General features: G+C 35.9%; 14 protein-coding genes and 1 non-coding gene across 17 annotated transcripts in view; 9 read left to right on the forward strand and 6 right to left on the reverse strand.

Moving 5' to 3' along the window:
• Positions 1-2,124, forward strand: part of LOC105156842 (receptor-like protein kinase ANXUR1) — a gene marked incomplete in the record, with an annotated part of 3,367 nt that extends 1,243 nt beyond the window's left edge. The window contains 1 exon segment of the mRNA XM_011073080.2: positions 1-2,124. Coding sequence (XP_011071382.1) covers positions 1-1,868 — 1,868 coding nt within the window.
• On the reverse strand, positions 2,254-3,325 carry LOC105156843 (inactive protein RESTRICTED TEV MOVEMENT 1-like). Its single transcript, XM_011073082.2, has 2 exons — positions 2,951-3,325; positions 2,254-2,737 (listed from the first exon to the last, which is right to left on the reverse strand). Exons 1-2 carry the CDS (start codon positions 3,158-3,160, stop codon positions 2,414-2,416), a joined length of 534 nt encoding a protein of 177 aa, XP_011071384.1. The 5' UTR covers positions 3,161-3,325; the 3' UTR covers positions 2,254-2,413.
• LOC105156844 (UPF0481 protein At3g47200-like) lies at positions 8,319-10,117 on the forward strand. Its single transcript, XM_011073083.2, has 2 exons — positions 8,319-8,394; positions 8,509-10,117. Exon 2 carries the CDS (start codon positions 8,640-8,642, stop codon positions 9,960-9,962), a length of 1,323 nt encoding a protein of 440 aa, XP_011071385.1. The 5' UTR covers positions 8,319-8,394; positions 8,509-8,639; the 3' UTR covers positions 9,963-10,117.
• On the forward strand, positions 13,105-14,912 carry LOC105156845 (universal stress protein PHOS32). The gene is made up of 4 exons (XM_011073084.2): positions 13,105-13,343; positions 13,996-14,105; positions 14,199-14,317; positions 14,627-14,912. Exons 1-4 carry the CDS (start codon positions 13,166-13,168, stop codon positions 14,703-14,705), a joined length of 486 nt encoding a protein of 161 aa, XP_011071386.1. The 5' UTR covers positions 13,105-13,165; the 3' UTR covers positions 14,706-14,912.
• On the forward strand, positions 16,313-17,152 carry LOC105156846. Its single transcript, XM_011073085.2, has one exon. The coding sequence runs from the start codon at positions 16,313-16,315 to the stop codon at positions 17,150-17,152; it is 840 nt and encodes a 279-aa protein (XP_011071387.1).
• On the reverse strand, positions 19,746-22,493 carry LOC105156847 (ubiquitin-conjugating enzyme E2 32). Of its 3 annotated transcripts, none has more exons than XM_020692255.1 (6): positions 22,226-22,493; positions 21,473-21,604; positions 21,282-21,366; positions 20,905-21,068; positions 20,416-20,829; positions 19,746-20,114 (listed from the first exon to the last, which is right to left on the reverse strand). In XM_020692255.1, exons 1-5 carry the CDS (start codon positions 22,334-22,336, stop codon positions 20,422-20,424), a joined length of 900 nt encoding a protein of 299 aa, XP_020547914.1. In that variant the 5' UTR covers positions 22,337-22,493; the 3' UTR covers positions 19,746-20,114; positions 20,416-20,421. The 3 variants fall into 3 exon arrangements, with proteins under 3 accessions (XP_020547914.1, XP_011071389.1, XP_011071388.1); XM_011073087.2 differs by having other exon boundaries at positions 19,746-20,073; positions 22,226-22,492; XM_011073086.2 differs by lacking the exon at positions 19,746-20,114 and having other exon boundaries at positions 20,229-20,829; positions 22,226-22,492.
• LOC105157049 (DELLA protein RGL1-like) lies at positions 27,657-29,399 on the forward strand. The gene has a single exon (XM_011073347.1). The coding sequence runs from the start codon at positions 27,657-27,659 to the stop codon at positions 29,397-29,399; it is 1,743 nt and encodes a 580-aa protein (XP_011071649.1).
• On the forward strand, positions 30,505-32,250 carry LOC105157050 (DELLA protein RGL2-like). Its single transcript, XM_011073348.1, has one exon. It carries the CDS (start codon positions 30,505-30,507, stop codon positions 32,248-32,250), a length of 1,746 nt encoding a protein of 581 aa, XP_011071650.1.
• Positions 33,156-34,637, forward strand: LOC105157051 (DELLA protein RGL1-like). Its single transcript, XM_011073349.1, has one exon. The coding sequence runs from the start codon at positions 33,156-33,158 to the stop codon at positions 34,635-34,637; it is 1,482 nt and encodes a 493-aa protein (XP_011071651.1).
• On the forward strand, positions 36,222-38,210 carry LOC105156848 (probable bifunctional TENA-E protein). The gene is made up of 3 exons (XM_011073088.2): positions 36,222-36,494; positions 37,235-37,452; positions 37,785-38,210. Exons 1-3 carry the CDS (start codon positions 36,354-36,356, stop codon positions 38,095-38,097), a joined length of 672 nt encoding a protein of 223 aa, XP_011071390.1. The 5' UTR covers positions 36,222-36,353; the 3' UTR covers positions 38,098-38,210.
• LOC105156850 (serine carboxypeptidase-like 50) lies at positions 38,416-39,954 on the reverse strand. The gene has a single exon (XM_011073089.2). It carries the CDS (start codon positions 39,870-39,872, stop codon positions 38,517-38,519), a length of 1,356 nt encoding a protein of 451 aa, XP_011071391.1. The 5' UTR covers positions 39,873-39,954; the 3' UTR covers positions 38,416-38,516.
• LOC105156851 (DNA-directed RNA polymerases II, IV and V subunit 9A) lies at positions 42,045-44,502 on the reverse strand. Its single transcript, XM_011073090.2, has 4 exons — positions 44,364-44,502; positions 44,122-44,197; positions 43,188-43,346; positions 42,045-42,465 (listed from the first exon to the last, which is right to left on the reverse strand). Exons 1-4 carry the CDS (start codon positions 44,390-44,392, stop codon positions 42,385-42,387), a joined length of 345 nt encoding a protein of 114 aa, XP_011071392.1. The 5' UTR covers positions 44,393-44,502; the 3' UTR covers positions 42,045-42,384.
• Positions 47,948-49,679, reverse strand: LOC105156853 (zinc finger CCHC domain-containing protein 10). The gene is made up of 2 exons (XM_011073093.2): positions 49,566-49,679; positions 47,948-49,028 (listed from the first exon to the last, which is right to left on the reverse strand). The coding sequence occupies exon 2, from the start codon at positions 48,996-48,998 to the stop codon at positions 48,201-48,203; it is 798 nt and encodes a 265-aa protein (XP_011071395.1). The 5' UTR covers positions 48,999-49,028; positions 49,566-49,679; the 3' UTR covers positions 47,948-48,200.
• LOC105156852 (outer envelope pore protein 16-2, chloroplastic-like) lies at positions 50,276-52,725 on the reverse strand. The gene is made up of 7 exons (XM_011073091.2): positions 52,453-52,725; positions 52,071-52,122; positions 51,851-51,931; positions 51,302-51,333; positions 50,971-51,004; positions 50,794-50,861; positions 50,276-50,685 (listed from the first exon to the last, which is right to left on the reverse strand). Exons 1-7 carry the CDS (start codon positions 52,585-52,587, stop codon positions 50,542-50,544), a joined length of 546 nt encoding a protein of 181 aa, XP_011071393.1. The 5' UTR covers positions 52,588-52,725; the 3' UTR covers positions 50,276-50,541.
• TRNAT-UGU lies at positions 58,285-58,356 on the forward strand. Its single transcript has one exon. It is a non-coding gene; the product is annotated as a tRNA-Thr (tRNA).

Consider the following 60,917-nt stretch of genomic DNA (forward strand, 5'->3'; position numbering starts at 1 on the left):
GTTTAAGCCGGACGTGGTATGATGATTCCCCTTATATATATGGAGCTGGTTTTGGGGTGACCTCACAGGCTGACAAGAATGTAACGATTGCATATCCTCCTAAAGCGTCAAAAGATATTGCTCCGTTAGACGTTTATAGAACATCAAGAAGCATGGGGCCTACTGCAGCAGTTAACCAAAATTATAACCTCACTTGGATTTTTCAGATGGATGTTAATTTCACTTATCTTGTGAGGCTTCATTTCTGTGACTACAATTTTGAAAAGGTGAATCAGATGGTGTTCAGCATTTTTATTAACAACCAGACAGCAGAGCCAGATGCCGATGTGATAGCTTGGTCTGGAGGAAAAGGAGTGCCCATGCACAAGGATTATGCAACATATGTAAATGGTAGAACCGGTGATGATCAACTATGGGTGGCTTTGCATCCTAATGTGGAAGCAAAACCTGAATACTATAATGCAATCCTTAACGGACTTGAGGTCTTTAAGTTAAACGATCCAAAGAGGAACTTAGCAGGCCCGAATCCCGAGCCATCAGAGATGAAAGCTGAGGTTGAGAATGAGCGGGGAAGTTTTACTTCTCCATCAAAATCGAGCAAGATTGGCATAATCGTAGGTTGTATTTTAGGCTCGCTGGCTAGTTGTGGTCTAGTTGTTGGACTCATTGTTTTTCTCAATAACAGAATGAGAAGGGACAAGACACATATGTCTTCCAGTGGTGGTGCATGGCTGCCAATCTATGGAAGTTCTCATTCCTCAGGGATGAACACGACGAGCAAGAGTACTAGTGGAAGCAGCCGAATCTCAAATCTTGCTGGAGGGCTCTGCAGGCATTTCTCCTTAGCCGAGATAAGACAAGGAACCAATGGTTTTAGTGAGTCTCGTGTTATAGGGGTAGGGGGATTTGGGAAGGTTTACAAAGGAGTCATCGATGGAAAGACAACGGTTGCTGTCAAGAGAGCCAATCCCTCCTCTGAACAAGGTATTCACGAATTCCTAAACGAAATAGAGTTGCTCTCTAAACTAAGACACCGGCATTTAGTCTCTCTGATTGGTGCTTGTGAAGAAAACAATGAGATGATACTGGTTTATGATTATATGGGCAACGGGACTTTGCGCGAGCATCTTTACAAGAACGCAAATCCCCCGATATCATGGGAACAGAGATTGGGCATTTGCATTGGTGCTTCAAGAGGGATTCACTATCTCCACACAGGTGCAAAGTATACAATCATTCATAGGGATGTAAAAAGCACAAACATTCTGTTGGATGATAAATGGGTAGCTAAAGTTTCTGACTTTGGGCTCTCGAAAACAGGCCATAATCTCAATCAAACGCATGTCAGCACAGTTGTGAAAGGAAGTTTTGGGTACTTGGATCCTGAGTACTTCCGAAGGCAGCAGCTGACGGATAAATCCGATGTGTATTCCTTTGGAGTTGTACTCTTTGAAGTACTGTGTGGAAGGCCAGCCCTTAATCCCAATCTGCCAAAAGATCAAGTAAGCTTAGCAGATTGGGCAATGCTAAATCATAGGAGGGGTACTTTGGGGGAGATTCTTGATCCAAACATCAAAGGAGAAATCAGTGCTGAATGCTTGAAACACTTTTCAGAAACAGCAGTCAAATGTTTATCTGATCATGGGACTGATCGTCCAACGATCGGGGAAGTTCTTTGGAACCTTGAATACTGTCTCCAATTGCAAACCAACCCTGATGGAGCGAAAATGGTGGCAAAGCAGAAAGCCAACAACGCTTGTGCTAACTATGGAACATTGTTAAGCATTGAGGAGGAGAAGGAGAAAGCATGTCAGGAGTTTGAGAAGCACAGTGCAAATACAGAGGCAGACAATCCACATGGGAGATGAATGAGATTACGAATCAGTCGATTCTTGATTACATGTTTCGTTTGCGTTCAAGCAGAGTTTCAGATCCGTGATTTAGAGGCTTGAACCACACAGTTAGAGGTTGAGGAACTTTTTTCAGCTCAGAGTGTATGTTTTTCTTTTTCCTATTTGTGTGTCTGTGTTTTCATCATAAATTCATACACTTAGCTTCTCCGTGTGAGTTGAACTGGATTGAAATGTCAATATACACTGTGTCCTGCCATTTCAGAACCTCTAACATGGATCCCAGAAAACCATTTCAATCATTTCAAGACAGCTACGCATGATTATAAGTAACCAACCTTAACTTTATCAATCGAGCTAACCATCAAAGCATTAAGCAAGAAATCAAGATTCATGAATCAAGACTTAAATTATAGCTTCCTGGATACCCAAAACTTAGCTTGTCAACATAAAAATTCAGCAACCCACAAAAGTTTTACATTCAACAACTCCAAAACCACCAAAAATCAACTCCAAGACGAGATCTTGGAGGCCTTCCTTCCACCATGACCCTCCTCACAAAACTACTCATTCAGCCCATTCAACATTTCCCAACACTCACCTTCCTTTGTAATGTTCTTTTTAACAGAGTAGTCCAAGGTTGTGATTGGCTTGAGATAAACTCCAATAGATTTCACACTATTGTAATCAGCAGTGCCATGAAAACCACCAAACTGGCGGTTTTCTCCCAACCGGAAGCTGAATTCTTTGTCGTGGCCGCTGAATCTGCCAAACGGGCCGTACTCTCCGTGGTTGGTGCCGAATGTGATTGAACATAAATGGCTGTTGTTGTAGCTCTTGTGCCCACTGATCCAAGTTATGTACTCTGCTGGGTGATTCAGTTTCACCTGCCAAGTTTGATCAGTCGTTAGGTACTGATCCTGACAGAAAATGATCATTTGTTCTTATCAATTGGTCCAACATACATTGATCTTTCCTAAGAGATCAAAACATATATATCACAACCTAACAAGAATACACTGAAAAAAAAAAATGCATACATGAAACGAATGTCTGAATTTGGACAAGGAGAGAAGAAATGAATCAACAACGTAACTTACAACATCAAACTTGTAGCCATCATTAGTACCATATCTCTCAGACAGCACAAGACTTCCATTCTCAGCATACTGGAACTGGATGGAGTTGATCTCATCGTCGTGAGAAACGAATATCTGAACAATCTTATTCCGACCCTTTTCATCCCACGGATTCCCATTTTTGCTCCCCACTGCACCTACCTTGATCATGCTCGAATCATCATCGCCCATTGCAGACAAAAAACGTCGAAAATTAAGCAATTGATTCTTTTGATTAATGCTAAATTTATGAAAATGTTGACGGAATTTTGGTCTGATATATATATATACACACACATATATATGAACAGAAGAGTTGTTGTGTTTATGCAGAAGAAATGAAGTTGTTTAAGGCGGTAAGAAAGTCATTGATGAACGTGGAGACCAAATATTTGCATGTTTGGGTATATATAATTCTACTTGACAACTCATTGGAGTGATCGTAGTCTGTTTGAACAGGTTGGTCTGATCAGAGACCCTTTTAATTGGTTGAAATAATAAACAGTATGGATCTTGTCATGTTAGAAAACTTAAAGGAAAAATCGCAATTTTTGTTTCAAATATTAAGCCTTTTTTATTTTAGTATTATTATGATTTTTTTTAGATTGTATTCAATTAACACAAATGTTAATGACTTTATTACATTATTGGAAAAAAAAACGCACCTGAAAATTAAAATTAGAAAAATAAAATTTTAACTTACGGGATGCACACTACAAAAAAATTATTTTATAATAACAACTTTTGTAACGACCACGTAATTAATTTGTAATTGCTTTTTTAATTTATAATGACTTTTGTAATGGACACTCCTACCGCAGTTTTTTTTTGTCCTTACAAAATATTTGTTACGATTTTCGTACCGGCCACGCCTGACAGTTACAATTGTAGTCCAATTCAAAAAAATACATTTGAACCTACTTTTGACGACTTATTGAATTTTGATTTAATTGTTATTGGAACGACCTTTATAACACATATATGTATGGTTGTACTTGAACTTTGGCTCGTTTTTGGATTACAATTTGTAATAGTCTTGCATTACGTTGTAACGGTTTTTGTATTGACTTTTTCAACAGTTTCTATAATAGCCTTCGTAAAACCAAATGCATATGTTGGTTTTGATTTTGTATTTGTCTTTGTTATTATTTTCTTATACACTGCTTTAGTAACGACTTTTGGGACGGCTTTTTTTAACATTGAAAACCATCTTTTGCACGATCTTTGTAACAACTTCAAGATTATATGACTGTAATTCGTATTCCAAAAGCTGCTACAAATACAATGACAAAAAAAATATTTTGTTTAATAATTAATTGTATTTAATCTATTTCAATATTTATTTTTTTAAAAATAAATTATTGAAAATTTTGTTATATGAAGGTAGTTTTAATTTATTAATGTGCAATATTAAATAAACAAGTATATAATACAACAATAAAATAAAAATAATTTAATTATAAAAACAAAAAGATCATTTTTACATTGTATTTTTACAAAAAAAAAAATCCTAATCTAAATCAGCATCCCTTCGGCCGCATGTTCGTCATCGACGTCGGGTACTGGGGCATCAGCTAGAGGCTGGGGAACTGAGGATCAGGCCAGGTGAGGGCGATGGAGCAATGGAACTGATGGGCTGTGATGGGCCAACAATCGTGTCGTAGCCCTCGGAGCTGAGGCTGAATACTCGGCCCCTTTTTCGGCCGCCCGCTGCTGACAACCACACCTGTTGCTCATTCAGGGCCATCAAGCCTTAAGATGACAGTGGAGGGTTTTGATCATTGTTTCGCTGGCTCTGACGTTCCTCCATCATCCTCATGAAGAGATCTAAGGATGGACTACTTCCCTCGCGAAGCCATACAGGGAGGTATTCACGTTTTTCGAGGGTTATCCCCCAACTGCATCTAGTCGAAAGCTTCCCTAAATAGTATATCTCCTGAGCTTTCAGAATCTATGAAAATTCGCTTATTTCATAATTGGCTAGTAAGACAGTGATGACTAAAATCTCATTATAGGAAGTTTTAGATCCTGATCGTTCTGCTCGCTCGAATTGGATAAGTGGAGTGTCCTCCATCGCCTTAACATCCAACACCTCATTCAAGGCTACATCTTATACTTCTCTTATTTGTGACATTGTAGCGTGGTGGGAATCACCCTCGATAGTTCCTCCAGCTATCATTCGTATGATTCCTTTGCGAGAGGGGTCATTGACCTCGATTCTGCTTTCAAGAGCATGTTTGGATCTTTTCTTAGGGAGGGGTTATGGGTTAGAGACTTTTGCCCCCTTTGACTTTTCAGCCTCTTATTTCTGATATGGTCTTGTCCCTCTAGCCTTCTCCCATAACACATATTTCTATAGGTATCCATTTTGGATCTTGAGGTGTCAATATTTTTCAGTGGTATAATCGTAATCATTGTGAAAACAACAGAACTTAGGGCTATGGGGGCTATCCTTCCACGACTTGGGGTGAGCTAATAGACCTTTCCCTTCTACTGCCATGAGAGCTTGAGTGATGGACAAGTCAACGAGTTCCACATTCACTTTTTGGAAAGATGGTTTTTTGTCTCGAAGATTAGTTCGCGGTTTCTTAGAAGGGGGCTTTCTTTCATTTTTTTTCCTCTTTTCCCCATGGTTCTCCCTCTTGGAGGCTCGAGCATCTTCCATGTTGATGTATTTTGCAGCACGAGCAAGAAGGGCTTTGAACTTGGATACGGGCTTCTTGGCCAGGACTTAAAAGAAATCTCTGTCCAAGAGCCCCTATGAGAAAGCACTAGCTTTTACTTCTTGGGTAGCGGAGGGCACCTCCAAGGTAGCTGCATTGAATCTTTGGAGGTACTCCTTCAAAGGCTCGTTCTCCTTCTACTACACAACAAAAAGACTAAGTTCTGCATCTTGTGCCCGCAAGCAATTGGTTAAACCACTGTTATGCCGCCCTACCAAAGATAATGACGAAAACACGACATTTGATGGAGGAGGGTTGCATTCTCAAAGTGCGAGAGATACTCTTGTGGGTCAGTAGTGCCATCGTCTTCAGCAATAGCTGGGTACGATAATTTGTGGGAGTTCATGCGCTTTCACTGTGTCTGTGAAGGGGACACCCTGCTGTTTATCTTTAAGGGGCCTTGCAATCTAGTATTGCATATCCTGTCTTTCTATTACTGGAGGCGTGGGTATGGAGATGCCTCCCTCAGTTTCTTCTTTAAGGACACTTACATCAGACAGAGCGGTTGTGCGGGTGGGGACCAGTGCTACCACCTGCTCTTGAATAGCTGCCGAAACTATCTGTTGAATGATTCCCAACAGGGTTGGGGATAATTCTCCCGAGGAAGTGCTACATTTTGCGGGTTAGCCACAGGACCTGTAATTCTAGGAGGTGGTGACACTAGTGGTAGAGGTGCTGGGGCGGAATCTCCATTGGTCGGGGCCAGGGATGTCCTTGTAAGAACTTGCAAAGCCTGAGCGTTGCTAGGTACCTCCACAGCTTTCTGCTTGTTGATGGCGTTGCATTATAACTCACATCTTGAACTCTATGTTCCCGCAAACTGCGCCGATTGATGCATGTGAAAATAGTACGAGCCCAACAAGCTTGGACTTTTATGTTGGATTCGGGCCAACAAATAAATGACTTAAGAAATGAAACTTGCAAAATAATACATTAGCACTCTAACGCTCAATTTAGTATCTAATTTAAGAGAAAATAATCGTAAGAGATGAAATGTAATAAGAAATTGAGATATGATGATTAGATTCATGAGCAATCATGTTAAGAGTGTGATTTGAGTGTAAAATCACAACTCCCAACAATACTTTTGAGTTTGGAAGGTGTCCTCTGCCTGGGGACCAAATCTGTATTTATAGAGAGGTGCCTTCCTGCGATGGGAATCTTCACAGTTTCCTTAATTTTCGGATAAAAAAGGTGAAGTTTGTTTGGAGAAGTCTTGATCTATTTTTATCTACTGTTAAATTTGTTTTTTGAAGAACTATATCCGAGTTTGGGGAGATCTTTCATCACAACTTCTACTTGTTGAGGGAGTCCTAGCCGACAAATAGTCCAAGACTTTGGGGGGACCTCCCTAGAACCGTATCCTCCATGTTGGATGAGGGGGGACACTTGGCGAGCTAAGTATGTGCCGTGTGCACATGTGAGCACAGGCCTTGGGCCAAACATCTTTGGTTGGGTCTTTCTTCGGGGCTACTTTCATGAGTACATCGGGTCTCCTCCTTCTTCTTGTGTGTTGTGGACTTCATTGGACTGTTAAGTACTCTTGAGCTTTTTCATTCCTTCTTGGACCGAATTTATCTGGGCCACATGTATCACTAATATTTCTTTACAGTTCTGCATATTAACTAAAGAGTTAGTGATTATAATTTAATAGCAAAGTAATTAACCTACAAAATAATTAATAACTCTAAAAGTGAACCATTTCTGGGAAGGAAATTAAGTTTACTACTTGATGGAGGTCAAACAATTAAAAACCCTATAAAGACCAAATTGCCCCCACAGAACCCCAAAACTTACAAATTTGGATAAGAGTTCGCGTTTGTATTTCGAATCAGGTTGCTTGAACTCATCTTAAGGCAGGCCATGGAACACGTAAATTCATAAAAATACATTGACTCCTATAAATACTAAGGAGCCCCATATGATAAAGTATGCACTTATGACTATAAGAATTAGCTCCGCAACTCAGATTAAACGAATTGACTTACTGGAGGATTTTAGCTAATGATCACCTCAACAAGTCTAACAATTTGTATTGCAAGTTAATCCGTTATCCATAAAGAACAAGAAGTAAACCCACCTCAAATATGTGATTCCACTCGTCAAGTCATCATTTACCGCGATTTGGATCACTACATATGTCCTCTACAAAACAGAAGTATAAACTTAGGACAGATGAAGGTATATTTACAGTAGTAAATTAAACTATATCAATTTTGTTTTGATAGATCATGTAGAAAGCAAACACAAACAAATCATTTGTTGCTTTATTTGATTCTTCACTTTATATATTTTTTTTCTGTTTATTGAAATCTTGTCTTTAACTTTTAGTTCATTTTTATATTGCAGATTTGCAGTTAGGATCTCAAATATTGGCTTTCAACTTTGTAGCTAGTAATGCAGCTAAGCTAATCCTTTGCTTTGCTTCAGAAGACAACTACTGGATGTATGTAGATGCATATATATATAGTTCTATAACAGGCAATAAAGAGAGCTGGTGCATGTCTTCTTTACACTTAACGTACATTTTAGTAAACTTGTGTTGCCAACTCCCCAAGCCACCTTTGATTCCCCTCTGCTTTCTTGGCTTTAAAATTGTCCGGAAAAAAAACCAAACAATCCATGCAGTTCATTTGTCAGAAATCACAGTACTCAAAACTATAGGCTAAAGGGCCTCAAAATTTACTAATTCTTCACTTGATGGTAAGCCATTCTTCTCTCTCTCTCTCTCTCTCTCTCTTAATTATCTTGATCAACTATAATTCTTTGATCTTGTTGTGGACATGACTATATAAAGTTTCAAGCTTCTGCCCGCAGGTTTAGTTCATTACAACAGAAATCTGGCAAGAACAAAGGCTTTCTGTCCCATAAGTTGTAAGGCTAATTTGAGGCTTCTTGGCACCTTACTTTGGACATATATATATACTAGTAAGTTCTTGGTAAAAACAATGGAAATTGGCTCGACTTCACTCGAAAAACCAGGAATGAACAAAGATCATGTGTCGGTTCAAATCATGAACGACGACAACTATCTTGCAACCTCAATCAAGCAAAAGATGGAAACCATTTCTCTGTCACATAATGTCTGCAGAGTAGCCGAAGAGCTCCTCAAAGGGAACAAAGAAATGTACTATCCTTCTCTAGTCTCTGTTGGTCCCTTCCACCGCGGCAGAGTCAGAACCATGGAGGATCAGAAATGGCGATACTTCAACACATTGCTCAGCCGGAAACCAAACACAGAAGCAGTCCTCGACAGATGCATCCATGCACTAAAGCATGCAGAACGAAAAGCCCGAACGTTCTATCATGACAGGGTTGATTTAGGCAGCGATGAGTTCGTTGAGATGTTGTTGGTTGATGGATGTTTCATTATCGAGCTCTTTCTTCAGTGCTCATTCAGGAGTTTAAGACGTAGTGATGATTCGGTCTTCAGCACAGATGGTACCCTCTCCCGGTTGACATGTGACTTAATCCTACTAGAAAATCAGCTTCCATTCATCATTCTCGATCAGCTATTTCATTTAGTCCCTATCCCAAGTCATTGCAACATGTCCCTCATTGAACTTGCTCTATATTTCTTCCGGAAACTGATTCCAGGCTATAGTTCATCAATCCCACCAAAAAAATTTGGCCCTGAAATCCATCATTTGCTAGACCTCATAAGGCTTCTTTACCTGCCCACATCTCCCCAAACCCCACCAACAACCGCACAAAACAGTATGAATCATGCCACGCAGCTTCTTAAACTCGGGATAAAACTCAAGAAAGCCGACGCGGATGAAACTCCACTCACTATCAAATTCGCCAACGGAGAACTCAAGATCCCACCTTTAAAAATCCATTCTTGCACAGAAATCTTGCTGAGAAACTTGATTGCAATGGAGCTTTCCTACCCGAAATGCCCGAAACCCGTTGCCTCCTACGTAGTACTAATGGAACGGCTGATCAAAACTAAGAGGGACGTGAGATTGCTGCATGAGAAGAACATTCTGATTCTTGATGGCTATGGCAGAGAAGAAGAAATCTTAATGCTATTCAAGAAACTGTGTGTGGATGTGAATGTGGAGGAATTCTACTACAGAGGGGTTTGTGGGGAAATCAATGGGTTCCAAGCAAGGAAGAGGAGAGTGTTATGGGAGAACATGAGGTATTTTTATCATAGAACTCATATGGGGGTTGTATTGTTCTGTTTGGCTGTGGGGTTCTTGGTTTTGGTTTTCACAGCAGGGTTTATCTCACTCATTGCTTTTCTACTTCACCATTTCCAGTGAGATTGCTTGGGGAGATATTTGTATTTTGTGTTTTTGGAATTATTTATTTTCTTAGAGGGTATTTTGGAGATTTTATTTGGTGCATGTGTTTGGGTGTAATTTTGGTCTATTTGCAAATAATTGCAATTTCTTTTTCTCCAGAGGCTCTCCCAACTGATTCGGCCTAATCAGTCATTACATGCAAAGTGGTCGGCCTGAGAGTAATCAGACCGGTTCAGTATTCACACTACCCCACTCCCACTTGAGCCTCATAAGTTTCGAATTACTATTTTTGTTTTTAGTTATTAAAAGTTTTGTCGTAAAATGAATTACCCGCACGTTTTTATACCATTTTCATAAAACTATCCCACAACATTATAAACATAATATAATTTGGGGATAAAAAATCCAATCACAAATAATTATGACAAAAAATTGCTATATCTGTATTTACTTTTATTTGTATTGAGTTCGCATCTATAAAATTAACCAAAAAATGCAAATGTAGAACTTATTCTATTGGGGTAAATTTATAATATAGTTTAATATCAAAGTTTTAAAAAGTGAAATATTTGAAGTTAAAAAAAAAAAGAAAATTTTTCTTTTTTAATTTGCATGGGACTCCACTATTTAAAATAAATAAATAAATAATTGTGTCATAGCGACGAATTTTTTGCTACAAAATTTCCGTGGCAAATTTGTCATGATTTAGCAATAGAATTCTAAAAATTTAGATTTTTGGGTCAAATTTCATGTCAAAACCAAGTAAAATTTTGCAACTGACACTCCGCTGCAAAAGTTGATAAACTTTTGGGTGGACCACTTTCTTTGCAAGTCGTTACAAAAGTTGCGACAAATGTTGCCACAAAACACATCCGTTGCAAATTCGCAATTATTTATTCAACAGTTAATATCCGTGGCACCATTTACAATGAATTTTTAAATTACATCTATTGCTAATGATTTGCAATGAATATTGCATTGAGAAAAAAGTCGTTGCAATTTAGTTAAACTTTTTTCAAATAGCTTGTACGACAAACTTCAAGTTACATAATTTTTAAAACATATAGCAAGTAATATTATAGTGATTCATTGTATCTTTTTCTGTTGCAAATTAAAGAGTAGTGTGTTGTAATGGATTTTGTCTCGGAAGCAAATCCATGGCAAAGTTCCCTATAAATTTGCAATAACTTTTTGAAGGATGTTTGATCCATTGCAATTGGTATAAGGTAGTTAGAGGCATTCATTCTTGAGACATTACATTTGTCTTGAATTTTGCAGTAGATGTGAGGTTCGTGTCAAAATCCATTACAAAAAAATAATAAAAGAATATTAACACTCTTTTTCATTCTTGTTTTCTTATCCATTTTTCACCTATATCTTACTGTCATTTCTTTTACTCTACTAGAATTTTGATCAACTGTGTGCGATTATTTTGATAAGGTGAATGAGTGTTGTTGATGATTGTGGATTAGGATTCTATAATTAAGTTAAAAATTATGAAGTTAAAAGTTTCAATTAAACTAATTTAACAAAGTTAACTATGAACTTTGAAGTTTCGGCAAAACTATTTCAACTTAGTTAACTCAAATATATTAGTTTCAACTAAATTAATTTAACTAAGTTAACTAAGGATTTAAAAAACTTCAAATAAGTTATTTCAATTTAGTTAAGTCAAATTTAAAAGTTTTAATTAAACTAATTTAACTAAGTTAATTATGAACTTAAAAGGTTTTATTAAATTAATTTAATTAAGTTAACTATGAACTTAAAAGATTCTACTAAATTAATTTAACTAAGTTAATTATCAACTTAAAAGGTTATATTAAACTAAATTTAAGTAAGTTACATATTTATGTAGATATGGTACGTGGAGGATCGATGGGAGGTCGACGTCGGGGAATCAAGCACACAAAAAAATAGATGTAAATGCTAAGGATGCAATTCGTAGATAAATTTGGTACGACGTTGGATGATGCGAGTGAATCAGAAGATAACTCAATTTCAATGACATGTCATCCCCATCTGACCAACCATATTTAGATGATTGTGAAAATGATGATGACCACTTATATTATATATTGGATATTTGAAACTTTAAATTTTTGTTAGTGGACATATTTTGACATGTATTGAATTATCTTTTTATATTTTATTTTTGATTAAATTTGTTATGTTTGAATGTTATAAATTTTTAGTTGTAAATTAAATATAATTTTTTAATTTTAAAAATTATATATCAAAATTTGATACACTCAATATTGTAAAACAAAAATTATAAATTTTATTGCAAAATTTTATAATAGATTTTGCAATGAATTTTAGCAAAAAATGTCGTTGCAAAATCTACAACAGACTAAAATCATAGTAAACGGGATGCAATTTTTCCACGAATTTTTGTTGCACATGTCGTTGTAAAATTTGCAGGGATTGACGTTGCAAAAAATCTGCTCCAATGTTGCAATGGATTTTCATTTCAAATATCGTTGAAATAAGATCTTGCAACGAAATTGTCCCAAATTTTGCAACAGAAATATTATCACAAAGTTTTTGAAAAATCTAGTAAATTCTGTTATAACTATTGTTGCAAAATCCATTGCAAAATTTGTTGAAAGCCAAAATTTTGGCAACGTATTTGTAACGAACAATCATCTGTGACAAAAATTTCTCACGAATAGAAAAACTGATGCAATTATAGCAACGAAAAATTTTTCGTTACAAATTTATGTGGCAAGCTGTTCTGCAACGGATTTTATGCAAAAGGCGTCAAAATCTATTTCTATGACACAGTTTTTTTTTTTTTTTTGTGCCTTTTAGTTATTAATGTAATTGCTTAAAGAAAGAGTCATTTTTTAATTTTTTTTAAATGCCCTAAGACTACTTATTTATAAAATATCTCCTTACAAATTATAAATTGTATTAAAAAATTGTGTGGGTTCATTCAAATGAGAGAAATGGATAATTGGGAATTTGGCTTTTCAAAAAATCCAAAAGTCCAGATTTAAATAATATAATTTCCAGATATATGTATGTATTTAGAACTGTGGGTCCCACGGCACTTGGTGGTAATATACACAATCAACGGTGGAAAACAAAAGACGGTCTATCATTGTCATCCACGACTACGACTATTGTAATAGCTCGACGGCTTTTGCTTCCTTGACTTAAAGAACGAATACCAACATTCTGCGTCATACACCAGAGAGAGAGAGAGAGAGAAGAAAATGGGAGATTGCAGAAGAGTAGGTGTGGCGGTGGACTTCTCTCCCTGCAGCAGAAAAGCTCTCAGATGGGCTGTCGACAACATCTCTCGCAACGGCGATCACCTGATTCTTGTCACTGTACGCCCCGAGGGCCACTATGAGGAAGGCGAGATGCAGCTCTGGGAGGCCACCGGTTCTCGTATGCACTCCTTCTCTCTTTCTCTCTCTATCTATCTATCTATCTTTATATTCTCCTTTGATCATTTTGTTTGGGGTTGGTGCATGTGAGTTTTGAGCTGCTGTGTTTTTGCTGTGTAGTTGAATGATGTTTTATTATGTGAAATTGGTATTTGATTCTAAGATTTAGTAGTTTCTGGTTCCAAGATTTCTGATAAGACAGTTGATCCGACCAAGTTAGCTTTTTTCCCCTTTCTGAGAGTTATGGTAAAGAAACAGGTGATCCACCTCAGTAACTAGCCCTACTCACTGATCTGCTCTTGAGATATACTATTTCTGGATTTTGCCCTTTTCTTCCTTTGATTTCACTTGTTCTTGGGTGGGGTTTGTTTTGTTGTGGGTGGTTTAAACTTGGCAGAAAAAGACCCTTCTTTTTGTATTGCTTCATGTTCGAGTGATTCTACAGCTAAAGATTGTTTTTTTCTGAGTCTTGATGATGATTGTTGATGGGTGATGAATTGGTTGGTTAAGTTCTTGCATGAATGGCTTAACCCTCCTTGCTGCTGCTGTTATTTCTCACTTATCTTGAGTTATTTTAAGTTGGACATTATTTTATCAGTCTTTTACTGCAAATTGGTGTTCACAAAATTGATCTTTTATTGTAAATTCTTCAGCTTTGATTCCTCTACTTGAGTTCTCGGAACCCCACATCATGAAGAAATACGGGGTTAATCCGGATCCTGAAACATTGGACATCGTCACCACTGCATCAAGGCAGAAAGAGGTAACATTTGCTACTTTATCAATAGCTTTTGAACTTCTCTTTGATTCCACCATTACAACCTTGTAATGACTCGTGTTCTATGCTTGAAAGCAGATTACTGTGCTCATGAAGATCTACTGGGGCGATGCTCGGGAGAAGATATGTGAATCAATTGATAATATTCCCCTCGACTGCTTAATTATCGGGAATAGGGGTCTTGGCAAGCTCAAAAGGTTTCGACTCTTCTGACGTCTTTCCATAGTGGTTCCAAGATTCTCACTTGTATTGTTGGCCACTTTGATCATTAACTAAATCAAACATAAAAATTGCCTTTGCTGTCTCATTGATCCTACAGAAGTTATTTTGAAATGGATGAACGAACTTGATTTTCTACATGAAGTTGTAGGCGTTTTGAATCAGAATAGGAGTCATTTCATGATATTCTTCAACAATTTGATTTTTTTTTAAGCTGTCCCAAAATCGTTCTCTGCCTTCCGCCTACAACTAATGTACATTGTGTTTTTTCCTATGAAATATTGCAGGGTAATCATGGGCAGTGTTAGCAACTATGTGGTGAGCAATGCTACTTGTCCTGTTACCGTGGTGAAGAGCCATGACTAAACACGGTGCAGTTTCTGAACCTTAGTATTTCGGTGCATTTCTATTGATTTGTATCAATCATGTTGTCTGTAAAACAGTATCCAAGTTTGTGCGTGTATGTCTCTATGTGTCTTGCAAATGAAAGAATCTTGTCATGTTTCCTTATCCAATGTTTATTACCATGTACCATGAGCTGGTTCAATGAATGAATTCATTTGCAATCTTACACGATTGTTCTTGTGAGTAATCTGAATTATGTTTTCTCTAATATTATATTTCCTCGAAGTTATATTTGATTATAGTCTCGTATACCGGTGTTAATTGTTTAGTTTAATACAGAGGTGACTTAGCTTTTATACACGTGGCCGTATGCGTGGAGTATAATACAACATTGGAACATTAATCTCGAATAGAGGATTCGAAGCATTTATTTCCTTGTTTTCTCCAATATGAATATGTTTGTTATGGTCTGAAATAGGTAAGACCACAGGTGCAATACACTTAAGTATGATTTCAAATTATGGTGTGATTGGTTGGACTTGATACGATTTGATTTTACCTATATGATTGGTTGGATTCGACCAGATTTGATTTAAGAATTTTTTACCGTATACGCCCGCAAAATTGTTAAAGATAAAGATAGGCTTAAATGTAGCAATGGCAATGGGTATAGGTTGGACCCGGGCTTGCCCCAATTGGGGTGGGTTTTGGAGCCTTAAACGGGTCACAGGGCAGGTTTATAGTGGTATGGACCCAAGCCTACCTCGATTATTTCTTTTTGTTTGTTTTATGTATTTTTATATAAAATATATTTGTACAGATAAAAAATTTATTTATACTTACATATATTACATAAACTTAATACTTTTATAAATTAAAATATTGGTATAAAAGGTTTGTAAACACTTTAATGTTTATGTAAGGAATACATATCCAAAATTTTTAATATTTTAAGGTCTAAAACATGCACATACAAATTGACAATAATAATATTAATCTTTCAATAATATTATTGTCTCATATTTATAAAGATATGGTATTGTTATTGTTTTTTTTAAATTTTAAAAATATTAACCGGGCCTATTGGGTCCTGGTTCCAGATTCATGATTTTCTTTACGGGATGGGTCCCTCATTTTGGCAAACCTGCCTCAGACCTACCCCATTGCCATCCTTAAATGTATTTTTTGTCCCGTAATTCAGAGCTACTTGAGATTTTCATCATTTAAATTTTCTAGCCAAAAAAGTTAAAAGATACAGAAACAAAATGCTATTATAAAAAGTTGAAGGTGAAAATACGAAATGACTTAAGTAATGCATTTAAATAGTAAAGATAACCACTTAAGAAGCTTAAGTCCAAAACAATCTTGACATCACAAAAATTAACAACCAATGCTAAAATGAGGGAAACAAGCACATCTCCTGCATAGATAGAACAATCATTCTTGTGGACATCCTGTTTTCACTCATAACTGCATGTCCGAGCGGTGGCTAACAAATCCCCTCCCAAACTTGCTCCCTATTTCTACATTGAATCTTGGCTTCCTCCAAACCCCTCCAAATCAAGTTCCCTGTTTCTTCACCGGATCTTTGCTTCTTCCCAAGTTCATTTCGATATCTTTGATCAGAAATGGAACCCCACAACAATCTCAGGCTGCTCTTTATCCTCCTCTGTCTTGTCATCTCCATTAACGCCACACAGCTCTCCCCCAACACTGCCCCTTCTCACCCTGAATCACCTCAACCATCGCCTTCATCTTCGTCAGAACAAACCTTCAGCTACGCACAGTTCTTCCCAGCGTCGTCCTCCGACCCCGTCCCTTCCAATGGAGGAGAGTCTGCAGCACAACACAAAGAGTCCTCTGATGTTGGTGTATCATCAAAGCTCCATTCTGTGGGTGCAGCAGAACAGAAAGAGGCCTCTGATCCTCACTTATTAACACAACAGCTTAATGCTGTCAGTGCATCACAAACCAAACAGCCCCTTGATTTTACCTTAGTATCAAATATGCCTGCTAATCCTAATCCAGAAGTGAAGAAAATCTGTGACTCCACAGATTATCCTGCCCTCTGTCTAACCACCGTCGTTCCCCTCCTCCACGGCAAGGCCAGCGTTGAATCCGTTCTTGAAGTGTCCGTCAAAGCCAGCGATGAATTCGCCAAGACCGCCCTTTCTTTGGTTAAGAAGGAGGCTGCAAAACCAGGAGCTTCACCACAACTGCTCTCCACCCTCAAGGACTGCAAGGATGGCTACGACACCGCTGTCGAAAACTTTGAGAAGACCATGAACGCCTTCACCACCCACGATGTGGGGACAATGCGGAGCATGTTGAGCGCTGTGATTACGTTCGTGGGGGATTGCGAGGACGGGTTTGCAGAGATGCAGGAGAGCTCACCACTGTCCACTTATGCCAAGCAGTTGACCAGCATGACAAGCAATTGTCTGGCAATTGCTTCTCTCATGAACTGATCTGATCATCATCATCATCATCATTTGATCATCATCATCATCATCTGATCATCATCATCACCAGTTCATGATCATGATCATGTTGGTTTTCTGATCATATGTGAAACTGAGGGGTCATATTGCTTTCTTTGTATTATTACTATTACTATTATCTTTTGTTGCTTATTTTCAAGTTTTCATCATCTCCATTAATCTTCCCTGCATGGGAGTACCCATGAGAGGGCTACCCAGATTTGTATTCTTTAAATTATCAATAAATAAATAAATACAAAATCCGTGTTTGTTAGATTAATGATCACATATTCTTCACCATCAATGATTAATGCATACTTTTATATTTATTAAAATCAATCCAATTAAATTAAGTTAAACTACTTTTATCGTAGATCGAAATGGCAAATTAGAGTTTACTTCTATGCGACCATCATATCGCGCTTACTTGAATCGTCTCAATATTTTATGTTTTTATTTAATAGATATCAACTTGGTGTTGAGAAAGTCTAATATCACGATATTTTAATCTAATTTAAAAGTTAGAACTCAGTAAGTTTGTATTGTATAAATCGATCTATTAATTATAAAATTAAACAAATATAGTGTACCATTGGTAATTTTTGGGTTAAAAAGTCCATTAACCCCCCTATTTTTTTTGTTGAAATAGTTAAAAGACTCTCTTCTATTTAAAAATAGGCTAAAATCTCTTTCGTGCTTTGTAAAACTTAACAAAGTCAAATTACTTGTAATCTTATTTTTTGTAATTTTGATATTTGGCATTTTCATCTCTTCTAAAAATAAAGTTTTGTATTCTTAACTGTATTTATTTTAATATCAAATACCAAAAAATTATATGATTTCTTATTTATTTATAACGTGAATTGAAAAAATTAAATTAAATCGCAACAAAAAATAATATACTACAGTTTATTTTTCAAATATAAATTTTTATCAATTGGATATTTAGGGTAAAGCATTGTTTTGGTGCGGGCCACGAGAGTGGTACCAAATCGAGTCAAATTCTATATGACCTCAAAATAACAGGAGTTAAAGTCACAAATGTTAATCAATAAAAACAATAATATTTAAATAAATTATAAATTTAAATTACTATTGTATGCATTTACAGTGAAAATTTTAACACTTTTTTATGATTTTAATATTAAAACTTTCTTAAAATCTTAATTTTTTTAAAATTTAAATTTAATTTATTTTAATTAAAGTCTTAATTAAAAAATTTATTTTATAGTTTGTGAAATTGGCGGCGTCGTGGCTCCCTCCTCACAAGGGCAATAGCGTCGCCAGTATGGCTCAGATTTGATTTGGGCAACAATGACGCCGCCCAGATCGTCCTCACCCCGTCGCCGTCATCTCCCACTATGGGTGGTGGGGGGGTGGGAGTGTGGAGTTAGGATTACCTTTTTATTAAATTTATAGTAAATAATAATAATTTAATTTTTTCATAATTTATATTTAAGATCCAACAATTAAGATGAATTGATTATATTTTCCGACTTTTATTCCTTTAAAAAAGATTCTACGATCATTAAAATATAAAATAATATATAATAAGTAAAAGTATAATGACGACTTTATAAAAGAATTACCATTACTTATATTTAATTAAAAAAAGGCTATTGAGTCTATTTTTAAATAAGGAGATTTTTAATCTATTTTCACAATAAAAAGGAATTTTTAATTTTAGTTTTCAAAATACATGAGATTTTATGCATTTAAGCCTAATTTTTATTACTAACAAAAATTGTCAATTGCAACAAATAAGTTGGAATTATCTCTTCAAATTCTTGTTCTCAAGGAAATTCTTGTTTGCAAGGAGATATTCTTGCTTAAGATAGGAGAGTCGGGTAAATATCAGCTACCTTTGTTTAGATTTGATATAATCATTAATAGCTTTTTGTTATTTAAAAAATTATAAACGCCCCTTAATTGTAGTATTTGTCTAATAACAAGTCTATTCCGTCAATCTTCATTAGGTTTTTATTCATTTTTAATTGTGAACTGATCAAAATATTCTTTTGAATTATGGATTATAATTATATATTTTTAAAAATAAATAAATATTTTTTATTGATTAATATGCATTATGGATTATTTAATCAATTTATTTTTATGTTCTTTCTAAATAGATTTTTAGAAGAAAAAAATCAACAGGGGTAAAATAGTAATATGCACCTTATCGTCTAAGGGCTACATTATTTTTTTATTTGAGAAACGTATTTATAAACCTGGTGCGAATTTACCTAATAATTGTACAAACCTTAAATTACCAAGAAGGCTGAGCCATCAAACATAATATTGTAATGGTCCCAGTTCCAGGCTGCACACTTGAGATCAAAAGGGCTTCCAAGTCACTTAACATCATAATAATGAAGCCTCTCAAACCCACAAATTTAATTAATTCTATTTTCAGTCCAAGATTAAAAAATTAAGGAGTGGCAAGCTCTGTTTTTCTTTTATTTAAGCAGGTATTTAAAAATACTAATTGAAGCGACTTGACGTAAGGTATGAGTTGAAGGTCAAGAATGAATGGTAGACGTACCCATAAAAGGAGAAACGTTCAATATTTTTCGCCAGAAAGAATATCAGTATTTGGACAGCTTTGAGGATGTCATTATAACCATCCAAAATACAGAAAAATCTTGTGTAATTTGATTTCATACGAGGTGTCATCATGTAATTATCCATTGTAAATGATTAAGACATTTCTTTTGCTGCAATGACCAACTGAAGGAGGCTGAGAATAGCAGACGCCGATGAAGCCAGCATTACCTCAAAAACAATGCAACTGTCTGCTACAACATCTGAATCACAATGTTTCTTAACTTAAATCTATAATATCACAGCGTATATAGATCCGTATATTGCCAACATCTGCCTGGAAAAACCTGTGCCTCATCACATTTCGCCTGTTAAGACCGTCAGGAAGAGAACAAACGTCACAGTGTAGCTGGGCTTCCAGGAAGGAGAAGGAATAAATCATTATGGAAACATTGCGTTCACCCTATATGAAATTATGAAAATGCACACAACTGTAGAGAAAACTGCAGCTAAATGGATCAACTTCTGTAAAAGTTAATAAATTTACGCAAAATAATTTTTTATTCTATACAAAATCCAAAAGAAAAAAAGACATGCCATGCATGCATCCAAAGAAAAACGATAAGACTGGTTAATTTACAGGTTATCTCATAGAAATTAGGGTATAGCAACTACATCTACTATGACGGATGTTGAATGAACATTTATACCAGCATTCAAGACTCATCCATGTAGACAGCACTGATTCCGTTAGCTTTCAACAACTTCTTCAGCAAAAGAACTACTATAGCTATAGTAAGCCCAATAGCTGCCCATGTGAACAGGCGATCATCAGCCTGCTTAGCAACCACTGCTTCTGGCTTATGCAAAAGCTGTTGTTCGCTGGCGGGCACCATAGGAGCCGACCTTGATGTCTGAGCAGCATGTGTATTTGAAGGGGTCTCATTAGGTTCTTCAACAATCCCATCATCTTCGGCTGGAAGAGGTAGGATGTCAGGAGTACCCTCAACAACATCATTTTGCGGACGCGGCTGACCTTCACTTTCTTCACTGCCAGTCTGTACTCCTGACTCCGGGTTGCCTTCAGGCACTGGAGGTGATTTGCTTAGCATATATTCATGAATCTAAGAAAACAACTCATTAGTTAGTTTAAGCTCGCACATCCATGAGAGGATCCAGAAAAGTAGGACCATACAAACCTCATCGATCAACCTTTGGCGTTCAGGAGATCCAAACTTTGGAGCTGCTTCACGAGATTTGACTGCCAGGGTTCGCCTTTCTTCTTTAGTGTAATCTAATGATCCCAGAGCACCATTTGGGCTGGTAGGCATAAATGCAATTAATGCTACCAATGCAGTCCGAACTGCAAAAATCACCCACAGAGATTGTCATATATCCACGTACAAAACTATAAAGTATATGTCCATATTGTGAACCTCATCAATATCAGCCAAATAACGGCAGCTTACAAGATGGGAAAAACATTTTACAGTTTTTTTTTTTTTTTGAGAACCCTAGCCTTTTATTTTATCCATACACTGAGTTAGAAATATCAAACATCCAAATAAAAACTCACCACTCCAGGATGGTTGCCAGTGTTCAGGATGATGATTCGAAATGCTCAGGCATATTTTGGTTTGAGTTTCAAACCGACCATTTGGCTGCAAAGCAGAATTGAAATCAATCAGAGATAGATTAGAACAAGTTTGTTAGGGTGCAAAATATCCAACTCATAATGATGAGCTACTTAAGAAGACGAACTCATACCGTCAATAACATAAATGAAGGTGGCTTGAAAGGATATTCAGCAGGCAACTGAATTCTTCCATGATATATTCCTCCCTCAAACTCCGAATCTCTAGGCCCCCTGATTGCAAATTGCCATTCAAAGATATTCTCCTGAAACCAGTATTTTAATGGATCAGCTTAAATTTAGATATCTAGAGAAAACAATTGATCCAACCAAGAGTAATAGTTGAACAGATCAGCAGTAAACCGAGCAGTGCGATTCGTGAATCATATAAAATGTTCTTAACCCTAAAAAGAATATGTTTGACCAGTGTACATGAATAAAAGAAAAGGCAAAAAGAGGAACTCAAACAAAAATTCAACAAATTAAGAAATAAAGCCAAGGAATACAAGAATTTTACATAAAAAAAACGTGGGTTCTTCAATGGAAACTTTAGATTTTGCATATTAAAATTGGAGGCAATTCCCCCAATCAAGACATGAAACAAGCAAAAATTAGATTCTCAAACTGAATTTATATTTCCTATAATCGACTCTCCGCAAAATCCGAACTCCAACCAAATTACAATTCGAGTCAGCAGCAGCTAAAAGAACAACATAAAACGTAGAAATCAAAATGATTCCAGATGCATTCGATCTGATTCATAGTCATTTAGCGCAAAAACAAACAAGCCTAGCAAAAAAATTCATTAAAAAGAAAAGAACCCAGGAGCAAAATTAACCACAAACAAATGCATAGAATTTAAAATTAATTTAGTAAAAAAATTAAACCTCGAGAGGAAGGCTCATGAAATCATCAGACGGATTCGATTGCATCTCTTTGACCTCCTGCAAAATCCTCTTCACCGCCGGATTCTTCCTGTTATACTTATCTTCCGCCATGTTTTCGCCTCACTGAACTTTCACGGAGGAATCGACAACTCCTGATTCTTCTCACCGACGAAGACGACGAATTCTACGAAGAGCACGTACAGGAAAAAGATTCGGAATTTTGAATGTTTTTCACCAAATGGACGAGAGAGAGTTTGATCATTGATGGAGAGAGAGGTGGTTGACACGTCGATGATTGCAAATTTGATGACGTGTTAAAAGTCAATTGGCTGTTTTCTTTTTCACGCTGCGGTTCACTACTTTAAGTATTTTGCAATTTGTACTAAAGGCGGTGTTGAGTTTAGAATTATCTCCGATCTGAGTTGGATCAAAGTCTTCGGATCACCTTGGTTTTAACTTGATATTCATAGATTTCCTATTCGCAATTTTACAACAGGATGCATCTAATAGTGGAAGGACAAAAGTGCCCCCGAAATTTGTCAAGAAATAAAAGGATAATTACACTTTCCTCTTCTTACGTTTGGTGTAATGACACTAAATTTTCTATGATTTGAAAGATTACATTTAACACTCATGAAGTTTGCTTTTGTTTAACAAATAAGTTCATTCGATAGTCAAAATTTACCAAATTTGTTAATATTAATAAAAAATAAAAAAAATCATATGTATCCCCGATTAACATATTACTAACCTATAGCAAATCAAATAAGTATCTTTATAACCAAATTATCCTCATACATTTTCATGCGTTAATGCATATGAGGATGTATACTTTCACCTTCATAAGGGTAGTTTAGTTCGAAAAAATTATTTTCATTAACAAGAGATTTTCGTTTAATTTTTTTTATTAATATCAGCAAATTAAATGATTTTCATTAACAAGAGATTTATTTGTTAGATTGAAACAAATCTTAAGGGTGTTAGATTTAATTTTTCAAACTATAGAGAGTTTACGTGTGATTACACTAAATCTCCATAAAATGGAGTGTAATTATCCCTAAAATGTTAAATAGTTTGACAGGGGTGGTTCTAGAAGTAGTTATATAATTTTTTGATCACTTTCGTGCCCATATTTTATTATAATTGTACACGTTATTTTTGCGAGTTTATATCAAATAATTATTCATATTTTAAAATATATTATAAATAAAAATATAAAATGTGTGAATTGACAATAAAGTTAATACGAAACTTGAGAAATTTAATAAATTAGTTATCATATTAATTGAAGGGCATTTTTGAAATTATAAAACATTGGTGCAATTATGTGAAAATCGTCATTGTGTCTATAATACCTATTTTTTTTATAATAGTATAGAAGAAATGCAATTATAATTAATTTTTAAAATGATCTAATTAGAAATATAATTATTATATTTAAAAATTGATATGTATTATCATTAATCATCCATTGTAAGTGGAGCAAGACCTTTTTTTTTTTTTTTTAATCAATGTAGATATTGCTTGTGTTTATTATACATTTACATGTATATATGGCGTTTATAAATTATTTATGTAAATAGTACATAAGAAGACTTAATGCCAATTTACAATAAAGAATTTGAATAATAACCATAGCAAGTAAAAAAAAGAAAGAAGGTAATACTTGTTGGAAATAAGTTATAAAACTTTTTAAACTGTCAAATTATTTTTAATATTTTATTTTAATTGAATATGTAAATTTAATTTAATATTTATTTAAAGTTTATGATTCTATTATTGTAATGATTTAATTATGATTTTATGAGGTGTAATAAGTGTTATCTTTTATATATTTATATGTCCTAGTTATGAGTCATGTAACCTTTTATAATGTACAAACTAATTCTTACAAGTATTTAAAAGGTCACAACCTTTCTTCATTTGGTACATTGGGAAAGTCACTTTCATTTGAGAAGTTTTATTTCAAATTTTAATTACTTTTTAGAGTTAAATATAAATACCACTCTAAAATATCTACCTCAGATTAATTACCCCGTTAAAGTCTTAAAACCTTCAATCCCCCCCCCCCAATTTTTAATTTTTAAGTTTGAAAAGTCCATTTTACCCTTACGAAAATTAATTTATGAAAAAAAAGATTAAAAAGATTTCTAAAATGCAATAATAACTTTATGTAGAAACTTTTTCTAATTCTAATTTTATTTATTTATCAAGTTCTTTTTTTTTTTTTTTGTAATCCTAAAGTACTTAGAATTCATTTTATTTTAGTTTAACTTGCTTTTCAAATCAAATTAAAAATAAATTTTGATGTGTATAAAATGGACTGGTCCAAAGAGGCTCAAGTGGTCCAAGAAGAAAAAGAAACGAGAGGTCCATAACGGTTTAAGGAAGCCCACGTCAGGAGAGGCCTGTAACACCCTAGAAGGCCCAAGGGTACTTGGCAGGCGGCCCTAGCGGGTGTTCCTCAAAGAACAGATTGGCAAAGGAGGCTCAGTAGGCCCTCAAGGACACATGGCTCTTTCAGAGACAAAATACCAAACCCTAGCAGGCTCCAACAGTCTCTCCTGAATCTGGGGGGTATTCCCTAACTGCCTCTCAAATCCGAAGGGTATAAGCCAACACCAAAGCAGAGAGAGAGATCAATCTTATCCAACATCTTTGAGGCCATAATCCCTCCAAATCTAGAACCTCTTGCAAAAATCTTGTTGTTGCCTATAAATAAGGACATCCCTAGTAGGAGAAGGGGGGCAAGGTCAAAAGATGAACAACTAGAAGGAGAATTGGCCTTCATATATTCATCCACACACGATCAAATTCATACAATTATATTCACATGACTAGAATGACCTCCTCCAGAAAGGAAACGACACGAGGGACACCTCTCTCACGCCCCTCTTACTCTCTAGTCATTCTCCAAGCACTCTGCAAGTATCATGTGTTTTTGCTCTTTTCATAAATTTTTATTCACAATATATCGATTTCAAATCATATTTGTTTACCTTTTTCACTTCATTCAATCTCAAATTCAATATTGAATTGGGCATCGGAGTGCTAACGCCTTTTATGTAGGTCCCCCCTTCAAGATCTGCATACGCTTTGGCTCAAACTTTGAACAATAATCCATATGCATTGGACCCATACATTTTTTGAATGCATCATTGGTGTCATCTACGGGAACGTAGAGTTAAAGACATGAATAACAATGAAAACACCTAGCCCGTCAGGTTGTTCCAGGGACACCCCTAGCCTCCGCTAGTGGGACGACAATCCCAGGACCTCCTAGGCCTGCTGATTGGGCCTCCACGCCACAGGACCTCCTTAGGCACCTCCCCAGGGGGTTCCCCCCAAGACTCCTATAGATCATACAGCAGATGATTGTGGCGGTCATACGAAAGTATATATCCATACTAGTCTGAGCTTGCGCGATGTCCCTGTCCAACGTGGATGTCTCAAAAGAGAAAGATAAAATAGTACCCTTGCCCTTGCAACGCTGGTCGCAGGAAGCCAGGGAACCTCCTCTCTAACCTAATAGGATGTCCCTCTTTAGTGGCTCACACGTCCGGAATGCCTGCAGAAAGGCCTCCAAGACATCCAGTACCAAATCCTGGGAGCGCTCTCGGAGGAGCAACAAGGCATCCCCTTCAGCGAAAAAATCCTGACAAACGAACTCCCCCTTAGAGAAAATAGATTGACAAAGGTAGGTCCAATAGGCCCTCAAGGACACGTGGCTCCCTCAAAGAGAAGAATCCAAACCCTAACAAATTCCAACAGCCTCCCCTGAATCTAGGGGGTATTCCCCAACTACCCCTCAAATGCGAAGGGGATCAGCCATCACCAAATTTGAGAGAGATCAATTTTATCCAACACCTTTGATGCCATAATCCCCCTAAATTGGGGACCTCCTCCAATAATCTTGTTGTTGCTTATAAATAGGGACATCCTCCAATAGGAGAAGAGGGCAAGGTCAAAAGATGGATGATCAAAAGGAGAATTGACCGGTCATACATTCATCCACACAACCATATTCACACGACTAGAAGGACCTCCTCCAAAAAGGACACGACATGAGGGACACCTCTCTCACGCCCCCTCTCACTCTCTAATCATTCTCTATACCCTCTACAAGCCCATTATCACGCGTTCTTGCTCTTTTTATCAATTTTATTTATCATATCTCGATTTTCAATCATATTTATTTACTTTTTGGCTTTATTCAATCTCACATTCAATATTGACTTGGACGTCGGGGTGCTAACATCTTTTTTGCAGATCCCCCTTCAGGATCCGCATACACTTCGGCCCAAGCTTTGTACAATAGTCTATATCTATTAGATCCATGCGTTTTTTTAAACTCATCAAATTTATACATGCATATATATATATATATACTTAAATAAATATATAATTAATAAAACCAAAAGGCTTGATGAACTAATAAAAAAAATATACAATCAATATATATTTATATATATACTAATAATATAATGTATAAATTTATTTTGATTTTAATTTGACAAACAAGTGAAATTAAAATAAAATGAGCTCCAAGAACTGAACTAAGTACTTTAAAATTACAAAAATGAAAAGAGTTCAATGAACAAGTAAAACTAGAATTAGACAAAGCTTTAACAAATGGTGATTTTGACATTTTAAATTTTTTTTATTTATATATTACAAGTGTTTGAGAGTTTTGACAATCTAATTGTGGATAGGGTCCTAATCTCTTCTTGGTCATGCACATGGAATGACACACTGTTGAGAGCTAATGGAGATTTATTCTGGAGTCATGGTCAGCCTTTAAGACCTGCACGTAGAAAGACAATGATGACTTAGAACAATGACAAGAGTCGTCACTCTCCATTAGTGCAATTTTTCTAATTTGAGTTTCATTTCATTGTTATATGTAATTGTGATAAATTATCATACAAATATTTTATATATATAAAAAAATTCTATTATAATTATAAACACAAATCACGCACTAATCTAATAGCTTATTGCTATGTCAATATGATCCTTCCCTATGGAAAACTTCTTAACCATTTTCTTGTGGGCTTAAAGCATCATGCATAGAGGGCATCAAACAAATAGAAACATGTTCGCATTCTTGAAAAACTAGATGCAAATAGAGGACAAAAATTTGATCATTTTCAGCTTCAAGTCAATTAGCAGAAAAACACTAATTAAACTGTGTACTTACTTCAGAGTCTGCAAGAGACAAAGTATGAACAGAATTTCCTGATCTGCTGAGCAACAAGAGAGGACAAAGGTGCTTTAATGGAACTTCTCTTGGGACAGCTTTTTGAACATATCTGTCATAATGTCATAAAAATTGTCACTACTAACTATGAATGTATGAATATAAAAGGAATATTAGCAGACTGAAGATAGTGTCATCTTATTTCTTGCATTAGTTCAAAACCTGAGCAAAATGTTACCATCCGAGCAATTTGATTCCACCAGAGTTCAAAATGAGTCAAAGGGTATTCAGAATGGAGTGGAGGAATGGGACGGAACTGACATCAGCCTGTTTAGTTCTAACATAGGCTTCTTTCAGGCTCAGGGAAATGCAGCTGAGGTAGGACAGGCCTTGTCTGAGAATGAAATTCATCGACAAATGCAAGACTTCAAAGAGTTTTGCAACTTAGATGATTTGTATGTTGATGTTGTATCTCCTCCTTTTCAATCTTGTGATGATAACGAGATCAGGACCATTCTTGGTATCAGCTCCCAGAGTTCTGAGCAGACAGAAGTCGGACAGGAAGGGTCATATGTGCCCCTGGAGAGATATTTTGAGCTTCTGAGGAGACACCAGGGCAAGCGGTTAAGATCAGATGGAGAAAAATCTAATGCAGATTCTCAAACACAAACAACACATAGTCGAAGCTCAATGATGTCAACTGAAAAAATCATAGAACTGGCCACTGAAAATTTCATCCAGGCCATCTCCAAGAGCAAAGAAATCTCCGTAGTTAGCCATCCGTATCCAAGTTCGATGACTTTAGGCTACTCTACAGACGACTTAAAAGCAATTGAACTTGTGCAGAATCTTCTGTTGTCGGCTGATAAAGTAGATGAGAAGAAGTACGAATGTGCTAGAAAACTCCTGGAGGAGTGTGACAGAATGAGCTCATCTGCAGGTACTCCCATTCAGAGACTTGTGCTCTATTTCGCGGAAGCTCTGTATGAGAAGATTGATAGGGAAACGGGATCGATATCACCGAAAGGTATGGGGAAAAGAATTTTACATCCTCGTGAGGATTTGCAGCATACTAATAAATTCCGAATTTCCCTTCACAAAAATCAACCTCTCTCTCAGATTGCACAGTTTGCAGGAATCCAAACTGTTATAGAACATGTAGCAGAGGCCAGAAAGGTCCATGTTATTGACCTTGGGATCAGAAGTGGATTGCAATGCACAATCTTGATGCAAGAACTTGCAGCTCGACAGGAACGTAATGTTCAGCATCTTAGGATAACTGCTGTCGGAACCAGATCAAGGCCATCAATAGAGCAGACAGGAAGACAATTGATGGCCTTTGCTGAGTCCTTGAACTTGAACTTCTCTTTTCATATAGTCATGGTAGCCGATATCTTGGACCTCAACGAGCGCCTCTTTGAGCTGGATGCTGATGAAGCTGTTGCTGTCTACTCGGCCTATACTCTCATGCATATGATCGGACAGGCTGATCAGCTTGAACATATCATGAGAGTGATCAAAAGCATTAGGCCTTGTGTTATGATTGTCACAGAACTGGAGGCAAATTTTAATTCTCCAGTTTTTGTACGCCGTTTCGTTGAAGCCCTTTTCTTCTATGGTGCGTTCTTCGACTCCATGGCAGAATGTTTGAAAAATGATGAGGGAAACAGAAGGGAGGCGGAATCTATATGTTTCAGTTCAACCATAAGAGACGTTGTGGCAGCAGAAGAAAGCAAAAGGAAGATCAGGCATGTGCGTTTAAATGTCTGGAGAGCATTCTTTGCACGTTTTGGGCTAGCGGAGACAGACCTGGGCATGTCATCTCTTTATCAAGCAAATTTGGTGCGGCAGGGATTCCCGTCTGGCAGCTCGTGTACATTAGGCATGAATGGCAAATGCTTAACTATAGGGTGGAAGAGGACACCTCTTTGTACAGTTTCAGCATGGAAGTTCCTGAGAGATTCTGATGGATGAGAAGCTGAATGTTTAGTTTTCTGTTTCCCTTTTAGAGATCCTTTCTCCAGTCAGAATGTAGTTGTCAGACAGCACTCCTGTATGGCTGTTACGGACAAATACGTGGAAGAATAGCAAGTATTGTTAGATATCATCAGTCTGTACTTTGAACCATGGATCCTATTGTCTTATTGATAATATCATTTGTTTACAATCATAAGTTGGTTTCAGTGCTTGTCTTTTCTAAATGTGAAAATCTTATCAGATACATTGAACTCAATAGCAGATCATTACTTACCTCTGGAGAGTAGACATGGCATGATATCAACGGTCTAACCTATGCAAGACCGCTGGTAACCAGGGCTTAACAGGCCTACATACTCGTAAATCTAGTCGGATCAATTTGAATGAAAGAGGAGAAGATTAAAGTGCTTAGTGAACATTGACAATTAGATGGGCAAAATGCTCTTTCTATCCTATATCCACATCAAAATATAGACGTAAATATAGCTGATAGATTGATACATACAGAAATAGATATATCAACCATACAGATTTACAGCTATTGTTACCTTACTTAGGACATATCATCAGAAGTTGTACACGATGCAAGAAAGAAAAGTTGTCTTTGACTGACTTGCATTCCATGCTTTCCCTGTAAAGACCTGATATCCTCAACCTGGGAGAAATTTTTGTGTTCAAATTGACAATCACATCCACAAAATGTTTTCTCACTTTTCTAAGCTATATATATTCGTCCAGGTTTGTGTAATTGGCTGCAGAGGAACAACTAGCACTACTAGAAATTCCATTTTTTGCAAATGAAATACTTCTGTAGCTGGAAAAAAAAGGTACAACATCATTACAAGAATTTCATATTCATTTTAATCAGCTATGCAACCAGAGAGGACAAAGGTGCCTTCATGCAAGTTCTCTTGGGACAGCTTTCATTTGAATACATCTTTATAAAAATTGTCACCACCAACGATGAACTTGTCGGGGGATGATGGAAAGTCGTTTTCATGTTATGAGTTAAAAATGAATATGATCTGCATTCAGACAGTGAAGGAGAAGACGTTTATTAATTCTTGCATGACTTCCGAACACCTTTCAGATACTGAGCAAAATGTTCACTGCTAAGATATTTGATTCAAGAGGAGTTCCAAACGAATCTAGTGTGTCAAGTGGTACTTACAATGAAGAAGCTAAGAAGTCGAGTAACTCATTTGGAGTTGAAGGATGGGAAGACACTCATATCGACACGTCTGGTGATGCAGCTGAGCTAGGACATTCCCTGTCTGAAGTTCATCGGCAGCTGCGAGACTACAAAGAGTTTGGGAACTTAGATGATTTGTATCTTGATGTTGTCTCCCCTCCTTTGCAATCATGTAATGACAATGAGATCAGGATGATTCTTGGTATCGGATCCCAGAATCCTGAGCTGATTGATGCCAAGCAGAAAGGATCGTATGTGCTCCCCATGAGATCTTTCGAGCTTCTAAGGAGACACGGAATCAAACGCTCAAGATTAGAAGGACAAATATGTTATACGGTTTGTCAGACACAATCCACTTATACTCAAGGTTCAAGGATGTCAACTGAAAACATCATTGAACTGGCTGCGGAAAATTTCGTCCAGCCCATGTCAAAGACTAAAGAGATCTCTGTAGTTAGCCATCCGTATCCAAGCTCAATCACTTTAGACCGTTCCGACGACAACTTAAAAGCGGTTCAACTTGTGCAGAACCTTTTGTTGTCTGCTGAGAAACTAGATGAAAAGAAATACGAACAAGCTAGAAAAATCCTGGAGGGGTGTGACAGAATGAGTTCATCTACAGGAACCCCCATTCAGAGACTTGTGTTCTATTTCACAGGAGCTCTGTATGAGAAGATTGATAGGGAAAATGGAACAGTATCGACAAAGGGCTTAGGGAAGCAGATTTTAGACCCTCTCGAGGACTTACAGCCTGATCAAAGGTTCCAAATTTCATTTCACAAAAACCACCCTCTCTGTCAGATTACACAGTTCTCAGCAATGCAAGCTGTTATAGATCATGTAGCAGAGGCCACAAAGATCCATGTTATTGATCTTGATATCAGAAGTGGAGTGCAATCCACAATCTTGATGCAAGCACTTGTAGGCCGACAGGAACATCCAGTTCAGCACCTGACGATAACTGCTGTAGGGACCAAATCAAAGGCCTTGATCGAGCAGACAGGGAAACGATTGATGGCCTTTGCTGAGTCCTTGAAATTGAAGTTCTCTTTTCATATAGTCATGGTAGCTGATATCTTGGAACTCAATGAAAACCTCTTTGAACTGAATGCTGATGAAGCGGTTGCTGTCTATGCTGCCTTTGCTCTCACGTATATGATTGCACAGGCTGATCAGCTTGAACATATCATGAGAGTGATAAAAAATATTAAGCCGTGTGTTATGATTGTAGTAGAAATAGACACAAATTGCAATTCTCCAACTTTTGTATGGCGTTTTGTTGAAGCCCTTTTCTTCTACGGTGCATTTTTCGATTCCTTGGCAGAATGCATGAAGAATGATGAGACAAACAGAAGGCATGCGGAGTCCACTTGTTTCAGATCCTCCATAAGAAATATCGTGGCTGCTGAAGGAGGCGAAAGGAGGGTCCGTCTTGTCGATTTAAGCGTCTGGAGGGCATTTTTCACACGTTTTGGCCTAGTGGAGTTAGAACTGAGCATGTCATCTCTATATCAAGCACACTTGTTGCGCCAAAGCTTCCCCTGTCACAGCTCGTGTACATTAGGCATGAATGGCAAATGCCTAACTATAGGATGGAAGGGGACACCTCTTTGTACACTTTCTGCATGGAAGTTTCAAAGAGATATCGATGAATGAAAGCTGAATGTTGTTTTCAGCTTCCCTTTCAGTGATCTTTAATCTTTTCTGTATGCACTTGTCCAACAGAATTCCCTGTATGTACATTATCGATGATACATATGTATTTGGACAATAGCAAATATACCAGGTAGTATCTATGGTATAAAAAGGTTGTGTATATTCCTTGTTCTCTATAGGTTCATTTATATAGCTGTACAAGAAGCTAAATATGGTAAAATCCTTACAAGATAAATTCTAATTTACAGCACTAGTGGACAACTGTACATAAACATGGATAAACCAGTTACTGCCAGTTGGATGATGACGTTTGTTTATAATCATCCGTTGGCTTTACTTGCATTCGGAGAGTAGACGTGGCATGATGTCAACCGTTTCAAGCAGGCAGAACGATGGTTACGAGGTTTCGTGGACTGACCCATAAGTTTTGTCGGATCAATGCAGATAAAAAGACACGAACTTTGGAGTGTTAGTAGTGAATACTGACAAGGTGGGGGCATTCCATACCTCTATCCACATCATAGATGCGAATATTGACAATGTTGCCTTCCTCAGTACATGACTACCAGGTATTGATTGTCCTTTCTTTAAGTGCATTATTGTGAAAAACAAGATTTTGTACATAACGCCAAAAGAAAAATCATCTTCTCTGCTTGCCTTCGATACTTTCCCTGTGGAACCCTATAGCTCCAACCTGGCCCAACTTTTTGTTTACAAGTTGAGGATCACATGCACAAAACGTCTGGATTTGTTTCTCACTTCTCTGGGCTATCATTGCCCTGTAGATGTACAACGTTTTCTGCAAAGAAAACGCCTAATATAGCTGAGGAAAAAGAAATCGCTGCAATTTTCACATTTTCTTGTAGTCGCAGTTGTATCAGAACCGAGGCCAAAACAAGAGGTACATGGCATCCCAATGTGAAGAAACCAAAACCGAAACAGACAACGGGAGTCCATCCGTAGTTTCTCATCATGCTGGAGCCAAGAACGAAGTTCCATGGACTCCACAGCCTCCATTTGAAATACTAAACAAGTATGCAAGCCACATAAAACGTTTCAGATGCGGCAAAATCATCAGCCCTGCCCCTGAAACAACGGTCGGCCGCTTCCCTGGTCAGGAGTTATCAGCTGACAGCATTCTTGCATTAGCAAAAATGAGACTACTTCAGCATACTTCTCAAAGCACTGGTGATTCCAACTCAGGGTACCCTATTAATTATGATCCTGATCTTTCATCTGAGAATTATAAAGATGTTGAACTCACTTCTTATCTTCTCAATGCTGCCGAGAAGTTCGCCAACCAGCAGTTTGATTGTGCAGAGAAATTGCTCCGCAGGTGCATCCTTCTTTCCTCCAATGCTGATAGTCCTGTTGAGAGGGTCGTCAAGTTTTTTGCTGAGGCGCTACGTGAGAGGGTCGACATTGAAAGAGGGAAAATCGATCTACACAAGAATATATTTCATCTAGAGGATACATTGTTTGATTATCATCCTGCCGTACTTGCATTGGAACAAAAACTCCCTTCAGCTCAGGTCACTCAGTTCACTGCCATTCAGGCTGTCTTGGACGGTGTTGGAATGGCTAGAAAAATCCATTTGGTTGACTTCGGGATCAAAACCGGTCTGCACTGGTCGATAATGATGCAAGGCCTTGCTAACCGGGAAAACTGCCAACTCGAGCTACTCAAGATCACAGCTGTAGGAACGTCGAAAGTTAGGCTTGAGGAAACAGGCAGGAGGCTGTCATCTTTTGCAGAGTCCATGAACTTGTCCTTTCTGTACAAAACAGTTGTATCAGAAACGAAGGGCCTCAAGAAAGACTCATTCGAGTTTGATCCCGACGAAGTCGTGGCTGTATACTCGGGTCTGTGCCTATGGTCACAACTAGTATGGCCTAATCAGTTAAAAGAATTCCTACAGTTTGTCAAGAACCTCAGTCCATGTGTGATAGTGGTGAATGAAATCGAGGCCAGCACCAACACATCGATCTTCATCGACCGTTTTCATGGGGCGCTCTCGTTCACCATAGCAACGTTCGACTGTCTCGACACGTGCCTAAAGGGCAAAACGATATACAGGAAAATCATTGAAGACGTGTTTTTCAGGGCCATGATCAGGAATATCATTACAGCAGAAGATGAAGAGAGGATTTACAGGCATGCCAAGATTTGTTTTTGGAGGGAACTGTTTGCAGAGTTTAATATTGTGGGAGTAGAGCTGAGTGATTCAATCTTGTATCAGGCAAGATTGTTGATCAAGGGAAATGCTGCCTGGGATTCTTGCACACTAGACGTGAATGGAAACTACATGGTAATGGGGTGGAAAGGAACTCCATTACAGTCAATTTCTGCATGGAAGATCCATGAACAGAACAACCAGCATGATTAGGACAACCTTATGCTTTCATATAAATAGGTTCTGAACATCGTTGTGCAGCTGCAATGATCGATGTAAGAAAGAAAGAAAGAACTCACAAGGGCAAAACGGGCTTTTCACAATCAAGAAAGACCACGTATTTGGATTCATTATACATTCATGCTAATTACCAAAATGCCCGTTGCAATATTGCAACTATAACCGTAGTTAGAGGACAAGATTGTCTTTTCACAGTGGGCGTAATTAATGCGCCATATCGTATAAACACCCCCACTCATAAGAGAAGGTGGAAGAAATTGCACGAATTTTGTGGAATTATTATAGTATGTCTAATCGAATATTTAACATGTTATTTTATGTCGCTTTTTTGCAGAATTAATCAAGAAATGCATAAGTTTGGTTGTAGGTAGGACGGCTATCATAACATTAACATGTCAAGTACTCTTCATATTCTTGCATTTGTTGTCTTGTTTTGTTATGGTAAGATGTTGATGTTTACACAACGTAAGGTAATTGTTGTCTTCACTATTTTGCATGCCTTAATATCACCAACACAAAATCCATATCTAGAAAAGCTTTAAGGATATTGACATAAGTAATTTATATTCAAAGTAATACAAATTTCTTGTGTTAATTTCAATTTACTCCTTCTAAAACTGCTAAATATCCATAACATCCCCCTAAATAAAAAGAAAAGGGAGTTATGCAACTCCCAACTTTTTACAAAAGAGATCACAAGTAAAAGTTTTAAGGAGTAAGAAATTATTCTAATAAGTACCATAATTCGAAATGTCTCATGAAACCAATTTTTCAAATATTAAGCAATTATAATACATTGTCCTTTTCTAAAATTTTCATGTGTTATATGTAAATTTCATCATATTATATCCAATATCCCTAACGTTCGTTTTTCATCAACAAATTAAAATTTTTCTAATTTATTGATATTAGCAAAAAAATTAATTTATTGCAGGGTAAACTGATTTTTGCTAATTAAAGTACCCTTATGCATCTTCATACAAGCTAATGCATGTAACAAGATATATCGTCACTTTTATAAGGTTAGTTTGATCAAAAAAATTAATTATTTGGCCGATAATAAGTCACTAGTAAATAAATCAGAAATAAATAATTTTTTATTATCAACAAATTTTATGAATTTTCATTAATGAAAAAATTTATTTATTAAATAAAAACATACATCAAGAATACTACAAGTCTCATGGAAGGCGGATATTATATCTTATTTTACACCGCACATACTAAATCATTTGCAGACATCGTAAAACTATACGTCTTTCAAGTATAAAATATTAAACAATGTGAAATGTATTACATCAACATAATGTAAATTTTATCATTAGTATGACGTGATTTTTACATTTGATATTTTTTCACTTGATTTATATAAAATAAAAGTTCATAAATATATATTAATCGAAAATTCACAAGAATTTCCCATGATATATTTCGTCAGCAGCAAATGAATTGTATACGTGGCAGCTTGTTACCTTGCGAAATCACTGAATTAAATACGTGGCAGCTTGTTAACTTGGGGCCTCTCCAAGGCAGTGCAGTCCGGCTTCTGTATTTAAACTAAAATCGTTGTTCCATGGAGTGCAATCCAGCTAATACAACGTATAGTCGTGGTTCACAGTGGGGCGAAATTCAGTGGCGATCGCAGTTGCCAGAGTTGTTCATCGGAGAAGCAAAGAACGGAGGGAAGTAATGGAGGGAAGTGACAGAGCGGCGATGACGGACACATGGCTGAAGAAGCACCGTCTGCTCTATGTGGGAGCCACCCGACACCCTTTCGTTCTTGGAATCCGCGACGGCTCTGTCGACTTCACTTCCTTCAAGCGGTGGCTGGTAAAATAAAAAAAAAGAAAGAATAAGAGTTCTTTTTCGTAGTTTTGAGCTTTGATTTTTTTTCTCTTTAATGGAATTGCGATTAATTCATATTGCTCTGGTATTGATTACATGGGTGGGTGTATGTGTGTTTTGATGGAGCTGCTAATCATCCTTTTAATATATTTCATCTTTGTGAGATATGCTGGTGGCAGTGAATCACACTCATTTCTTCTTTTGTTGGAGCTGGGCTAAAGAATTGGGTTTTTCATTTTACGTCTTCCTTCCAAAAGAAGACAGAGGAATCCTGGAGTAGTTATATATTTTTGATATTTGGGTACCATTTTTTTCGTGGGATTGGGATCTTACAGAGTTGGCAAAGTATTAGTTTACATATCCTCAGCAAATCCCGTTTGTTGTGTGAGTAAGAAGCTTAGTATAGTCAATTTCAAATTCAAGAATATGACGTTGTTTTGTGCTAATCCTTCTCTGAGTCCAAATTCTTTGATCCAACATCCTATAAGGTTAAAATAATATCTTGGAAATGGTGATAATTATGCTGGAGTGAGAATGTTACATCGAACTTAGTTGATTTGTGGTTTTACTCGGTTTCTGTATATCCATTAAGCACATTCTGCAATTTTTTTGCCTTAGAAATGTGAAAACAACATTTGTTGCAAAAGTTCAAATCTTCACGTTTGTCAAGTCATTGTGCGTGGGACTGAGGAATTATGATGAGCCTCATGTAAGATAAAATGCAGGGACAGGATTATATATTTGTTAGAGCTTTTGTCCCACTCGTTGCAAGTTTATTGCTAAAAGCTTGGAAGGAATCAGATGATAATTCGGATGTAGATGTAATTCTGGGTGGCATAGCTGCTTTGAATGATGAGATTGCATGGTTCAAAAAGGAGGCTTCCAAGTGGGGTATTGCTTTGAACAGTGTTGTGCCTCACCAGACTAACCTAGATTACTGCAGGTACGAACAATGTAGGATCAGGTTTTTGATTCTGATATGAACTTAATCAAGTGTGAAGTTTAAATATCTAGTAGGTTATGTTTATATTGCAAATTGAAGTGTGATGTTTTCATTAAGTTTGCACTATGAAGTAGCAATGGCACACAAAATCTGCTTGAAAGTTTGCTTTAGTGAGCACTCCTCTTTTTCTGGAATAATTAAGTAGACACCTCTTGAGATTTCTTTTGAAAAACAAAAGTCCCTTCAATTTTGAAAGGTTCTATTGACACCCTTGAGTTAATGTTATACATTACATATTGCCTATGGTTGATTTAGTCGTACTGTTTTGGCAGATTCTTGGAAAGCTTAACGAGCCCAGATGTGGAATACACGCTGGCCATAACAGCATTCTGGGCAATTGAGGCTGTTTATCAAGAGAGCTTTGCCCACTGCTTAGAAGACGGCTCTAAAACTCCAGAAGAACTGAAAGAGACTTGTCAACGGTGGGGCAATGATGGTTTTGGTCAGTATTGCCGTGCCCTCCAAAACATAGCAAATCGTCGTTTGGAGAAGGCATCTGATGATGTGTTAGCAAAAGCTGAGGTTAACATATTAAGAATTCTCGAGCATGAAGTAGAATTTTGGAACATGAGTCACGGGGTTTGAGTCGGCCAGTTTGGCGCTCATTTTCTAGGTCTTTCCAACAGGTCTGTTGTATGTTTGCACTAAATGGAAGATGATCCTGTATATATTGATCGTACGTGTCATCTTTTCTTGCACCTCTTGCTACCTAATTTCGGGTAAAAGCTATTAAACTTTGTATCACTCAAACTTGCCTTGCTTGGAAATTTCACCTTATTATACCCAAAATTCTTTAGACTTGCCTGTCTCAAGTTTCTCATGCATTTTTGTGCATACTACATAAAATCCTTTCTTAGGGCAGGAAAGATAAGAAACAAAACGAACTTCTGATGGATGAGAAAATGAGAAACTCGAGCATCAATGTGGATTCGAAATTGAGAACTGATGACCGGTTAACGATTCATCCAATGACTATATGTTACAACAAAACACAGCAGGACATCTCAAAAGGTGCCTCTGAAATTAGTAGGGATCTCAATTTTATCATCAGCAAACAATCCCCTCTGCATAACCCAATCTTCAATCATAAGCTGTGAATTCATAGGCTGATCAGTAGGCACAAGATGACCAGCATTCAACACCACAACATGGCTCAGACTCTCCCATTTCTGCACATAACCAGCAAGCTTCCCATCCACCCTCCAGACCTTCCTTTCTGCCTCCAGGAACTCGCCGATCCCTTCCCACTTCATCTTCTTCATCCAAGCTAAAGTAGACACCACCCCATCTCTCAAATCACACTGTCCTTGATACAACAACAGTTTCGTCTTGGTAACCAAGAATTCCACCATATACCTCACACTCTTCATCACATCATCGTTCAACGCCTCACCCACCACGTCGCTACACACCTGGAAAACCAAGGATTCTTTTGCTCCTAATGCCTTCTTCACCTCAGCATTGTTCAAGAATTTAGCCACTAAATCATCTTGATAAGGAATCAGCCTCCTAAAATCATACAAAGTTGCCAAGCCAGTCATGTTTGTCAATGTATTTAGCACTCTTTTTCTTGCATCTGTTGCCTCTTTCCAGCTACCACTTCTTACAAATCTGACAGCCTCCAACTGAATCTTGTCCAAAACGGTCTTTTGCTTTTCATTTATCAGACCCAAATTATAAGCATTGACAGCATGAGTAGCCACTTGAATCTCAGGATCAGTTAGTCCATTTCCAATAGCAACACCAGCCAAGTTCACCCTTTTATCACTAGACAAAAGAGAATTCTTCTTCAGAATGTAATATCCAAGCGCAGGCAAATATTTCCCAGCATAACTCTCACCAGTTATGTAAATTGCCCTAGACTTGAATGACCCATCCAACGCAACAAACTTCTTGATTGCTAGAAAGAGGTGTTTGGCTACATCATGTTGGTTTCTTGGAATTTCTTGAGATGAAGCAGCAAAACTGAATCCTGTACCTATAGGATTATCAAGAAAAAGAAGGCCAAAAATCCTGTTCCAAGAACCTGGATTGGGCTCAAGTGAAAGATCTTGGTTCACCAGCCACGGACCCAGCTCATATAAGTTGGCTAACATGGAAGAACAGCCCGGCCCTCCTTGAAGCCAAATAAGGATTGGAGTGTCGGAGATTGATGTGTTCTTGTCGGAATTTTGTGCTTCATAAAAGGTGTAGAAAATGGATGAGCCAGTGGTGGAGTTGACTGTTAAGTAGCCTGATTTGGTGGGGAGGGCTTCTTTGGGGTATGCTACGGCGGCGGATGCATGGCGGAGGACGGCAGCGATGATGACGGAGAGGAAGAGGAGGATGAGGTTGACGTGTCGTGGTGGAGGGGACTCCATTTCTCGAACTTTAGTGAGCTTGTCCGGAGTGATCGGTCACACTTTGCACTTCTGCTGTGTCATGTGTGCTTTTGTCAATGTAAGCTTAATAATTTTATCGCATAATAAATTAGTAATACATCAAATTACTTAATATTAATATAACTAAAAAAGTATGGAATAATAAATCAACTAAAACTACACTTTCAATCTTATATAATTAGGGGTTCAATAATGTAGAGAAATTTTTAAATGGTGCTGAAAAATTTAGTCATCTGCTTTACAAATTTTTTAAATAATTTTAAAATTGAAAAAAATTGATATATTTAATTTTATATTCAAGTTTTTATAAAAAAAATATATTATACAATGTACATATTCATTAACTTGGATACTTACACAATTGATGAAAATGCACATTATATGTGGCTTGCCTTTTATTTGACGGAAACTTGGCCATGAGACTAATGTCGAATTTTTCTAATTTTGAAACTTTTTGAAAATACAATAAAGCATCAAACTACCATTAAACAAAAACTAAAAATATTGAACCCCTATTCTATAAATTAAACGCATAATTTTGCTTAATAAATTAGGGTAAAATTCATTTTAGTCCCCACATTTGATTTCAACTTCAAAGTAATCCTGTCTCTTTAATTAACTTCAAATTAGTCCCTCCAGCAGGTAATTTTTCCATATTACCCTATCAAACCTTTTTGTTAAGAAAAAAATTATTTTACTGCTTCACTTTCCATTTTTTTAATTGCAATTTGGTTGCTTAAAAAATAATAATTATTTTAATTAAAAAAATTTATCATTAAATGTTTTTGTACATTTAATTTTAAATTATTTAGAAATTACTTATTATTTTAGATATGTTAATTGGACAAATAAAAAATATTAAAAAGTGGAAGAAAGTTATGAAAAATTATTGAAACAATGGGTGAGAGAAGAAAAAGAGAAATCGAAGAAAGAAAAACATAAATTAATAAAATAATTTGAAAAATAAAAAATGACAAACATAAAAAATTAAAGACAACAAAATGGTGATATTCAATTATATAAAAGTACAGATAATAATTTGATTAATGACATATCAAAATGAATTTTACTCTAATAAATTACAATAAAAATTTATATAAAATAATACAAATACCTTAGCGTATTTAGAAGTGCTTTTGATACTTCCAAAAATAAAAGATGTATTTGAGCTCTCTGGCCTATTCACATTACCATAAAATTTCCTATTTTTCACTCCTATGAACAATAATAATTGGGCAGGGGCCAAATTGTCTTTGAAATTTTAATTGATAAACATTTAATAAATAAATTATCTGTATAATGTCTATCACCACGCATCTTCTATTTTAAATTATTTTTATTATATATCATACTTTACAAATATTTTTAAATAAAAAAAATTATTTAATTTTAGGCACACATCATAAAATTTTTTTCACTCCTTAGAACAATAATAATTGGGCAGGGGCCAAATTGTCTTTGAAATTTTAATTGATAAACATTTAATAAATAAATTATCTGTATAATGTCTATCACCACGCATCTTCTATTTTAAATTATTTTTATTATATATCATACTTTACAAATATTTTTAAATAAAAAAAATTATTTAATTTTAGGCACACATAATCACTATGAATTGCGTTGATGGTATAGGGAGATCACATGACATTCTTTTATTGTACTTGTGAATTACTTTATAGCAAAATTTAGCTAAGTTTTGGATAGTAAGACAAGAGATGAAACAAATACTTGTGGCATTGACATATTCAACTAGTTTTAGTTCAAAGCATATCTTGGCTTTGAATTAATGTGAGATGGTTACAATTCTCTGATCTACTCATCAAACTTGATTTCTCTGCCTCAAACAAGATAAAAGGAAGGAATAATTGTATTTACACTCCCTAAACTATAATTTATTTATACAGATTACATCTATTTTTTGTGTCATTACAAAAATCATCTCTCACGGTCAAAAAGTAATAATTTATATAATATTGTTCACGTTCTTGGAAAATGTATGTGTAAATTTTCAGAAAAACAACGGTGATTTGTATAAATGATCTTGATGTTTCTGATAGGTGTATATATAATTCTTCAAAAGCCAAAAATGATTCGTGTAAATAGATTATAGACCAGAGGATATAGATGCAAGTATCCTCAAAGAACTGCTGGAACAAGGGTTATCCTCTCCATTTAGTAGAGGCACACAGTTGAATGAAGGATAGAATTTCTTAAGCTTGCACAAATGGAAAATGTTTAGTAGCTTCTTCAAGTGAATGAAAGGCATAAACTGAATATCAGCACTTGCTCCACAAAATAGTCAAATTTAAAAGCAATATTCTCCCAAGAAATACAGCAATACAAGCACACCTCACCATCCGCGTTCAGGTCTTGTGATCTACTACTGGAAATCCAGAGCGTGATTTAAGGAGTGTTGATATAGTCATAGAATTGCTGTCAGCTTTTATCTGAGTCTTCAAGTTGCAGTCAGTTGTGCAAAGCGCCAATTTTAATCCCTCCAGCGATGACCACAATTTGGGTTGCAGCAAACGAAGAACAATGTCATTCCTTCTTCTCCCCTAGCAGTCGCCTGCAAAATAAATGTGGAATATCGTATGAAGATAAGATTGTCTAACCCGTTGCCATATCCAGATTTTTGGTTTTGGTTCACTTGGAACCGAAATAAAAAAGAATCCAATACCAAGAAGACCTATGAACAGGCAAAAGCAGTTCAGGATGACTGCTATTTTGTCATGAGTTTCTCAATGAAAGTACACAAAAGTATCGCATGCTAGCTAAGGTCGTTTGCTTAAATCTCATCTATTGCAATGTTAAATTGAGTTCTAAGAGAAGTGTTTGTTTCAACCTGATTTTACCAATTTGCTAAAAAACCCGATACATCACTTTGACTGTACTATATGTTCGAACATCAATATGGGCACAAGATTATCTGAGCTGTGTCCAAAGAGTTTCAGCAAACATATAGATTCAGGGCTTTATTGAGAGTGTCTCAACTGCTTAGCCAGTATAGCGCAATAAAGAGCACAAGTTTGTCAAATGTACTAGAAGATTATGACTTTTCAAGAGTGCTGCTATTTTTCTTTTACTTGTGCAGACTCTTGAATTCCTCTCCAAAACATATCCAAGAGAGGCAGAGCAGAACATATTAAGGTAGAAGTTCGAGCTAAGTTCAAATTCTTAAGACTGGAATAGGCAATAGAAGTATAGAAGCATCAGCTTCACCAAGAAATGCAAGGCAATAAAGCAAATATTACAAACATGAGATTTACTTGATCTATCAAATAAACTTACCTGAAAGAAAACAGCTTCTCCATGACCACAACTGGCACAACGCACTGATTTTGTACGTGGAAGTGTTGGATCTGCAGCTACATCTTGCAAGACTTGGGTGCGCTCTCCCACAGAATGGTGTATCTCATTTCTGTAGACACAATTGTTATCAGCAACCTCCTGCAAGTTGACCCATAGGCGAAAACCTCATCATCAGGAAAGAAGCAACATAGTTATGACACATGAGTCCACCTATTGCTAAAAAGAGAAATCCGAATCACTAGATAATATTAAGTCATTTGATACTTTATCCAAGAAACATAAGCTTGCACGTCATTTAGATAAACTACTTTGAAAATTAGAACGTGATGCATTAAAAAGCTTAACCTTCCCATGTCCTGTAAACGATAATGTATTTTGTTGAAGGTTTGGTCGTTCTGAGGTGCATCCGTCATGCATAACTTCAAGATCCATTTCTTTGGGACTAATACTACAACCATGTCTCGACATTAGCAACTTCACACTACACCTAATCTCCGCACTAAACAAATACTTCAAAGAAACTCCCAATGCACACTTTATGCAGTAGATTCAGATGAAAAAATGCTGATTCTATAACAATCCCATTTCCCATCTCTTAACAACCCTTGATTTAATCAGCCCCAATACGCTCTCAACTCATATATAACGCCGTGTATTACAAATTCACAGCCAAAAGAGACCACATTTTGGAGAACATCAACTTAACTTCTTGCACAAAATCCTAAGTCAATCAAACCAACAGCCCATAATCCAAATGTCAACACCACTAAACCATTAAACCCTAAACCCACAGCACTAAATACAACACCCAAATAAAAATTAAAGTATTCACAGAAGCACCACATCAATCAATTCAAAAACTCATACTACATTGCACACCAAAAAAGCAAAAGAACAAAGCAAACAATTAAACCTGATGATCACAATTGCGGCAAGCGTAAAGCAGAATCTTCTGCTCTTTGTCTTCCTTCGGGTACAAAATATTATTGCTGCATAAACACAACCAAACCAGCAGGCCAATCGTCAGAATTCCTCAAAAAACAAAGTGAAAATAACGAAAACGAAAAGCAAAAGCTTGAGCATGCATCACAGACACAAAACACATATTTTAGCGTAAAATTTTAAACCAAAAAAAACAAAACAGGAAAAGCAGACCATTCACGGCAAAATTTCATGGTACTCATGGTGGGAATTTAGAAGAATTTCAAGAAACAGTATTTTCTTTCTGTTCTCTTGTTCAATTCTTCTGCAGATGTTTCTCGTGACTTCGAGCTTTGAACTCTGCTGCTTGTCGGACGATTCCCGCATGTTCAAAGGCGACGGGGAAGTTTGGGCCGGCTTGTTGGGCCTGTCAATTGTCTCTTTTCAGCGGCCCAACTAGAGAGGCTGAGAATTAATCATGTCCATTGGATGTTTTTGTGTAGATTAAGATTGCTAGTAATTATTTGCTTTTAGAAATAGTTATGTTCTTGAACAAAACATTTTGTTCAGTGAACTTTCGATTAGTACAAAAATAATAAAATATATTTAAAAATATTAAATTTTTTGAGCTTTCTCGAGTTTGAAACTCATTTGAGCTCGACCACAATACTAATCAAACCAAATTCAAACATAATTTTTAAACTTGATAATAATTCAAATAAACTTAAATATTAATGTTCGGCTCGATCCGAATCATTTACATCCCTAATTTGCTTGTGAAGTCCAACTATATTTGGATTTTCTTAAATATTAAAAATACACTCAAGGAAAGAGAAAACAATCATTTGATAAATTTATGGAATTATTTTTTAAAACTAAAAGTGAAATACAATTTTCATCAATCCCGTTGGAATTTACAGGTGAATTATCTTTAAATGGGATCTAAACACAATTTTAAAAAATTTAACAAGTGCAGTAATACTACTTTGGAGAACATCTAAGTATAATTAATTCTAAAAATAAAAATTAGCTCATCTTTCTTTCTTTTTTATTTTTAAGTGACAATAATAAATTGATTATTTATTAAATAAATCGATTATAATTTTTAATATCAAATTTTTGTATCTAACAACAGTTGATACTAATAATGATAATAATCATTTACTAATCACTAATATCTATTTTCTTTCCCAATTCAATTAGATCGTTATCAATCAATCTATTTAAATTCAAATAAAATTTCAAAAACTTAAGACCTCGTAAAACTATGTAAATTTTTAACAACATATAGTTTTTTAATCAATAAATAATTAGATAATTTGTTACATAAATATATTTATTATGTTAGTTATGTTTTTCAACATGTTGATAAGCAATAATGTTTGATTCACATGATAAAATTGAAGTTTAAAATTTTATAATTTTAAATTTTATTGTTGTTGCATATGTTAGACTTAAGATTTTCATATTATAATAACTTCAAATGATATAATAAATGCTACGTTCTTTAAAAAAAATTCAATTAAAAAAAGGGTATCAATCTCTAGGAACAAGTTCAGATAAAACCTATCAAACAATTACAGAACAGGAAATGGGTCAAAAAACCCTTAAATACAATCCTTTACAAAATACTAACAAATTACAAATCGTTACAGAATAATAACAGATCTACACAAAAAAAATATAGCAGTTAAAAGTAAGGCTCAGACACATAATTCAAAGATTGGGACTCAAAATGCCACAAAGGCCAGCAACCCAAAACACTCGCTTGTTTGATCATCCAAAAGCCAAAAAGGCTAGACACAAAGGCTTAATTAACCTCGACCACAATGGTACAGGATCAATCAGAAAAACCACAAAGGCAATGCTACAAAGGCTTTAGACTTAAGAGTTTTTCAGAAGGAGGAAGAAGAAGACAGAAGAAGAGTTTTCATCTGAAACGCCAAAGGCCAAAGAACCAATATTTAAAGGAAACGGCCATTTAATGGCTGGAGCAAGAGATCAAGGAAGAAAGCGGTGGGAGGAAACCCAAAGAATGGGGGCAAAAGAGGCCAGAGAAAGAATCCAGAGAAAGTGTTGGATTTGACTGGCGAATGAAGAGACATATCGTTATAGGATCAAATCAGATCGGGTAGATTGGCTTTCAACAATTGGGCCAAGCAGCAAGGCTTGAGGGTCCAGCCATCCAGGCTACAATTATCTTACATCAACAATCATAAATTTATTGATGAATGTTAGTAAAAGTATAAGATACTAACTCAATATCAAAAGAAAATTGAAGTTGATTGTTTGCGTGTGTCTGCATTGATTCTAAGTATATCCACGATTTGGATTTTAGTCGACCAAAGGAAAATGAAAAATAAAAAAAGAAGTTAAAAGAATATTGATAGATCACATCTATATATTGAATAAAATAATAATAAGTTGTTGTTAGATTGAAATACAACCGACTCTTTTGAGAATAATTTATTTTAACACCCAAATACGAGTAGTGTTGGTTCGTCTATTGATTTCATTTTGGTAACTTGAATTCACGTAAATTTTTCTAGAGTATGTATCTAATATATTATATGTATTTCGCTTTACATACTTTTAAATTATTTTTACTAATCTTTTGTTGCGTATAAATGCCAAACATCATTCAGAAAGAAAAGAAAGAAGAGAAACAGGTCCGGGTCTTACCCGATCCCTTATAACGATAGGGGAATTTGTTCTTCTCAAGGTAGGAAGAAAGATAAAACAAAATAAAATGAATTATTAATCCAAATTGAATTCAGATTTAGTTTAAAACTCACGAGCCGAGTAACCCACAGGGCGATAGCTTAGGATCTAATACAATAACTTTGGTCTAGCTACCTCAAGGAAAGGAATTAGTCCTCCCGTCCCCCGTTACTAGACATTCCTGTTGAATTTGTGAGTGAAATCCATTTAAAAATGACAGTTCTAACTGGAAAGTAACAATGTAGATATAGCAACTGGTGACAACACCAAAAAGAACCATCCACTGCAGAAAACAAACATTCATGGCAAATATGACCTCTTTTTTACTTTTGACAAACATAAGAGGATTCAATCTCAGGAAAGAAATAACTCAAGTATTACTCAAACAATCGGCACACACAAGCATTTCCAACATGGAAGCAAAGATTCCTAAGGCCACTTCCTGGACATAGCACATTAGGCTGACCTGACCAATCAAGGCTAAGGACATTAAAGCCAATACGAGTCCTCGAATATTTCGCCTTGTCCTCCTGTAAACTATCCTCCCCACTGAAGGAAAACAGATACCACTGGTAGATGCTAAACTACACAAGAGATCAAAGTCCAGCTGTTAATTTCAGCACTCAGCACAAGAACATTTTTCTGGGTGGATCATAAAAGCCTACCAAGCCAATAGCTGAAATGCTGCTAGGAATTAATATCGTTAAACAATGCCACAAACATATAGCATCAAGCTCCCAAGAAATCTTAAATGCAGCGAGGTAGGGCAGTACCAACTAAGAAAGTTAAAAATCTGATTGTCAAAGTTTTTATTGGTTGCATCACTCTATCAAAATAAGCAAGATGATTACTACTTAATAAAATAGGACCCAACTCTCAACAGGTAAGAACTCATCATACAAAATCACCATTATCAAAATAGAAACTGCATTGACACACAAAGCAGAAGAAAAACTGAGTACCCTTCACCCTGCATGTCAGCTCAAAAATGCATTGATTGGGAAACGGACACCACCACAGATTCTAAAAAGAAGCACAAGAGGAAAATATCAAGATAACTAGTTCACTTCAGCAGCACAATTCGACAAAGGTCAGCGTAGAGAAGCCAACTATTTTTCACCAGGTAAATTATAGAATTATAGCAAAGAATAGAATGAAAAACGACAATGGTAAACAAACATATTGCAAGCAAAAATATTACAAACAAAATCATCTGAAAGACCAGTTGCTGCGTATAGTTAAGCCTTATTACACGCTTCCATACTGCATGCAAAATTGACTTGCCAATCAAAGTAACAGACAAAGGAGTAGCAGGTTATAGCACAAGATTTCCAACCCTAGTAGTCGGCCTCAGCGCTTTCTGCCATGCCTCCTGCTCTTGCCCTTTCTCCGACTGCTCTTATCCTCAGAGTCAGAGTCCGAATCTGAGTATGAATCCGAAGATTCAGATGAGGAGCTGTACCTCCGATGCCTTCTCTTCCTCTGTTTCTTCTTTTTGTTCCTCCTTCTCCTCCTCCTTTCCTCCTCGGAATCAGTGGACGAGCTATAGCTTGACTCACTCTCCCCCGAAGAATCATCTGATCCCGTAACAGAGGATGCACCACTGTCAGATTCAAAAACTGAAGCCTCACTATCATTGTCAGACTCGGTGTCAGATTTATGCTTCCTCTTACTCTTCTTCTCACGTTTTTCGCTCGTTTCGGTCACCTGAACATCTGGGTTGTCCAAATAGTACGAAATCGAGAACTTCATTCTAAGTTTTGGGTTCTTCAGTTGCTGCGTCCGTGATGGTCTTGAGATATAAACCCTCTCATTCTTGCACTCATAAGTCCAATGTCCCGTTTGGAAGCACTTCTGGCACTGTGAAGCTGCCCCAAGGGTCGTTGTTGAGCTCTTGAGATCCTTACGTTCACCCAATCTCACTTGTTTCTCAGTACTCATCAAATACATTTGCCTCTTGGCTTCTTTCCTCTCTTGCCATCTACTAGGCCCCTCTTCCTTCTGCCCATATGCGTTCACATTCCGGGCAGCCGCAGCAGCTGCACGCTCAGCCTGGGCACGGCTGAGACCCTTTGCAGCTGATAAAGCAGCAGCCTTTATTCTTTCTGCAGCATCCTGAGCAGCACCATCATCTTTATTGCCCGACATGCTCAACTATAGGAGGAGAAGACTCAGAATCTGCGCAACACAAAAAGGATATTTATATCATTCTTCCAGGCCTCCCAAAAGCATTACCAACATTACATGAATGATAAACATACATCTAAATAGGAGAAAATCTTATAAAATTAATCCCATGTAAAATCATGCAAAACCTAGCGACTAGAACAAGTCTAACAAATAGCCTGAACTGAAAATTTAAAGATTTCAATAACCATGACCGAATTGCTAGATCATTTTTTTACCGTGAACTCGAAAACAATTCCCCAAAAATTGTTTTCAAAAAATTAATGAAATTTCTTCCCGCTGCAATAGACGGAAACATCGACAGCACCGAACAATTAGATTGACAAGACTAACAGGGAGGACATACAAAGCGAATATATAAACAAGCCCCACCAAAATATGCGATGGAAAAATCAAGAATACGAGCGTTTCAAACCAGATCTCAACCGTATTCAAGAACACAAAGATGAAACAAGAAACTACAAACCAACAGCGCCGAATAGAAAATTCATAAGAAAGGAAATCGAGAAACTAGGGCAAACTTGGTACCTCTCAATATGGGGACGATGGTTGTGATACTGAAACTGAGGACATAAGGTCGCCGACCCCTAAATAAGATATAAGTTTTGGTTTATTTCACTTGTGACCCTATGTTTTGATAAACTATATCCAAGGCCCCTTACTTTTAAATATGCGGCCGGAGTACGGTATGACTATTCACTAGTATGATTATGGGGATGATTGGTATGTAGTGATTGAATGGGAATGATCAATCCTTTGATACTTTGATAGGATTTTAGATTTATAAATATTTATTTTTATGAAAATTCTTATTTCGCTGAATAAAATAATTAGTCATTTTCTCATTTAATCGTGTTGCAACTGTTGCACCTTCAAAATAAAACTTGATGCTTTAACCCTATATACTGATCATTCCATCGCAATTCGACCCTATATACGTGAATATTCAATATAGTATCTATGGTAAAAATTTAATAAAATATATCGTAATTATAGACACCCTTTCTTTTTTAAAAAAAAAACTTATAAATTCACCATCTACCAAATATATCTGATCAATTTAAACCCCCTCTGCCAAATATCACGAAAAGTTTCTTTTAAATAATCATTAGTTTTAAATTATTCGACCAAATTACTCATCGAATTAAAATTTTCCCCTTTGAAAAGGCCACAAAGAAGTCCAAAAGGGTTTCGATAAGCTTCAAGTTTAAGAAAACTACCAAACATATAGTCGTAGATTGGCTAAAAGACTGAATTTCCTATTTCAAATTTTATTCCAGCTCCAGTGGATTTTAACATATATAAGTCCCATATACAAAAATTTTCCCAACTAAGCTCCACTAATTTCATTATTGACAATCCAAAATACAAGGAAAAGCTTTACGTCCGAATCTCTGCTCAACCTCAGCTGCCACAGAAACCTGCAGCTTCTACTTCATGAAAATGTTCACTAAAACAGAAAAATGGAAAACCAAAGGGAACGCATCGAGGCGGAGTTGCACGACTAGAATATGCCCGTAAGAAGATTAGCTGCAGTGGATATGGCAGCACCCGTTATGGCGCATTGCACCACCTGTTCGTGTGAGTGGTCGTCCGTGGTCAGTGCCAAAGCTGCTCCAGTTATTGCCCCAGCCAGGGCACTGTTTTTCTGAACCAGAAAAGAATGGATTGGGTCAGAATTTGTAATATACTCAATAAGCCAACAGCAGGTAAAAATATAGACAGCGTCACATATGATGCAAGTATGTATAGTTACCCAGTCATGAACTCCTCTAGCTTCTTTCAACCCATAAGTAAGACCTGAGTACACCCCAGCTGCCAGACCTGCACCCAACGGTACGCAGAAGATCGAAATGAATGATTGTTTCAGTACTGCCATTCCATGACAGGGGACTAACGAAGAGCAAAAGAAGTGGAGTCGTCACAGTCTTACCCCACTGCATAGATTCTTTCCCAGTGCTCTTAACCTACAAGCAGGCATTCACGCATTACAACTACATAATTATAGGAAAGTAAAAATGATATCCTACTTTGATTTGATTGTAGCACTTAGTTCTCATTATTCTCTTGTGTGTGTGGATCGCATGCGATCATATTGAGGCATCTAATGTTGATATCTCCGTACTACATTATAAATGAAACTAGCTTAACATGATTGAGATCATGCATGAGGGAAAAGTTACTACACTGAAGTTGATGTTAAATAAGAGCTGCTAAGACATTATTCTGCATAACTAACCATCGGGAATGTTATTGCGACTTACCAGTGCCTCAACCGACTTTTGGCTATTTTCTCCTGCAATAGTCAACAGATATGAGGCAATGTCATAAAACTATAACCTTGTCAAACAGAGATAAAACTAGAAACTATAAGAACAACAGCAAAATGGTTTCAAAAAGCTATATAAGGCTCCATGCTATATACACAACATATTACTGCCCGCCGAGCATACAGTATCCCGGACATTTAGCATTGACTAGTATCTTAGAACCAACTTTCTGGCAATGAACACAACAGTCGAAACGTGGAAGAACAACCATGTTCAAGAAGCCATTGCACATGTGAGTTTTACTTCAACCAACTTATGATGATAACAGCCACAAGATTCAATTTTCAGAGTTTGACACTTTTTAAGTGCTCAAGCTGCAGGACTATATGGCGAATGCTCACTCTAATTATTGAAAATTGAAGACAAACTGAGCAGCATTACAACAGTAGGATCGTCGATAGTTATATTCACCCCCGTACAGAACTATACACTCAATCACATGCACATCGAAAGCTGAATGAATGCATTGCTTAACGCTCGTACCTCTGAGGTCCGGGATGCGATGGTGCTTCTTGGAGCCACCAACCTCAGGAAGAATGCTGCCACCAACATCTCCACCGGCGCCTGATCAAACAAATCAAGTACTTAAATTTTCCCCATAAACCATACAAATGCAAACTAAAAAATTAATTGGAGGTCGAATCTTGAAAGAAATGAAACAATGACAAATAGAACAGCAGAAAAGTTTCAAACGACAACCCACTTTCCACAGCCGTGAAATAAGCATGGCGTGATACAGCTTGAACCGCCCCAATCTGCCACGGAAAAGGACACCATTTAATCAAAACACGTATATAACTGCGAAGTTGAGAACCACCTCAACGTTGTCGACAATTTTACAATGTTACACATGATCATAATTCCCACTTCGCACTGTCAATTGTCAACCACATCAGAACTCAACTGCACCACGTTTATGGAAATTCATCGAACACGTTGTGCATAAATCTTACACACAACAACACCTCATAGTGAATCGCTAAATCATTGTGGGCATATTGCAAATGAAATGGATATGAAACAATGATGAGGTCGGGATGAATAAACGCAGAAATGAGATTAAACAGAAAGCAAGAATTAATTACTCCAGCAGCTTTAATGAAGCTTTCAGCAACGCGGTTAAGAAGAGGGTGGCCAAGATCAAAGAAACCACCGCTGTCAAAGCTCCTCAGCTCATCAATCAGTGATCGCGTCTCAAGATTACTCCCACTCATTCTCATTCGATTTCCTTTTTCCTTTCTAAAAGAAACTCTTTTTCTTCACAGAGCGCTCCAGAACAAAACCCAAAATCTCCCAATCAAAGAACTGATTTAGTAGGAGATGAGCGAATTATCTAACAGAATGACCATCTCAGAGGGCGTGTGAGAAGTAGTGAATTTCGCAAAGAGAAGGCCAAACTCGGTGGGTTTTCGACACGTGTCCCACGTCTGTACACGCGTCAGCTGGGTAGGACCTGAAATAGCGAAGTTCATGGCGGTCTTTCTCATTGACAGGTAGCTAACGTGGCATCTTTCTCAACGTGACGTGTCATTTTATTTGTTGGGACTGAAGGGTCCATTTTCATTTTGCACCCTTTAAATACGTATATTTGTGATATTGCCCATTTAGATCGTGGAATGTTGTTGGCATGTTGCTGTAAATTAAAATTGGCTCCTTCTATATTTTCATAATTATAAATATTTTTCATTTAAATAGTTAAGTAAAAATTATCACGAATGAGTATTTATTAAATAAATTTTAATTTCAAAATATACTTCAAATTTTTCAAGAAATAATAAAATATTTAAAATTATGACAAATTTTAAGATAAATTATTGTCATTTACCTTTATTTGTTGGCTCGACACTCGAAAATGTAGCTGTTATGAGTATAGATATTATTTTTCAGAGACATTTTAATTCCTATTTAGATATATAATTTAATGATAATACATTTAATCATATTATGGATACATCGTCCCAATCAAATTAACCCAGGAAAAAAAATGATAAATTACATTAACATTCTTTGATATTAAGCCAAAATACACAAATATTTTATATTTTTTTAAAAATTACAACTACATACGCTAACGAGTGTCAGTACAATATTTTTCAAGAAGTATTATTGTAAGCTTTGTCTTAATAAGAGATAGTTGTAATTACAATTATAACCTCATGGGATATAGCTATAATTTTACAAAAAAGGATATAGCATTTGTTATTTTAGCTATAATATGTTTATTATGCAATAACAAAAGTTATAAATTGCGCGTTGAGCATTGATTGATTAAGCCAATAAAAATAAGTACCTCATGAGCAAAGTTAGGAACCAACATTTTATATATTACTCAAAAAAATTGATGGAAAAGTAGACTATACATATAAATATGGGGTTAAATGCAATTTAACGTCTATGATATGTGAAGTGAGCAAACTTTTTTGTGAAAAAAAAAATTAATAAATGATTTTTTCTGTATTTCAAAAATTAAAGCAAATCACCCCCTATCAATGGTTTAGATAGGGATAATTTGCTTTATTTTTTAAAATACAGGGGATAATTTACTGTTTTATTTTTTATAGGGAGATTTTTACTAATTTTTCATAAAAGGGTAAGTTGCATTTTTCCCTATAATTCTGGCTCCTGCACGGAAAAACTGCGGTTACACAAAAATGCTCCAAACTAGCGTGTCAATACAGTTCTACAAGGACTAGAAGAAAAGTGTAGAACTAGAAGAAAAGTGAACAAACCACATTAAAACAACATAATGTACATTTTCCTTGAGGGTTATACACACAAAATTTAGCCTCAATGGTTTATACACATTGCAAATAAGCAAATTATCTCTTATAAAAAAATAAACAGCAATTTATTTCCTTTTGCTTTTTATAATGAAGCAATTTATTTCCCTGTTTAAGGAGATAAATTATTTCATTTTAAAAAACATAACTAGGAAGATAAATTATTGTATTTTAGAAAACATAAGAAGATAAATTATTAATTTATTTTTTTATAAAAAAATAATTTATTTATTTACAATATCACAGGATTATTTGCAGTTTTCCCAAAAAGAAAACGGTGTCATGAATTGTTAAGGAAAAGAATGAGATGAGGTGCCCTGAGTTGGTCAGAATATTTTTTCTTTTATGTAAACACGACATTTTAATAAATTAATTAAATTTTAATTACTAAAATAAAAATATTACCTTAAACACAAGAAAATAGTAATTATATTAAACGGTAATTTATTAAAAGCGCATCAAATTTAAATTACAGCAAAAAAAAACAATTTATTATTAAAAAAACTATTAAAGTATATTCGACAACTTTGTACAATACAAATAAAAGGGTAATCATAAAACGGGTAAATTACATTTTTTGTCCCACAAGTGGACCCGATTCTAATTTTAGTCCCATACTAAGTGCAATTCGCACATTTGGTCCCGTAAGTGGATTTTTTTTCCAATTTCAATCCCAGTTGGGGATTTCCATTAAACTTGACAGCTGCTGCTGATTGCCGTTAGGTCGTTTCTCACGTGATTTGTACGTGAGAAATTTCACTTCATCTTACGCTGAATTAGAAGGAAAAGATCCAAATTTACAGCAGTCAAAAGCCCTAATTTTTTCCCCTTTTCACCTGCGCTTCTTCTTCTTCGTTCACCTGATCTTCTTCTTCGTTCACCGGCGCTTCTTCTTCGTTCGTTCACCTGTGCTTCTTCTTCGTTCGTTCACTGTTCCCTGCTTTGAAAAAAATCCTTTTTGCTGAGTTTTTTTTGGTGAGCAAAGTGTCGGCTATTGTTGAAGGCAAGGTTTTGGTGAGCGTGGGTAATTGACATGGCTCTACGCGACCCCTCAGAAAATGAAAACCCCCCTCCCAATTACGGTATGTAACACATTTGAACTGAAACTTTTGGTTTTTCACCTTAAATAGTAGATAGTGGATGGATTCTGTATCATTGTTTATTTATTCTGACTGGTGCTCCGACATGTGATGGATTTTTATAATGTTGCTTGGTTAAAAAATTAAGGCTTTTTATGGTGTTATTTGGTTAAAAAATTGAAGCTTTATTATTGCTTTCACATGGTGGTCCCCCCTTTGTTATATGTGTGTATATGTCTCTCATAGCAATAGCAATTTACATATGGATATAATGTCAGGAGATCAGTCAACCGTTCAAGGTCTTCAAGGTCCACCTCTGACTCAGGATTTTGAAAATGGACCAGTAAGTGCAATCTAAGTTGGTTATTTGACAAATTTTTGATAGATGTTATTTTCTACTTTGACAACTTATATCTTTCATAAATATATGATATGAACTTGTTCCGCTTTTCATGAATATATAGGTTTATCATGATCAGCCCATGCATGAAAGCTCTCAACTTTCAGTACTTAATGAGGATTCCCAATCATCACACAAATTAACAGTAAGTGATTTAGCAATTAGTGTACTTATTGCTTTAATTTTAATTTTTCAAATATTACTGTACTAATACTTGTTGTTTTGCAGGCTAGAAAAAGGAGTGGTTCATCAATGCAATTCAAGCAAAAAAGCAAGAGGACATCAAATTCAGGAGTCAATATAAGAGATCCTGTTCCTTTTAGTACAAACCATCCAGTTGTTCCTCCTCGACCACAAACTAGATCGAGCTTCAAAGGTTTGGTTCCTACCTTGGAGAAAGATGGCAAGAAATACGTTAGCATGAGCAACTTGGCTTCACTTGTAGATCCAAAGAGCAAGAAAAAGTGAACATTACATGCAGCAGTATGACATTTTGGTGTTTTTTTGATTTTGTGTTGGATCAAAACAATGATACTTTGTATTGATTTTTGTCTTGTTATGTGGTGGAACATTATGACATTTTGGTGGTATTTTGTATGGGGTTAATGACAAGTTCATAATATTTTGTGGCATTTTGTATGGGGTTAATGACAATTTGATAAGTTAATGATAAAAACAGGGCATTTCTTGCATCTCTGTGTTCTGTATTTTTCTTTGTCTTTGGTTGATTACTATATTTTTGCAGTATTTTATAGGTTGTTTTTACAATATTTTTTCACTTGATTGCTCAGGTTTTTGGTTGAAGATGGAATATTAACCATAGCATAATATTACGTACAAAATTACACATTGCCGATTATAAAACAACATAATGATAGAGTAAAAAATACAAATTACATATCCTAAAATAGCAACCTAATATTGCCGAATACATGAAAAATTGGAGAAATATACTCCAAAGAAAATTAACAAAGACTCAACCAAAGCAATATTTAAATAACACCATAAGCCAAGATACAACCAAAAAATAAACTAAAACAATTTGTCTTCGTTGCATCTGTGCAATTTTGTCCTCCATTCTATTCAGTTTTCGAAACAATCCGGGTATTATAACCTTTGCCCTTGCCACATCGGCTGATCTTCCCAACGAAAAAAACCACATTCGCTTCTTTTTTTCGTACACCCAAAAAACCTCCTACCTGGGTTGTCGTCAGTCCATGAAGTTTTCAAAATCGCAAGCCTTCCATAATGACAAAAATTTTCTCTACTAGCAGCCATATTTTGTGAGATTTTTTTCTACTAAATGAAAGGAGAAATGAAGAATTGGGAGTTAAATAGAAGGAAGAGGGGTATAGTGTAATTTCCCACCAAATTGTTGATTTTCCCTCCAATTTTCCATGTTTTCCCTCCATTTACAACAGCACCTAACGGCAATTGGAAAAAAAATCCACTTACAGGACCAAATGTGCGAATTGCACTTAGTATGGGACTAAAATTGAAATCGGGTCCACTTGTGGGACCAAAAATGTAATTTACCCTCATAAAACCGACAAAATTTTAAATTACATGGCTTTAATATTAAATGAAAATTTGACCTTACATTTTGTACCTTTTCTACCTCTTTTGTTTGGGAAAATTGCAAGCGTTTCTCTTGTAATATTGTAAATAAGCAATTATTCTTTTCTAATTTTTTAGTATTTTTTAAAATTCAGTAATTTTAAACCCTATATTTTTTTAAAATAAAGCAATGTGCCTCCGAAAAAACAAAAAACATATCCTTATCACAGGGAAGTAAATTGCATTAAACCCTTTTTCTTTTTAAATAATGCAATTTACCTTCTCAAAAAAAAAAAAAAAACAAAAAGAGAAAAAGAAAAGAACATGTCCCTATTTTGTTATACATTTCTCTCGTACCATTTTATCACATACAACCAAATAAATGGTACTTTAAGATTGAGTACTTTAAAATAACTAATTTGATGTACAAAATGTATGTTGACCAAAATAGCCATTTATTGGTCAGCTATTCATTTTAACTTTGTTTTCTTTATTTTGCTTAAATAATTAGAATAATAATTATAAAAATATATATACATACACATTAAGTGCGATCTCATCACTCCTAGAAAAACCCAACTTTCAATAGAAAATAATTACAATCACGCTTAAAAATTAAGCATATTGCTGAAAAAATATTTTTAAAAAAATACAATGATACATCCAACAATATATAGTAATTTATAATGGAAAACATGATTATTGACGGAGAAAAAAAATCAAACTAAATAAGATAAGTATGATATTCTAAAAACTGAAGGTCTAAGTCAAACCCACTACCATGATATGTTACTACAAATTACTAAAATAACTCTGTTAATAAATTATAACCATGTAATAGGATAGGGTAAGTGAGAGTTAAAGTAGTACTTTATCCATATCTACCCTAAATAGCAGACCGTAGTATTAGTATAAAAATCCCCTCATTTTCTCACTTGAGAGGCAAGTGAAATTACTTGCATCAAAACCGCGCTCACATAATGAAAATTTAGTCGATATTGCTTTTTGACGGCTATCGATTATAAAAAATGTAATCTTAATTAACAAACTAAGCTCCAAATGTAATGTTCAATAAGATAGGCGGATGTTGTAAGAACAACTGCCCCTATAGCTCAGTGGTAGAGCGTCAGTCTTGTAAACTGAAGGTCTGTAGTTCGATCCTGCATGGGGGCAAATTTCAAATTATATTTGCTGTATTCGTGCTCGGGTACTGATCAATCGTGAAAAATACCAATTAGTTTGTCTATTACCGGTTTTTATCCATACATTTGGGTGAAAATTAATTTTGATCCCTATATTTTTCTTGACACATTTTAGTCCCTAATCTTTGTATATTGTCACAATTTTGGTCCACAAAAATCTTGTTTGAAAAAAATTACGAAAATCATAATAATTTATAAAATTTAAGAATCAAAATCATGCCTTCGAAATTTAAGAATCAAAAATGATTTTAACCTGAAATATAGGGATCAAAAGTAATTTACATATTATTTTTTTCTACTTGGAACGAGAACGCATTTTTTGGATTGAAGGACTTCATCCTCACACATTTGAGCAATGTTTTTAGAATCGGATCGGGGATTGAATCGATCAAATTATTGAGTCAGCCATCGGACGGGATTAAAAAAACGATTGGCCCGGGTATTATTATATAAATAGATTACACAAATACAACATTTAGAATAATATTTTATAAAATGGTACAATTTATAATAAATTAACAAATAAAAAGCCACAAACATCTTAGAGGAAGCAAATTATATTAAAATTCAAACTAGTGATGATAATAATAAAAAGTGAATGAGGGTGATAAGAAGGCGGATGAAGAAACAAGGTTCTTGCAGTGTCTCTTGATAGTGGTGTGAAGCATGATGGCATCATGAATGGTGATGATGAAGATAAGAAGGAAATTTGGGTGTAGAATTGGTGAGTACTTCAGGACCACTAGAAGAAGAGTTCCAAATAATGAGAGGAGCAGTCCAAATAGGGGTTTGGCGCTTGGTGGGGCATCGCATTACAAATTAAGAGGTGTTACTGATGGAGTTGAGGGTGAGTTTGTTAATGGGCATTCTAAATCATCTAGTAGCTGAGGGGTACAGCCATCCGCAAATCTCATAGTGGAGAAAAGCCCGGATGGATGATGGATCCTCCTGGATTCTCAACCCACATCAATCATCTATTTTCACTTCTTATTCTCATGTTTCATAACAAGTTGAAATCCCGATTGCCATTTCACATTAAGATTGGCTTGCCCTCCAAATCCATGCCTCATTCAGCGGATTGAAATTTTTTTACTCCAAATTCAAATTCAGTTTCTATCCATTCAACATATACAAAATATGTGTAAAAGAATTTCATCATATATTCTATTTTGATAAAAAAATTCTACACATATTTTGAATAGAGTAAAAAATAAAATAGAATTTGCAACAAAAAATCAAATGTTCCATTTCACACGTCAAGAGGAAATCTCTCAAAGTGACTATTTTGTTATGTTTCATCAGTTCAAAGTGTAATGAGAGTGAAGTACCAAGCTTCATTTATATTCATCCAGTTAAGGAGCAAGATAAGGAGCAAGGATGCAATACTCTGCACCAAGGTAAGAACTAGCAAGATCAGTTTTCCAGAAGGCCGTAACTTTCAGTTGGCCTTGCACAGCACTTTGTCATCGTTTCAATATAAATCAAGTCTGGATGTGAAGCACATAATAAAAATACAGTCCCAAACCAGCTTTCAAGAAATGGCTAATAGGATATGCATTACTCTATATGTCGCCGTTCATAATATTTAACAAGATTTGCTAGAATCAAAACAACCACCAAGAATAACTACGCAAAATCCCACAGAGCAACAGTTACCAAGAAAGAATTTGCAAAGATGATCTTGTTGTATCTAAGACGCCCTCAATGCTCGAGGAGTAAGATATGGTAATACATCAACAAACCAAGAAAAATTGGTATAACACATGTAGGTTAGGCCAGTACAATGCTGAAACAAGCCCCTAAGGAAAACATCATGCACAGGAGGAAGCCACCTCCAAGAACAAGCATGTTCCAATAGGATTTCTAAATTTCAAGGGCACGATAAAACCTCCAAGTCCTAGCATCTGATAGCTGGAAACGAAAACGTAGCTTTGCTACTTACAATATATAAAATTTATTAAGATGATGGCAGCTTAATTACATCTTCAATAAAGATATGCATTCCTAATGTCCTCACATCTACCTTCAAATGATTACTAGCTAGTAAAAGAAACACCTCGATCAAGACTAAAATACATTTGCAGAGCAGAGATCAACATGCATCATAAACTATAAGTACGACAGTAAGGATTAGAACAGCAAACCAATTCCCACTGGTAACTGTTTATACCACAGTACTCATGAATCACTTGGAAAGCATCATAGAAGATGGTATTCAACTGCAGTTCACAGTCGGAACATCAAAAGACACAAACCACATCTTTGACGCAGCTATAATGCTTGTTTAAGCTCACACAAGAACAAGAATAGCAATACTAGTAAATGAAACTAATCCAAGTTCAAGCAAAAGCAAGAATTCAGCTCAAAAACAATGAAATGATGCCATTATAATCCAATACCAACACCAGTGAAAATCCTTAAACACCATATTAAATAAAAGATACCAAGTTGATTTTGCGCCATACAAAATTGAGTCATGCCCATTCTAAGAAGTTGGGGGGGTTGGGGTAAAATACATAAAATCAAATATAC

This window comes from Sesamum indicum, linkage group LG3 (assembly GCF_000512975.1).
Source record: "Sesamum indicum cultivar Zhongzhi No. 13 linkage group LG3, S_indicum_v1.0, whole genome shotgun sequence".
Taxonomy (NCBI): domain Eukaryota; kingdom Viridiplantae; phylum Streptophyta; class Magnoliopsida; order Lamiales; family Pedaliaceae; genus Sesamum; species Sesamum indicum.

Excerpts from the sequence above, each read along its gene's own strand:
- LOC105156843 (XM_011073082.2), bottom strand. The coding sequence starts at position 3,160 with ATGGGCGATGATGATTCGAGCATGATCAAGGTAGGTGCAGTGGGGAGC. Across the intron at positions 2,738-2,950 it reads ATGGCTACAAGTTTGATGTT|GTGAAACTGAATCACCCAGC; the intron begins GTAAGTTACGTT and ends CAAACTTGGCAG.
- LOC105156844 (XM_011073083.2), top strand. The coding sequence starts at position 8,640 with ATGGAAATTGGCTCGACTTCACTCGAAAAACCAGGAATGAACAAAGAT.
- LOC105156845 (XM_011073084.2), top strand. The coding sequence starts at position 13,166 with ATGGGAGATTGCAGAAGAGTAGGTGTGGCGGTGGACTTCTCTCCCTGC. Across the intron at positions 13,344-13,995 it reads CTGGGAGGCCACCGGTTCTC|CTTTGATTCCTCTACTTGAG; the intron begins GTATGCACTCCT and ends TAAATTCTTCAG. Across the intron at positions 14,318-14,626 it reads GGTCTTGGCAAGCTCAAAAG|GGTAATCATGGGCAGTGTTA; the intron begins GTTTCGACTCTT and ends GAAATATTGCAG.
- LOC105156846 (XM_011073085.2), top strand. The coding sequence starts at position 16,313 with ATGGAACCCCACAACAATCTCAGGCTGCTCTTTATCCTCCTCTGTCTT.
- LOC105156847 (XM_020692255.1), bottom strand. The coding sequence starts at position 22,336 with ATGGCGGAAGATAAGTATAACAGGAAGAATCCGGCGGTGAAGAGGATT. Across the intron at positions 21,605-22,225 it reads TCATGAGCCTTCCTCTCGAG|GAGAATATCTTTGAATGGCA; the intron begins GTTTAATTTTTT and ends TACTGGTTTCAG. Across the intron at positions 21,069-21,281 it reads CTGGCAACCATCCTGGAGTG|TTCGGACTGCATTGGTAGCA; the intron begins GTGAGTTTTTAT and ends TGATTTTTGCAG.
- LOC105157049 (XM_011073347.1), top strand. The coding sequence starts at position 27,657 with ATGTTACCATCCGAGCAATTTGATTCCACCAGAGTTCAAAATGAGTCA.
- LOC105157050 (XM_011073348.1), top strand. The coding sequence starts at position 30,505 with ATGTTCACTGCTAAGATATTTGATTCAAGAGGAGTTCCAAACGAATCT.
- LOC105157051 (XM_011073349.1), top strand. The coding sequence starts at position 33,156 with ATGGCATCCCAATGTGAAGAAACCAAAACCGAAACAGACAACGGGAGT.
- LOC105156848 (XM_011073088.2), top strand. The coding sequence starts at position 36,354 with ATGGAGGGAAGTGACAGAGCGGCGATGACGGACACATGGCTGAAGAAG. Across the intron at positions 36,495-37,234 it reads CTTCCTTCAAGCGGTGGCTG|GGACAGGATTATATATTTGT; the intron begins GTAAAATAAAAA and ends GATAAAATGCAG. Across the intron at positions 37,453-37,784 it reads ACTAACCTAGATTACTGCAG|ATTCTTGGAAAGCTTAACGA; the intron begins GTACGAACAATG and ends CTGTTTTGGCAG.
- LOC105156850 (XM_011073089.2), bottom strand. The coding sequence starts at position 39,872 with ATGGAGTCCCCTCCACCACGACACGTCAACCTCATCCTCCTCTTCCTC.
- LOC105156851 (XM_011073090.2), bottom strand. The coding sequence starts at position 44,392 with ATGAGTACCATGAAATTTTGCCGTGAATG. Across the intron at positions 44,198-44,363 it reads ATGAAATTTTGCCGTGAATG|CAATAATATTTTGTACCCGA; the intron begins GTCTGCTTTTCC and ends GTGTTTATGCAG. Across the intron at positions 43,347-44,121 it reads GCCGCAATTGTGATCATCAG|GAGGTTGCTGATAACAATTG; the intron begins GTTTAATTGTTT and ends GTCAACTTGCAG.
- LOC105156853 (XM_011073093.2), bottom strand. The coding sequence starts at position 48,998 with ATGTCGGGCAATAAAGATGATGGTGCTGCTCAGGATGCTGCAGAAAGA.
- LOC105156852 (XM_011073091.2), bottom strand. The coding sequence starts at position 52,587 with ATGAGAATGAGTGGGAGTAATCTTGAGACGCGATCACTGATTGATGAG. Across the intron at positions 52,123-52,452 it reads GCTTCATTAAAGCTGCTGGA|ATTGGGGCGGTTCAAGCTGT; the intron begins GTAATTAATTCT and ends TTTCCGTGGCAG. Across the intron at positions 50,686-50,793 it reads CTAGAGGAGTTCATGACTGG|AAAAACAGTGCCCTGGCTGG; the intron begins GTAACTATACAT and ends TTTCTGGTTCAG.